General features: G+C 43.1%; 3 protein-coding genes across 5 annotated transcripts; all 3 read right to left on the bottom strand.

Moving 5' to 3' along the window:
* Nucleotides 1-1,638: 1,638 nt before the first annotated feature.
* On the bottom strand, nt 1,639-6,736 carry LOC139580472 (all-trans-retinol 13,14-reductase-like). Its single transcript, XM_071409208.1, has 3 exons — nt 5,992-6,736; nt 5,509-5,668; nt 1,639-5,251 (listed from the first exon to the last, which is right to left on the bottom strand). The coding sequence occupies exons 1-2, from the start codon at nt 6,145-6,147 to the stop codon at nt 5,516-5,518; spliced, it is 309 nt and encodes a 102-aa protein (XP_071265309.1). The 5' UTR covers nt 6,148-6,736; the 3' UTR covers nt 1,639-5,251; nt 5,509-5,515.
* Nucleotides 6,737-10,043: 3,307 nt separating this feature from the next.
* LOC139580317 (MAGUK p55 subfamily member 2-like) lies at nt 10,044-39,495 on the bottom strand. 3 transcript variants are annotated; one of them, XM_071408865.1, is made up of 14 exons: nt 38,972-39,491; nt 28,188-28,284; nt 25,193-25,410; nt 23,207-23,310; nt 18,489-18,641; nt 18,122-18,277; nt 17,563-17,790; nt 16,582-16,713; nt 16,294-16,399; nt 13,761-13,832; nt 13,481-13,642; nt 13,065-13,267; nt 12,806-12,934; nt 10,044-11,794 (listed from the first exon to the last, which is right to left on the bottom strand). In XM_071408865.1, exons 3-14 carry the CDS (start codon nt 25,404-25,406, stop codon nt 11,618-11,620), a joined length of 1,836 nt encoding a protein of 611 aa, XP_071264966.1. In that variant the 5' UTR covers nt 25,407-25,410; nt 28,188-28,284; nt 38,972-39,491; the 3' UTR covers nt 10,044-11,617. The 3 variants fall into 3 exon arrangements, with proteins under 3 accessions (XP_071264966.1, XP_071264975.1, XP_071264983.1); XM_071408874.1 differs by lacking the exon at nt 25,193-25,410 and having other exon boundaries at nt 38,972-39,495; XM_071408882.1 differs by lacking the exons at nt 25,193-25,410; nt 38,972-39,491 and adding an exon at nt 32,979-33,001.
* Nucleotides 39,496-40,168: 673 nt separating this feature from the next.
* Nucleotides 40,169-44,949, bottom strand: LOC139580479 (peptide YY). Its single transcript, XM_071409219.1, has 4 exons — nt 44,801-44,949; nt 43,747-43,934; nt 40,862-40,942; nt 40,169-40,602 (listed from the first exon to the last, which is right to left on the bottom strand). Exons 2-4 carry the CDS (start codon nt 43,932-43,934, stop codon nt 40,578-40,580), a joined length of 294 nt encoding a protein of 97 aa, XP_071265320.1. The 5' UTR covers nt 44,801-44,949; the 3' UTR covers nt 40,169-40,577.
* Between the last annotated feature and the right edge of the window lie 15,999 nt (nt 44,950-60,948).

Genomic DNA, 60,948 nt, shown 5'->3' with positions numbered 1-60,948 from the left:
TGCCTGATGATGTGTAGTGTATGAAGGGACAGCAAAATGGTAACCCCTTCACTTAATGCACCCTTGCCTATTTGTATTTATTATGGATCCCCATTAGCTTCTGCCAAGGCAGCAGCTACTCTTCCTGGGGTCCAGACATATTAAAGCACTTACATTACATATAAAACAAAACATAAAACAGAACATCATATAACATTATTACACCACTACATATCTACAAAACAATGAATGGATTATTGAAATCGATGGCGCCAACTAAACAGACTTTTTCGCATATAAAGAAGCATTTTATCTAACAAAACGACCATTCATGTTGTAGCTGGGACCCTTGGGATTGCAAACAGAGGAAGATTTTCAAAAGTAAGTTGAAGATTGTTTATTTAATCGCTATTTGTGATTTTATGAAGTCTGTGCTGGTTGAAAAATATGTTCATATGGGGCGCCGTCCTCAAACAATCATATGGTATGCTTTCGCTGTAAAGCCTATTGTAAATCGGACAACGCAGTTAGATTAACAAGAATTTAAGCTTTTAATTGATATATCATTTATTTTTGTTTGTTTCATATTATAGTTTCTTTTTATTTAGTTTAGTTTAGTCACATGATTTCTTAATTTGCAGTATGTTTGCCAGTCAGTTGGGCTGCCAGACTCAATTGCCATATCTTTTGCCTCATCCCTCTCAACCATACCATTTTTCAATTACTCATCAATCCAAGGGGATTTAACCATTTTTACAGTCATTTTCTTAATGGATGCAGGCTTATTAGTAACAATTTTACAAATGTGTCAAGTGCAGCGTCTGGTTGCTCCTCATTACATACCACAGACCAGCAAATATTATTTACATCATCAACATATGAATCACTACAAAACGTATTGTATGACCTCTTATACACTATATTAGGCCCAGCCTTTGGAACTTTGGTTTTCCTCGATATGGCTGCTGTATTGTGATCACTACATCCTATCGATTTGGATACTGCTTCAAAGCAAACTTCTGCAGCATTAGTAAAGATGTGATCAATACATGTTGATGATTTAATTCCTGTGCTGTTTGTAAATACCTTGGTAGGTTGACTGAGACCCTGAACCAGGTTGCAGGCACTCGTTACAATTTGAAGTTTTTTCTTGAGTGGGCAGCTTGATGAGAGCCAGTCAATATTTAAATCACCCAGAAAATATACTGTTGATATCACATACATTATCAAGCATTTCACAAATATTATTCAGATACTGACTGTTAGCACTTGGTGGTCTATAGCAGCTTCCCACAAGAATGGGCTTTAGGTGAGGCAGATGAACCTGTAGCCATATTACTTCAAAAGTATTTCACATGAGATCGTCTTTAAGCTTTACAGGAATGTGGTTCTGAATACAGACTGTAACACCGCCACCTTTTGCATGTCTGTCTTTTCTGTAGACGTTATGTATTGCTACCACTGTATCATCAAAGGTATTATGTAAGTGAGTTTCAGAGATAGTCAGAATATGAATGTCATCTGCTACAAGCAGACTTCATGGACCTTGTTTCTCAGGCTGCTTATGTTAATATGGGCAATTTTTAGCACTTTTCTGGGTTGCTTGATTGTTTTTAATGCTTTTATCACGTTTCAGGTATGACCCAGATGCAGACAGTGTCGAAGAAACAAAAGTTTATTTTGAATACAGGGGCAGGCAAGCGACAGGTCAAAGGCAAGCAGGGGTCAGTAATCCAGAGAAGGTGCAAAGGGTCCAGAACAGCAGGTAGTCTCAGGCTCAAGGCAGGCAGTGGTCAATAATCCAGTGAGGTGGGGCAAGGTATAGAACGGCAGGCGGGCTCAGGGTCAGGGCAAGCAGAAGCGTCAAAACCGGGCAGGACTAGAAAACAGGAGCAAGAAACAGACCGGAGCAAGGGAACAAACGCTGGTAGGTTTCACGAACAAAACGAACTGGCAACAGTCAAACAGAGAACACAGGTTTAAATACACAGGGGATAATGGGGAAGATGGGCGACACCTGGAGGGGGGTTGAGACAAGCACAAAGGCAGGTGAAACATATCAGGGTGTGACAGCTTTACTGGGAAGCTTATCAGAAGTAGACTTGCTCATTTGATTTATATTGGGGCTGATAGTGCAGGGTGAGCTGCATACAGTGGTCTTCCTACTAGGGAACACCGCCTCAGTGCTAACAGTGTAACTCTGGTTCATAGGCTAATGATTACTGCATGCAATAGCTGTAAGATCAACAGGGCAATTAGGGGGACATAAATTACATTACTTACATTGTGTCTGACAACGCCTCTAGGATCATGGATATTTGATGCAGCATTATGATGAGGCATTGTCACAATGGCAGGGATTTGCTGAGCTGGTCTTGGATCATTGATAAGTCATTGTTTCAACACGGCCTTGAAATGCGTGGACAGAGTCCAGGAGCCAAGAGGATTTGGATGGACTCCGTCTATGACCGTAAACTATGATCAAAATGATGATGAACTATGATCAAACAGATATATGGCCCATCTCTGTTATTCATTATCTAAGACTAGACCAGAGGTTGAGCAGTTGTTATTGAGATGCCTCAATGCTACTAACCCAACACTGTTTTGGGTCTCAAAATGTGTCATGTGTTACTTTATGGAACATCTTGAACAATACTAGCATTTTGCAAATATGACAGACTGGGTTCGAAACCTGGGTCTCTTGTGTGATTGTGGACTGTGTTAGCCCAATGAGCTAAAGCCTAGGCATTCACTTGGGGAACTAACACATGTCTTCAGGACAGGTCTCAGTGCAAAGTTACTCATCACGTGAGTGTGATTCATCAACTTTTATATAGTATAAAGTGCATTCGGAAAGTATTTAGACCCCTTGACTTTTTCCACATTTTGTTACATTACAGCCTTATTCTAACATGAATTAAATACAAAAATGTCCTCATCAATCTACAAACAATACCCCATAATGACAAAGCGCAAAACAGTTTTATAGAATTTTTTGCAATTGTGTTAAAAATAAAAAACAGAAATACTTTATTTACATAAGTATTCAGACGTTTTGAAACTTGAAATTGAGCTCAGGTGCATCCTGTTTCCATTGATCATCCTCGAGATGTTTCCACAACTTGATTGGAGTCCACCGTGGTAAATTCAATTGATTGGACATGATTTGGAAAGGCAAACACCTGTCTATATAAGGTCCCACAGTTGACAGTGCATGTCAGAGCAAAAACCAAGCCATGAGGTCGAAGGAATTGTCCGTAGAGCTATGAGACAGGATTGTGTCCAGGCACAGATCTGGGGAAGGGTACCAAAGCATTTCTGCATGATTGATGGTCCCCAAGAAGTGGCCTCCATCATTCTTAAATGGAAGAAGTTTGGAACCACCAAGACTCTTCCTAGAGCTGGCCGCCCGGCCAAACTGAGCAATCGGGGAGAAGAGCTGGCCAGGGACGTGACCAAGAACCCAATGGTCACTCTGACAGAGTTATAGAGTTCCTCTGTGGAGATAGGAGAACCTCCCAGAGGGACAACCATCGCTGCAGCACTCCACCAATCAGGCCTTTATTGTAGAGTGGCCAGACGGAAGTCACTCCTCAGTAAAAGGCACATGACAGCCCGCTTGGAGTTTGCCAAAAGGCACCTAAAGACTCTCAGACCATGAGGAACAAGATTCTCTCTTCTGATGAAACCAAGATTGAACTCTTTGGCCTGAATGCCAAGTGTCACATCTGTAGGACGCTTGGTGAAACATGGTGGTGGCAGCATCATGCTGTAGGGATGTTTTTCAGCGGCAGGGACTGGGAGACTAGTCAGGATCAAGGGGAAGATGAACGGAGCAAAGTACAGAGTGATCCTTAATGAAAACCTGCTCCAGAGCACTCAGGACCTCAGACTGGGGTGAAGGTTCACCTTCCAACAGGACAACGACCCTAAGCACATAGCCAAGACAACGCAGGAGTTTCTTCGGGACAAGTCTCTGAATGTCCTTGAATGGCCCAGCCAGAGCCCGGACTTGAACCCAATCGAAAATCTCTGGAGAGAAAAATAGCTATGCAGCGACACACCCCATCCAACCAGACAGAGCTTGAGATGATCTGCAGAGAAGAATGGAAGAAACTCCTCTGATACAGGTGTGTCAAGCTTGTAGCGTCATAACAAAGAAGACCCAAGGCTGTAGTTGCTGCTAAAGGTGCTTCGACAAAATGCCAAGCAAAGGGTCTGAAAACTTATGTAAATGTAATATTTCAGTTTTTTATTTTCAATAGCATAAAAATAAAGTCCAAAAATATCAGTTTTTGCTTTGTCATTATGGGGTATTGTGTGTAGATTGATGAGGGAAAACAACAATTTAATCCATTTTAGAATAAGGCTGTAACAGAATGTGGGAAAAGGGGTCTGAATACTTTCCGAATGCACTGTAATACTTGTTGTGAAGTGTTTTTAATGGCATAAGAGCTCAACATCCAGTTCCCAGCACAGTGTTTGTACTGAGAAGTGAGTTGCAGCGAGAGTGACTTATTTTCTCCTATCTGCATTTGAGTCGATAGAACAGACCAAGCTGAAACCTACCCGTTGGCTGGCTACAGTACTAGGTGCAAAAGTTACACTGTTACACTGTTGTTACACTGCTGTATTACAGTTACAGAATTACTTGGTTGCAATGGATTGTAACGAGTATCATTTGAAGATAATCTGGTTGAAACGACCCACAGTGGAGAGGACAAATGTAACAGACGTTCAGGGGGCAAAGTGCACCTTAAATGAGTTGTGTCTGTACTACAGAAGGACTTCAATGGAAACAAAGCATAAAACAAAATCATGTTTCTGCCTGGTGTGATCTGACTAAAGAGTAGTAATCATTCACGACTGTGAGGAATCCAGTGATGTCATTTTTTTCTAACATTATTAAACAAGGCTAAGGAGATGGCAACATGTGACCCTAACAGGTAATAAAGAAATACACTGTATTTTAATTCAATATAAGACAAAATGGCACTGTTACATGAAACTGATCGATAGGGTGAAGACATGTGACATACTGTACGCAGTAGCCTACAATATATTGGTTTATATAATGATTTTGACTGTGGTCAGTGCTGTGTCCAAATGGTTTCTCAGGCCTTGTTACGAGCCTTTTCACGAGTCTGCTTTTTGAGCTGTTTCTTCGGAGCTAGGAGGTCCATGTAGATAATACGGTCCAGAACTGTCGAGGCACACAGGATTCCTCCGTGCGGCGCACCGGCCATCCCGTTACAGAACACGTCCTGGCCTGGGGTTCAGAACAAGACAAAGGGTTTGCTGAAATGAAACCTACTGATGGTAAGTTTGTACAATGTGTAGAACCATCTAGCATAGACCAGAAACAGTATTATCTACAGTAGCACCTTAAAATGACTTTCAGTTCTTGCATATTATTCCACTGACTAACTCATACAACTGCCACAGTCAAGCATCACCTTGTGCCTTTGTGACAAATGTACTCAAATAAAACTCAAATACTACAACACTGAACAATTTCTTTCTCACCGGTGAGTCAGAATCCCTTGGTGGGCGTGGGGGGCCGGGTTCTGGCCACCGTCTCCCGGCTGAAGCGGTCCAGGTTGTGTTCAGCCACATACATCTCCCCACGCGGGGTGCCCAGGTAGTGCATGTTGGTCAGGGGTGTGGAAGCCTCCATATACACCACCTATAGGCACACAAGGTACCCAGTGAGCAAAATTGGTTGAAAGACGTTTTTTTTCAACATCTTTCAACCAAAAATACATATTTTCAACATCTTGTGCTGGTAGGTACAGAGACAGCCAGCAGGTATGAGACATTACAATTGGATGACATTATTGCTTCAAAATAAGTCTTGATTTCAAGCACAATGGGTGTGGTAACGAATTATAATGCCTCTTTGGATTGTCCAAAAAAACTCTACTCTATGGTATACATCAATAAATTGAATATGACAATATATTTTGACCAGTTACAGTATGTTCAAATGACGCTATGTTTTCAAAGTACCTTATCCCTGAGCTGAGGGAAGACAACCAGTGCCCAGTCTAGGAGCTGCTTGGCCATGCTCATCTTCAGGTCTTCGTAATCGGACCCTCTCTTGTTTAGCTTGGTATCTTTCCAGTCCTCAAACCACTCAAACTTGGCCATGGTCAACAGAGTCATACAGGACTTCCCTGTCGGGAGGTGGAGAGAGTCTTAGAACACAATCATTTGAACTATAAAACTGCTTCTCATCATTAATATCTTAAACTTTCTGCCTTTTTTTGTTTGAAAACAGACCTCCAGCAGCATTGAAGTACTGATCATCACTCATCTCAATTTTTTTATTTGATTTACTGTGCTTTACTCTGTCTTTTCAGAGTTTCTGTGGGTGTGATGGGTGCTCTATGGATTCAAATACAGTGTTATATTCGATATAGGAAGCATTTTACTGTTAGTCTGCAACTGTTGTTTACGATGCATGTCACACATTGAATGCGATTGATTGATTTGTTATTGGTGCAGGTGTGTGTTGTTGAGGCAGCTACCTGGATGGCGGGTACTGGGGGTGGGGTCTTTGGCAGAGGGGGAATGAATGAACATCATGGGGATGTTCCCCACCACCTCCTCTCGGCTCAGAGAGCTGGAGCGCTCCATCCTGAAATCAAAACATTACACGTACGCTTAAATCATGTGATTTAGAAATAAAGGCATGTAATACTGTGGTTAGGCCCTCAAAGTATAAGGGACCTCAGCTGCAGTTCATTTAATTTAGTTTTCTCTGCTCATAGAGGAGTAAGTAACTAAGGCCTAGTGCACACATTTGTTGTGGACACTTTTTTATTTATTTTATTTGTATATTAATAATTATTTTATTATGATTTATCAGGGGATGCTGCAGCACCCTCAGCACCCCTACTTCCTGCGGCTATGGGTGTCGCACTTTTCCACCATCCCTAGCAAACACAGCTCATAAAACGAATTGCGTTCTAAACTGAAGATCATGATTAGTTGATTATTGGAGTCAGGTGTGTTTGCTGGGGCTGGGGAAAAGTGTGATACCAATCAGAGGTCATAGACCACGTTGGATCTAAATCTAAATCTAGAATCGGCTTCCTATTTCGCAACAAAGAGTCCTTCACTCATGCTGCCAAACATACCCTCGTAAAACTGACTATCCTGCCAATCCTTGACTTCGGCGATGTCATTTACAAAATATCCTCCAACACTCTACTAAGCAAATTGGTTGTAGTCTATCACAGTGCCTTCCGTTTTGTCACCAAAGCCCCATATACTACCCACCACTGCGACATGTATGCTCTCGTTGGCTGGCTCTTGCTTCATATTCATTGCCAAACCCACTGGCTCCAGGTCATCTGTAAGTCTTTGCTAGGTAAAGCCCCGCCTTATCTCAGCTCACTGGTCACCATAGCAGCACCCACCCATAGCACGCACTCCAGCAGGTATATTTCACTGGTCATCCCCAAAGCCAACTCCTGCTTTGGCCGCCTTTCCTTCCAGTTCTCTGCTGCCAATGACTGGAACGAATTGCAAAAATCCCTGAAGCTGGAGTCTTATATCTCCCTCACTGACTTTAAGCATCAGCTGTCAGAGCTGCTTACCGATCATTGCACCTGTACACAGCCCATCTGTAACTAGCCCACCCATCTACCTCATCCCCATACTGTTCTTTTTTTATTTGCTCCTTTGCACCCCAGTATCTCTACTTGCACATTCATCATCTTCTATCACTCCATTGTTTAATTGCTAAATTGTCATTATTTCGCCAATATGGCCTATTTATTGCCTTCCCTCCCTAATCTTACTACATTTGCACACACTGTATATAGATTTTTCTATTGTGTTATTGACTGTACGTTTGTTTATCCCATGTGTAACTCTGTGTTGTTTGTGTCACACTGCTTTGCTTTATCTTGGCCAGGTCACAGTTGTAAATGAGAACTTGTTCTCAACTGGCCTACTTGGTTAAATAAAGGTGAAATAAATAAAAATAAAATAAAATAGACCAACAACTCACTTTGCAATGAGTCTAATGTTGCGCCAAAGACTCCCATAGAAGACGATCAACAGTAAGCATATCTAATAGTAAAATGAGTCATTGCTTTAGGGCTTTCCCCCCTGAACTAGATACTGACCATACGCGGAGCCCTCCTCATTCAGAAGGACCCTCTGTACAGGGGCTCTGACCAGCACAGCGCCACCTGCCTTCCGGATGACTGGGATGATGTGGAAGGCGATCTCACTGGCCCCTCCAATGGGGTAGTAGGCGCCCCTCTTATAGTGCTGCAGCAGTAGAGTATTCATTCGGAAACTGGATTCCTTAGGGGCAACTCCTATCAGCAGGGGAAACAGAGTCAGGGACATCCAGTTAAAGTTCCATTTCACAATAGAGCAGGGGTCCCCAACCTTTTTCCCACAGGGACCCCTATTTCACATTTGAAAATGTCAGGGCCCCCAAACCACTGCATTTCAGAACATGCAGAGAGGGAGAAACATAACCACATGCTCTACATTCAAGAAGGAGAGAAGAGCACTCAATTGTATGTTCTAGGACTAGGTTGTAAACTAGCAAGATTGTGTCAGTTCAGTTTGGGAAATGGTTGCCCAATAAACGTATTGGAATTCACCCTGCAAGTGGATGTGTATAGGGACTGACCATAGAAAGGTATGCGGAGAGGGCGTGTAGGTCTTTGTTCTTGGTCAGAGTGGCCACCTTCTCTGTGTGTTTGGTAATGGAGATGCGCTCTAATAGGCCGGTCCAAGCCAGGAAGTGTACCAGCCACACGGGCATCATCTTGAGGCCAGCCAGGAGATTTGATACGACGAGCTGCCTTCTGCAGCATGGGGAGACATGAGAGGGGTTATGATCACACATGCACACACATACGCACACACACACACGCACGCACGCACACACACACATCACCTTCATATACTTGAAATATTAATTCAAGGCCTCCACATCATCAGGAAACTGCCTCTTCAGGCTCTCTGCCATATCTTTCTTCCCAGAGAGGATGTGGTAGTCCCTGCGGCCTTCACTCTGACCTAGGATCAGTGTGTCAAAGTGCTGCACCATACTGGAGAACTGGATCTGGTCCAGGTAGTGGATCCCTGACAGAGGGAGGGGGTTGAGAGAATATTTGCTGGATAATTTGTGTATGTATTAGAAGCTTATCCTACCCAATGATCCTCCCTTATGATTGTGCCTAAATTCATTTTTTAAAGACCGCTCGCCATTAGGTTTTGCTTAATCTCTGCAACCCTGAACGAACTCTTGCTGGCCTCTGGCTGTCTGTCACCACTCACCAGTGACTAGTTTTCGCTTTGTAAGTCCTCAAACAAGTTCTGCTTTTTCACTGAGATTAACAAACAAGAATAACCTTACCAGACCCAACAACTTGAGTACATACACATTAAGGCCTTATCCGTCACGTCCTGAAGGGAACACCTACGTTTGTTGGAGCTGTTTTTAGTATTGTGTTTGTTGGTTGGTAGATGGCGGAAAGTCCTGAGGTGGAAAATAACCTAAAAATAACGGACCTTCTCTGACCTACAGAGGCAAAGAGATTCCCTGTCTGTTGCGGAAGAGACTGAAGGTTGAAGCAGTGGGGGAACTGAGGGATGGAAAGAAAGAAGTTTAGATAAATAAATATTCTAAAACACACACCATTGGTGATTTGGCCTTTGGGGATGAGGAGTGACAGTGGGCAGGGCTCTTAGAAACACAGGGGAACTGTTTCTATCAATAGTATCTGATGAGGCATCGATCATCTAATATTTTATACAAGTTTAATTGAAAATCAGTTCTTTGGAACCATCCATTCTTTTTAGTGACCGTGGAAAATGGAGTTAGATGAGGTCATTATGACTTGGAATGCATATCATCCTGATAGGCCTACCAATAGTAAGTTATCATGGGCTTGGCCACCACATTTGTTCTTAACACTGGAAATCCCTTGCACATGGGCCTGTTGTTTCCTAAACTCCCTGATAAATGTAGCTTTACTGGGATGCTATTTGATCCTTCCATGGAATCAGACGTCAATTTGGTCTCATTGATTTTATACGTTTAATTGTGGACATCGTCAAATGTACAGTTCATTTGCCTATAAACAACACACCGTCACCGTAGCTGTCGTGTGCCTCTAGTCTACTGTATATCTACATTCACAGTCTGTCATTTACAGTACGTCTAGAAAATGTGACTGATACACAGTCAAATACACACGCTTCTTGAAATCGTTCAATCCTGGATTCATCTAATTGAAATCTCCAAACTCATATTCTAGGTATTTGAAAATGCCATGGATACATGTGAGCCTCGTGGAATGCAGAAACCATACTAAAAGGAAGAAACTATGACTTGTGTCATTGTTGTGTGTCGTTCCTCTGGAGTTTCCAGGGTCGTGTTCATTAGGGGACATTCTAGCTAAATGTTTCGCAACAGAAAACGAAAACAAGCTATCCAATACAGTACAGAGTACATCCTCAGTCTGTTTTCTTCTGTTTCGTGTCTAGTGAATACCACCCCAAACCAATTATCACCAAACTTCCCGAAGCCTGAGGTGCATCGATTTCAACTGACCCAATAGACATGCTGGACCACTGCATCACAAGATCCTCTGTTACGAAAGTGGAATAAAAAGGTCTGCCAGGTTTGACATGTAAACAGCAAGGTACCCATCAAGCAAAATTCTGGAGCCGTTACCTTGTCAAACTGGTGTGTACTGTACTGTACAGCAGACCTGGGAATAGTATTTTTATGAAATAAAAGAGAAAGAAGGCTTTTGGCACGTCAAAAACATATAGAATAAGTATCTGTTTCGTTACATAAATAAAGGTTGTACTTACAGTCCATCTGTCATACACATCTCTCTATGCATCTACATGCTATCTTCAAATTATCTGTATGTTTTATTATCACACCTTAGTGTCTTGCCTTTTTGAAATGATAGAAAAAAGAAATGCCCAACAGTAGGTGTCAAAAAGTGTTCCAACTTGAACGCAATCATACCAAAAAATAGAATGTGGTAATAAAAATAGAATTTGGTGTGTGTGTGTGTGTGTGTGTGTGTGTGTGTGTGTGTGTGTGTGTGTGTGTGTGTGTGTGTGTGTGTGTGTGTGTGTGTGTGTGTGTGTGTGTGTGTGTGTGTGTGTGTGCGTGTGTGTGTGTGTGTGTGAGACCTGTAGTGAAGACATAAACAGTAGAAGGCCATCTACCACTGTTTACTGTTTTGATGTAAGACTATCTGTTTCATACTCTGAATGTCCATTTAATGATTCATGTAAACATAGATGAACTATTGCTGACCTAAAGAGTCAATGTAGTGAACAGGATTATGGTAAAGACACTCTGCAACCGCACGAGTGCACGCACACACACACACACACCAGAATCACATAATGCCCAAACAAGAAAATCCTTGATGTTTTGCCGACAAATTTCCAAAAGCAATACATACACAGCAAAAAGAATGCTGTCAGTTCAGTCTTATGTACAGTATGGGGTCCAAAGGTCAGAGGTCCAGAAGTCACTGTGATGATGAGCCAGACAGTATCATCAGATGTCTAGTGGGGATGAATGAGAGAACAAGTGTTCAACACCACCCTCTTGTCCTTCTGTCTCCCACTAGAAGACCCAGGTGACTGGGACCCACTGCTGGGTAGCAGAGACCTTCTCCAGGGCTGCCTTCAGGTTCCTGTAGCTCTCGTCTAGGTTGTCGTTGACAATGGTGAGGTCAAAGTAGTGTCCGTAGGCCGTCTGGATGCGGGTGCTCTCATCCACTGTTCTCTTCAGCTCTGAGTCCTACAGAGAACAAAGATGTTGGTTGTTAGAACTCAGAGTAACAGGAAGGGAACAGGCCCTGAACAAGCTAACAGGCCCTGAACAGGCTAACAAGCCAATAGGTACGAACCTGGAAGCTCAAGCATGTAGCTAGTGAGCAACATTAGGGCCTTTCAGCTTTACAGCAAGTTGTGACCTTGGGACTATAAGGTTCTATCTGCACAAAGCATAGTTCTACCTGACACTTCTGAATTATGCATGTTCAGTTTTTAAGAAGACTGTAGCTATTTGAATACACAAATGATAGAATAACACTATTTTACCCAGATAAGCAATGTATTATGATCATCAGACAAATTACTGTCATCATTGAACAATGATGTGCAATTTACTTTAAGATTTCTGACAGTGTTGTTGGCAAAGACGTGTTCTGATTGGTCCGTCTGTATTTGTTCAGGCTTGTGATTGGATAGCTCCAAGTTCAAATGGGTTTATGCAGATAGAACTTTCTGGTTGTTAAGATTGACTTTTTCAAAAATCAAACTGCACAGACATACAGTATGAAGAACCATCTAAAGATCTATTATATGTGACTTACACATTTTTGACAAAAATATCAGATAGAATCTTCTAGTCCCAAGGTCTCGAAGTAGTAAGTGCTACACCCCCCCCCCCCTTGACACAACCGATGCGCCTGGCACCTACTACCATACCCCGTTCAAATATTTTGTCTTTCCCATACACAATCCGTGTCTAAATTGTCTCACGGCTTAAAAACCCTTCGTCTCCTCCCCTTCATCTACACAGATTAATGTGGATTTAACAAGTGACATCAACAAGGGATCATAGGCTTCACCTGGTCAGTCTATGTCATGGAAAGAGCAGGTGTCCTTAATGTTTTGTATACTCAGTGTATAATGGCTAACCAAAGTGAGGCATGTTGGTCGTCCTGAATGAAAGACATAGTCAGTAGCTGTCACTGAGTTTCCCATACAGTCATTATCCTCTGTTTGGCTTCACCCTGGTGCTTACCGTCAGCTGCTTGGTGACAACTCCAGTCTCGATGGCCGACTGGTTCATGGCCTGAAGGACCTCAAAATCAGGGGCCTCGATGAACACCACGTAAGGCAGGAACTCAGACGTCCGCAGTACCTTCAAGGCCTGGAAGCAGTACAAAGAATACAATGTCTGTAAGAGGTACCAATGTCTTTAACTGTTAGAACCCTGAATTCACCCAGATAGGGCTCCAGATTGTGGTGCGTGGGGCCACAATGTGGCCAGTCGCTCCTACCTGAGGATTGGCGTCCAGTACACAGATGCGACCGGCCTCCACCACCTCATGGATGGAGTCCATCTTGGTGCCGTAGAGATTGCCGTCGTACTCGCCATGCTCCAGGTAGCGGCCATTCTTGATGTCTGCCTCCATCTTGCTCCGCGAGGTGAATGCATACATCTGGTCCTCCCGCTCTCCTGACTTTGGCTTTCTGGAGGTGTCTGGAGGAGGCAAGAAGATGATCTACATTTTAGTCATTTAACAGACACTCTTATCCAGAGCAACTTGCTGGAAACTGTTTCAACAATCTCTAGTTACTGTATAAAGGTGTCCTAACACAATGGATTCAATCCAAAATCAAAAAGGGCTGGCTTTAGCATGTTAGCATTTTGTTATTGTTAATTAGTTGGAAAGTTAGCGTTAGCAGTGCTCACGGGGGATGGTGGTGCCGTAGTGTTGTGGGTCAGACAGCAGCAGTTTGTTCTTCAGGCTGCGTCGGCCCACTCCCAGAGCACCAATCAGAACCAACGTCTTCCTGCGGAATGGAGGCACCTTGGCAACCTCCTCATAGATCAGCAACTCATGCCTGTCAAACTCTAAGAGAGAAAGAGAGAGAGAGAAAACAGAGACAAATTGATAGCTTTGTTTATTTGTTAACATTTCAATGTAATTTCCAGAAACACTCAGAACTATCAGAATTCAAGAAATTCCCACCTGCATTCTTAGTGGTTAGATACATCATCTTTTTCTTCTTGTTCTTTCCCGCCACTCCAGTACAGAGATTTCCTGTCACAATAACACACAATAAACAACGATGATCCCATACAAATATAATCCCATACTGTCACGGTCGTCGAATGAGGGAGACCAAAGCGCAGCGTGATGAGCGTACATATTCCTTTTTATTAGGATGACGCCGACAAAAACAATAAACAATACAAAAACAACCGTGAAGCTTAAGGCTATAGTGCCACAAACAAAGACAACTTCCCACAAAGAAAGGAGGGAAAAGGGCTACCTAAGTATGGTTCCCAATCAGAGACAACGATAGACAGCTGTCCCTGATTGAGAACCATACCAGGCCAAAACATTGAAATACAAAATCATAGAAAAACAAAACATTGAATGCCCACCCCAAATCACACCCTGACCAAACCAAATAGAGACATAAAAAGGCTCTCTAAGGTCAGGGCGTGACACATACAAATATAATCCCATACAAACATGACCCCATACAAACTCCATTTATCCACATTCATCCACAGGTATTCACATGGTTTTCTTATTAATCATCCATTTGATTTTACACTAGGGGGCAGTATATAACAATACCAAGTAGAGGTCATTGCTCCAAAAAGTTGGAAACATTCCAAAATGGACCTGTTGCTTTCCCACCCGGACCCGATATGCATAAATCGTATTTTTTTAATATCGATACCCATTCCGAACGGACCCGAGGACAACTAGACCCACTCATTATAGACCTGGTCGGATCCTGACCCGATCTGAGTAAGGGAATCAGCAGAAAGGGAAGTTTATAACCTATGTTATTAACCAGAGCTGATAAAGCACGAGGGAGAGGAGGAGAGGTGCAGAGGAGGGAGAGGTGCCGCTCTAGCAGGTGTGGGGGGGGGGGGGGGGGGGGTGTTACTGTGAGCGAGTGGCACAGGGAGGACGGAGGGAAAGACGAGAGACAGCAACCAACCAAGCCGACTTGCTGCCATAGCTAGGTTATTTACCATCCATTATAATTAAGTAGTACCTGTCTTGACTGCATCAAACCGGGAGAAGCTAGTTAAGCTAGCTGGCTAGGCTAATTGAGGCTGCATGAGCTTTCTCGTCCTACAGTTGGAAATAACAACTCCATCAGAATATTAAGTAGAAGCCTAACTGTTGGCTCATGGTTGTTGTAGCCTATCCTGCTCCTTTCACTTTTAATTCCCTCTTCCATTGATTAGATATCGCATATCTCTTTCCACGGAGGCTCTATGACGCTTTGATGGTTTATGATTGACCAACAACAAGCTACACGTGCCACTATCGTGAAAAGAGCAAGCAGTGTAAAATATACAATTGATCTCTCTCTACTGTAGCATTCGCCTTTCGGATATGTACGGGTCCTTTCGGACAAGTCAGTTAAGATTAAACATACCCCTGACAATCATATCAGACCCGTGACATTATTTAGAATTCTGGATCCAGACCCAATCGGGTCCCGGATCGGTTCTCTGTATTCGGGTACAGGTGGATCTATGAAGACCTCTAATGCCCAGCACAACATCATTCCCCTCTACATAATAAGCTACACATCAAGGATCTGACGATCTGGCTCATATTTAAAGCTGTCTGTTCATTTGTGAGGAGTGAGAGACAGACAGACAGGGGGTAAGTGTTATGATGTGTTAATAAGGTGGGCTGCACTGGTAGGGTTGCTGGGTGACTGAATGACTGCCACACCGGCAGTTATGAGTCATGACCACAGTAAAATGTAATTTGACCATTGAGTCACAGTAATCTCCTTTTATGTACTCTAGTCATGCTTTGGTTGTACCCAACATGATTGTGCCGTTACACAATGCATAGCCTACCGCATATTACGCATGGCAGAAAACAAATGAAACAAAACTGATAAAGCTAGCACAAAGGGCCTGTTTCAAATCATCGTTTTATGCTCAACATAGCCGCTTCACACGCGCACTCGCTCTGCAATGGGAAACGTATCCTTTCTATATCATTGAGTTCTATTATATTCTTCTTACCGTAAAATCGGATAAAATAAAACTCGCTCTGTAATGGGAAAAATATCCGTTCTATTTTATTGAGTTCTATTATATTCTTCTTACTATAAAATCGGATAAAATAATAGAATGGGACTTATAAGCATATCTTGTCAGCTAAATGAACAAGCCTGCAGCCTATGGCATGGAGCAGAGCCAGATAACATACAGTAGGCCAACTCATATTCTGTTCTTCTGAAAATACATTTTCATTTGATAACGTTTCCTTAGACCTAAGATAAATCATGGATTTATTGTGATGATGTATAATACATTGATTTATAATACTTAAAAAAAAAAATAGATGTTCCAATGGCAAACATCACTGGCTTGTACGCGTGGAGACCTGGCGATACTAAACGTGTTTATGTTAATTAACGGTCGATTACCGCGAGACCGGCAGTCTTTTGCACAGCAATAACCGTCTGGCAAAATGTCATGACTGCCACAGCCCTGTGCACTGGTCCTACCTGCGGGGGCCAGCTCCACGTCTCGCTTGACAAAGGCTTTTCTCTTCTCCTCCAGCAGCTGACTGGGGATCAGCCCAGCACTGCCTCCCTCCACACAACGACGAGCCTGACAGATCCACAGGATGATTCTCTCATCAGTACTTAGACCCACCAGCATGCACACCGTGTACCGATAGGCACAAGTAGACAAATACGGAGGCTGATAGTATTGACAACAGAAGCAGTACACAAAACAATTTGTGTTACATACGGTACAGTACATGGCAAAAATAATCCCTATGGACCCACCTGCCACCAGTTGAGGTCATCCTGATTGACGATCTGCAGGATGTCGCCTGTATAGAACTTAAGCCCTGCCTCTTTACACGGGATCAGGTTGTCATTGGCCGGGTCGTAGTCATAGTGACACTTCACAAACACCTGCGGGGAACAGGAAGTAGATACATACAGATGGTTACGAGTCTGTTACTGTTGGATAGTGTTGAACATTTCGTGCCAAATTCAAAAGGAGAAGCTCGATTCGTCACACTTCTAACTTGCAAAGTTGACATTTGTTTATCGAAGTGGAAGTTTTCCTCTAGAGCGTGCAGTATGTGCATTCAGAGTATACAGCTGTATACAGTATTCCAGCTGATCAATGCCATTATCAACAAGAATGCATAAAAACAAACCACTTTCTACAATCCTCAGTTGAAATACGTTACTGTAAATATCAACACTTCCTCAGCAGCCATAACACCCTTCTGCTGACAACTGGTATGTACTTTCAGACTATCTTCCCATCCCTCTTTTTTTCCACAGCCTACCAGCCACGGAACGAGTGAAGATAAAAGGAAAGAAATCCTCCCAAAATACATACTGTAAGGGAATACTCAGCTCACTCCGCCTGGTGGTATCCATGACAACCAGCCGGGGAAGGGAATGAGTTCTTGCAGACTGGTGCCTTGGTACTTTATTGTTCACTCTGGTACTTTATTGTTCACTCTGGTACTTTATTGTTAACTCTGGTACTTTATTGTTAACTCTGGTACTTTATTGTTAACTCTGGTACTTTATTGTTAACTCTGGTACTTTATTGTTCACCCTGGAACTTTATTGTTAACTCTGGTACTTTATTGTTAACTCTGGTACTTTATTGTTCACTCTGGTACTTTATTGTTAACTCTGGTACTTTATTGTTCACTCTGGTACTTTATTGTTAACTCCGGTACTTTATTGTTCACTGTGGTACTTTATTGTTCACTCTGGTACTATATTGTTAACTCTTACCTGTCCTGGCGCGTGGCCCTCCTGATAGCTAGGGAGGATCTTGAGCACCACGCTGCCGCTGGCATCCTGCAGGATCTCCTGCAGAACCCTCGGGTCCTCACCCACCTCCTTCCCGTTCACCTCCTTGATGATGTCACCCGTGTGAAGGAGTCCCTGCTGGTCGATCATCCCTCCGTGGAGGATCCTGGCAATCACCAGCTCCCCCGCCTCCACACGGAAAGTCACGCCCTGAACAGGTTCAAAACATATAAACTAATGAGGATGTGTGGCATGGGGGTGTTGCTACTTTGGCACAAACTCTCTCCTCTCTTAATTGTCCTTCTACAATGTCCTATCTGTTCAATCAAATATCTAAAATTACAAAATAATGGTAATTCCCTCTCTTGAAAAAAGGACGTGAATGAGGATACACTACGGCTACAATTATACACCATGGTTAAAACCACTAGCCTGTTTGTGATTCAGCCAAAGAAGGAAGAGTTGACTAAAACACCTAAACTCTGGGTGCCATGCTATCTATAACAGATAGGTGATAGACAAAGAGCAAGGCGGTACTAACCAAGTGTTCACCAGCCACTTTGCGGATGCCCACCATCCGGACGGCATCTGGTGGCACGGGCTGGTTGCTGACAGGGAGCTCCATGTAGGCACAGGGGCTGGGGGGAGGGGTGTCACACACCTGGGACGCCACCGAGTCATGGGTCTCCAGCAGTGACTGGGAACCAGTCGACAGAGAGAGAACATTAAATTGACAGCAGACTGAGGCTACAAGAAATACTTTCACAGGACTAAATAGTGGAGTATGTGATGAAGGACTTTTCTTCTCTGCACATCTAGGTAGGTGTATGCGTGCATTGATGTCCACATGAGTGTGTGGTTTAATGGGTGTGGGTGTGTGTGCACACTATGTGCTTCTGTGTGAGTACCTGAAAGTGGGGTTCGTTGAGGATGCGCGTGAGCTCTGCTGCGCTGTTGCTTTGGTGTGTGAAGGGACTCAGCTCTCTGAGGATCTCCTCGACCAGCTCTACGTTGTTGTCCCTCACTGCCTCCAACCTGGTCTCTTCCAGACTCTCTGGCTCCTACGGGACATTTTTTAAAATTATTATATATATTTTTTTATTTGAACATTTATTTAACTAGGCAAGTCAGTTAAGAATAAATTTTTATTTACAATGACGGCCTACCAAAAGGCAAAAGGCCTCCTGCGGGGATGGGGGCTGGGATTAAAAATACACATTCAATAAAAATATAGGACAAAACACACATCACAACAAGAGAGACACCACAACACTAAAAGGAGACACAAGGAGACATAAGGAGACACACACACACCTATACTTTTATTTGAATACATATTTGAAATACAAATGCATACTTATTAAAGACATGCTCTGGAACTTTTTTTAAAACATTTTTTTAAATCTCCCGCTTTGGGCTGGATGTGTCAATGTGCAGTTCATGCATGCATAATCTATGAGCAGAATTACTGTTTTACCTCAATAAGCTACGAAATCCCTAGTTTGAAAGCGACTGTTTTTCTGGAAGCTGTGCTGCGACATTTTTCCTATATTTTCTCCCACGTGGGTCAGCCCCCTAACAATTTGAGTTCTAGCCAATGTTCTTCAGCCCCTCACCATTTGAGTGACAGCTAGCAAAATGCACACACAATTTTCAGAACTACTAGCTATAAAGTATTTAAAAGTACTGTAGAATCTCTTTAAGATGGAAATAAGTATGCTTCAGAATGGTTTTGGGTACTTTAAAAATAGTACACATACTTTGCACCTTAAAATATATATAAAAATCTTTCAATTACATTTTTTGTACTTTCTTTAGTTCTCTGTGACTTTTATCTGATTAATTAAGTATTGTTCATCAAAGTAGAGTGGAAGCCATTAATATTTCACAGAAGCTCCAAAATCCGCCCAAAATGTCCTTATTAAGAAAGCCTGGCTGACTGACTTTCCCTTTGTAGTTCATTCACAGAGGGAATTGAGTTCAAAGTCAGCTGATCATGTCTTTAATGTAAAAGCAGATGTTAGAAAGTAATTATTGAGAGAATTAGTGGACATTAACAACTGAAGGGATGGGCCAGACACGACCCTGAGGTCTGGGACTGAGTGGCATCTGGCACCAGCCAGGAATGTAGGCTTCTAGCCCAGTGGTTGTCATAAGAGCAGATTTAGGATCACCCTATCCTTCCTTAAATGTAAACTTACTATGAAGAGGGATTAAGCAAATCTGTACTGGGATCAACACTTAAGGGCAAAGTGACCCACCTACACAGAGTATATGGTCCTCACTGCCAGACCAAAACTGTAATTTAAACTCTTTGGTAATCATGCCACCTGGTGGACTAGGAGTGCACATACACCTTTTATCTGGTTCATTGACAAACTGTCCTTATAGGCAAATCAATGTCAGGCCTCCATTAGGAGTGCTATTTTTAGTCTGGGCTGTCACTTCTCATTTCCCCTGTAGGAGAGAGCCTGTGTGTGTGTGTGTGTGTGCGTGCATGTGTGCGTGCATGCAAGAGAGAAAAGAGAGAAGAGAGAGAGAAAGCTTATAAGAAATCCCGCTACGCCCTTCGACAAACCATCAAACAGGCAAAGTGTCAATACAGGACTAAGATCGAATCGTACTACACCGGCTCCGAAGCTCGTTGGATGTGGCAGGGCTTGCAAACTATTACAAAATACAAAGGGAAGCACAGCCGAGAGCTTCCCAGTGACACGAGCCTACCAGGCAAGCTAAATAATTTCTAAGCTCGCTTTGAGGCAAGTAATACTGAAACATGCATGAGAGCATCAGCAATTCTGGACGACTGTGTGATCACGCTCTCCGCAGCCGATGTGAGTAAGACCTTTAAACAGGTCAACATTCACAAGTTCGCAGGGCCAGACGGATTACCAGGACGTGTACTCTGAGGATGCGCTGACCAACTGGCAAGTGTCTTCACTGACAATTTCAACCTCTCCCTGTCTCTGTAATACCAACATGTTTCAAGCAGACCACCATAGTCCCTGTGCCCAAGAACACTAAGGTAACCTGCCTAAATGACTACCGACCCGTAGCACTCACATTTGTAGCCATGAAATGCATTGAAAGGCTGGTCATAGCTCACATCAACACCATTATCCCAGAAACCCTAGACCCACTCCAATTTGCATACCACCCCAACAGATCCACAGATGATGCAATCTCTACTGCACTCCTCACTGCCCTTTCACACCTTGACAAAAGGAACACTTATGTGAGAATGCCATTCATTGACTACAGCTCAGCATTCAACACCATTCAACACCATAGTGCCCTCAAAGCTTATCACTAAGCTAAGGACCCTGGGACTAAACACCTCCCTCTGCAACTGGATCCTGGACATCCTGACGGGCCACCTCCAGGTGGTAAGGGTAGGCAACAACATATCCGCCAAAGGTGATCCTCAACGAGAGGGCCCCTCAAGGATGCGTGCTCAGTCCCCTCCTGTACTCCCTGTTCACTTATGACTGCACGGCCAGGCACGACTCCAACACCATCATTAAGTTTGCCGATGACACAACAGTGGTAGGACAGATCACCGACAACGATGAGACAGCCTATAGAGAGGAAGACAGAGACCTGACCTTGTGGTACAAGGACAACAACCTCTCCCTCAACGTGATCAAGACAAAGGAGATGATTGTGGACTACATGAAAAGGAGGACCGAGCACGCCCCCATTCTCATCGACGGGGCTGTAGTGAAGCAGAATGAGAGCTTCAAGTTCCTTGGCGTCCACACCACCAACAAATGAACATGGTCCAAGCACACCAAGAGGGAAAGACAAAACCTATTCCCCCTCAGGAGACTGAAAAGATTTGGCATGGTCCTCAGATCCTCAAAAGGTTTTACAGCTGCACCATCGAGAGCATCCTGACTGGTTTCATCACTGACTGGTATGGCAACAGCTCGGCCTCTGACCGCAAGGCACTACAGAGGGTAGTGCGTATAGCCCAGTACATCACTGAAGCCAATCTTCCTGCCATCCAGGACCTCTATACCAGGCGGTGTCAGAAGAAGGCCCTAAAAGTTGTCAAAGACTCCAGCCAGCCTAGTCATAGACTATTCTCTCTGCTACCGCACGGCAATCAGTACCGGAGCGCCAAGTCTAGGTCCAAGAGGCTTCTAAACAGCTTATACTCCCATGCCATAAGACTCCAGAACATCTAATCAAATGGCTACCCAGACTATTTGCATTGCCCCCACCCTCTCTTCTACGCTGCTGCTACTCTCTGTTATTATTTATGCATAGTCACTTTAATTTCTCTACCTACATGTACATATTACCTCAATTACCTCGACACCGGTGCCCCCGCACATTGACTCTATACCACTACCATCTATTAACAGCCCCGCTATTGTTATTTTACTGCTGCTCTTTAATTATTTGTTATTTTTATCTCTTACTTTTGGGGGTATTTTCTTAAAACTGCATTGTTGGTTAAGGGCTTGTAAGTAAGCATTTCACTGTAAGGTCTACACCTGTTGTATTCGGCGCACGTGACAAATACAATTTGATTTGATTGGAGAGAGAGAGCGAGAGAGATTCCTCCCGTCAGCTGACATCAAAGCGGTCCAGTAGCAGTCATTAGTGCTGGGGCATGACAGTTCCACATCCTCAGATGTCGACTAGCTTGAGATCATATTACCCTCTTCATCAGTCCTCCTTGACACAACAGAGTACCTCATTTAAATAGTTACATTCACTGGCCCCAACTAATCATGAATAAATGAATAACAAAATGATCAAGACCTGTTGTGCTTTTAAAAAAAATGATATGTGTCTTAGTAGCCTTTGTTCCAGAACATCCCCCTGTATTTCCAGTAACAGTACCCAGACACTTCCCCTTTAATCACTGAGCAAGACTTCAATTAAAAGGTGCACGACCCTTCTCTTTGGGGACCATTAATTATACAAAAAGCTAAACACTCCATTTATTTCCTAAGCAATTTAATGATTCCCCTTTCTGTCTCCTTTGTTCACAGCCGTGGTTTCCACTTCCCCTCAGCCATGTAGAGTGTTGTAATGACTTACAGCTCTCGCTGCTATTTTCATTTGGTAATAAATCCTTGAACGGATTTTGGAAAGGTTGATCCGTCTCACCTTTTTTTAAAGACATGTCGGCAGAAGGGGGTATCAGTTGCAATTACATGCTGTGATGCCTCTCACGAGTGTCAGTTCACATGGCATTGTCTCTGTTGCCATACAGGGTTGTGAGTTTGTGAAGGCTTGAATGTGTTATAGCTTCTGGGATCGTGCAGTGTCTTTTTGGCACTGGAATTTCTTGGTTTTAGGACTGTGGGCCTTATTCAATCACTCTCTCTGGTTTGTATGTGTGTGTGTGTGTGTGTGTGTGTGTGTGTGTGTGTGTGTGTGTGTGTGTGTGTGTGTGTGTGTGTGTGTGTGTGTGTGTGTGTGTGTGTGTGTGTGTGTGTGTGTGTGTGTGTGTGTGTGTGTGTTTGTTTGTTAGTGTGTGTGTAACCCTACATACTAAACCTACATATTTCACCTTTCTCTGACTCACTACGAGGCTCTCTGTAGGCCTGTGTGTGAATACATCCTCCCATGTTTGAATGTGTGTGTACTAGGTCTCTCTCTTTCTCACCACGGGGCTGTCTATGATGCCCTTGAGGAAGATGAGGTCCAGGTCATTGGCGGTGGTGGAGCTGTTGCTGTCACTCAGGGTATCCAGGACCTGGGGGGGTGCCGCTATACAAAGAGACACAGAAACACAATTACAGATTCAGAGGAACGAGTTACACCCAGCTTCACACAGCGACACAGAAACACAGATACAGATTCAGAGGAACGAGTTACACCCAGCTTCACTACATAGGACTGAGTTCAGGACTGACCCTTGCAAAGAGGAAAGACTCGCCCTTTTGCGAAGGCAAGTCAAACTTAAAGTCAACGTTTTGGAGGAGTTATCACATTTCTACAGCTAAGGTTCAGGAGGTTTTCCAGACCATGTGATCTAAGCGGACCATGTGATCTAGTTGTGGGCCCCACAAATACTGTAAGAACCTTGAATGGATCATCAGTTTTAGCTTTATCTCATAAAACCTTCAGCATGCAGCTAAATGTATAAAGTAAACTATTGTTTTACAGACTTTCAATTCAATTTACACCCCAGGCAGCAAGCTCCCCAAGTTAAACAAGATTTTGATCTGTATGCTGCCTCTGCATTTCTGCACCAAGCTATGAGTGACTAAGCTATGAGTGACTAAGCTATGAGTAACTAAGCTATGAGTAACTAAGCTATGAGTGACAAAGCTATGAGTGACTAACAATGAGTGGCTCAGCTACAGTATGAGTGACTAAGCTATGAGTGACTAACAATGTCATATATCTATATGACATTAGCATGTCGTTAGCATGCCACTCTCCAGTAAAGGATATAAGGACTTTAAAAGTATATATACAGTATCAGTCAAAAGTTTGGACACATGTACTCATTCAAGGGTTTTTCTTTATTTTTTACTATTTTCTACATTGTAGAATAATAGTGAAGACACCAAAACTATGAAATAACACATGGAATCATGTAGTAACCAAAGAAGTGTTAAACAAATCAAAATGTATTTTAGATGTTAGATTCTTCAAAGTAGCCACTGTGGCGGATGAATCAGAATTAGTTGGGTAACATAGATAAGATGTTTTATTTGCATAATATGCTTATGTGAGATACTTGTCATTAGAATGTATCCCTTTGGGCTATAGTGTTGGCAGGTGCACTTTCCCTTCTCAGCTAGGGCTCAGTCACTTGGGGCCCAGAGAGGGGAGAGGTCAGGCTTGTCTTTCACATGTCCCTGGTGCTATGCAGAATATCAGAAAGGGAAGAGGACAGAATGGAACATTGTCTTCTTATGTGAATGTGTCTTTACCTATTCTTAAACCATGTGAAGGGATGGCGTGATTAATGGGGAACCAATTACTTGTCTCCCTGTCTGTACGCCAGTCACTCCCTCCTTTTCCCATTGGGGGGAGGTGTATGGCAGTGTCTGGAACCATTGTATGTCCCCTCTGATGTTGCACTTATCTTGAGATAGTATATGACCTAGAGGCTCACTCCCCTCAGTGAGCTTGTCCAGGAGTGGGGTTTACTTGAGATGGGCGTATCTAGAGTTGACAATTGATATATTCCATTGGATGAGTTGGTGTTTTTGTACTATGAAGTACCAGGAACGAGATTAGAACCTCGTCTTCGAGGCCAAACTGAACGATAATTTATAGCGAATGCTATCTGGCTATGGGATACTCCTCTCTCAAGTAAAAGTCTTTCTTTGTGAACAGTTCCTATTATCTGTGGTTTGTCATGTCGACTAGGGGGGTGGATCTTTGCTATAAAAGATCTCAGTTGCCATTATGTTGACACTCTCAACTATTCATTAGAGATAGTGAATTGTTGAAAGTCAAATGCTATTGCAAAGCTTAATTATTATTAAAGGTGTAGTTTAAGTATAACTCTGACTGGTGTTGGAAGTTTGTCTCTCTCTCTCTCTCTTTGGTAGTACAGAAATTAATCAACCACACCACCCTTTGCCTTGATTACAGCTCTGCACACTCTTAGCATTCTCTCAACCAGGTTCACCTGGAGTGCTTTTCCAACAGTCTTGAAGAAGTTCCAACATGAGGTGAACACTTGTTGGCTGCTTTTTCTTCACTCTGCAGTCCAACTCATCCCAAACCATCTCAATTGGGTTGAGATCGGGTGAATGTGGAGGCCAGGTCATCTGATGCAGCACTCCATCACTCTCCTTCTTGGTCAAATAGCGCTTACACAGCCTGGATGTGTGTTGGGTCATTGTCCTGTTGAAAAAAGAAATGATAGGCCCACTAAGCACAAACCAGATGGGATGGCATATCGCTTGTTAAGTGTGCCTTGAATTCTAAATAAATCACTGACAGTGTCACCAGCAAAGCACACCCACACCATCATACCTCCTCCTCCATGCTTCACTGTGGGAACCACACATGCAGAGAACATCCATTCACCTACTCTGCGTCTCACAAAGACACGGTGGTTGGAACCAAAAATCTCAAACTCATCAGACCAAAGAACAGATTCCACCGGTCTAATGCAAATTGCTTGTGTTTCTTGGCCAAAGCAAGTCTCTTCTTATTATTGGTGTCCTTAACTTCTTATGGCTGCAGGGGCAGTATTGAGTAGCTTGGATGAAAGGTGCACAGAGGTGCCCAGAGTAAACAGCCTGCTCTTCAGTCATAGTTGCTAATATATGCATATTATTAGTAGTATTGGATAGAAAACACTCTGAAGTTTCTAAAACTGTTTGAATTATGTATGTCTGTGAGTATAACAGAACTCATATGGCAGGCAAAAACCTGAGAAGTTCCACTTCCTGTTTGGATTTTGTCTGAGGCTGCTAGATTTTCAACCAAGCTCCCAATGAAATTACAGCGAGATATGGATGAGTTTCCACTTCCTACGGCTTCCACTAGATGTCAACAGTCAATAGAACTTTGTCTGGTGACTCTAATGTGAAGGGGGGCCAAAGTAGACAGGAATGAGTAATCACTGCTATGAGGTGACCACGCATTGAACACACGCGTTCACGTGAGAGGCAGCTCCGTTCCCTCGCTCAACTGAAGTCAATGTAATTCTCCGGTTGGAACGTTATTCAAGATGTATGTTAAGTAGTTGTTTCTTTGCAGAAATTCCACCATGAAGGCCTGATTCCCGCAGTCTCCTCTGAACAGTTGATGTTGAGATATGTTTGTTACTTGAACTCTGTGAAGTATTTATTTGGGCTGCAATTTCTGAGGCTGGTAACTCTAATGAACTTATTCTGTAGCAGAGGTAACTCTTTGCTTATTTGAGTGATTCTTGCCATGAAATGGACTTGGTCTTTTACCAAATAGGGCTATCTGCTGTGTACCACCCCTGATTGTGTAACAATTTTCCTCCTCTTCCGACGAGGAGTATGAAGGATCGGACCAATACGCAGCGTGGTAAGTGTCCATGATAGTTTAATAAAACTGAACACGACAAAATACAAAAATAACAAAGTGAATGATAACGAAAACCGAAACAGTCCTGAAATGTGAAACTAACACGTGAAACAATCACCCACAACACACAATGGAAAACAGGCTACCTAGATATGGCTCCCAATCAGAGACAACGATAAACAGCTGCCTCTGATTGGGAACCACACCAGGCCAAACACATAGGAAAAACAACAACCTAGAAAAAAGAACATAGACTGCCCACCCTAACTCACGCCCTGACCAAACTAAAATAGAGACCCAAAAACGGAACTAAGGTCAGGACGTGACAGATTGGCTCAAACGCATTAAGAAGGAAAGAAATTAAACAAATTAACTTTTAACAAGGCACACCTATTAATTGAAATTCATTCCAATTGACTACCTCATGAAGCTGGTTTAGAGAATGCCAAGAGTGTGCAAAGCTGGCATCATGGCAAATGGTGGCTACTTTGAAAAATCTTTAATATAATATATATTTGGATTTGTTTAACACTTTTTTGGTTACTATGTGATTCCATATGTGATATTTCATAGTTTTTATGTCTTTACTATTATTCCACAATGTAGAAAATAGTAAAAATAAAGAAAAACCCTTGAATGAGTATAGTTAGTCACAATCAATTGCCTGTATACTATAATGTCATAGTAACTCATATATAGTCTGCCCAAGATCTCAGTTGACCATCTTCTGCTATTGATTAAAAACAGTCCATTTTGTGGTATCGCTCTCACAGCGAAAATAAACGTGCTCATACAGCATATTTTCTCTGTATCACTGCTGGGTAGCATTTGTGTATCTTAAAGGGACAATCAGCAGTTGAAACAATAATAAAGTGTTTTCCAACCACTGTTTCAGTAAAAAGCTGAGGGGATGAGGCTGGAGAAATGTAATCACTCTGAAATTCACAGACAGAGCTATGGATGCAAGGACTGACCATCCATGATGTCAACATTATCATGTTAACCATGCTTAGAGGCTCCACGGTGTTTGTTTACATTTACTTTGTTTAAAAAACTTTGGAGTAAAACAAGCTTATTTTGGCTTCTGATGGGGTACGGCATTTGAACTATGCTCATGAGGCGTTTCTAAGTTATATTCTTCAAGAATCAATGGGTACGTATCATTCATTTATAAGTCAGCAAATGGATGCAGCAACTCTAGATTGCCCTTTAATGTAAAGTGTGACCCAAGACGCCCTCCACCACAGCCCAAAACGTATGCAGAAAAGATGGCGGCAGCTATCTGGACAAGCAGTGAAAAATGGGTCTACTTCCAGGAAGTAACAGTGTCAGTTCAATCTCCATTTAGGGGCCACATTATTTGGCTTCATTAAAGTAGACCTTTTCTGGCTGCGGCAGTGAGAAACTGTCGGTCTTAATGGCTGTGTGGTGTGTTTATGGATGTGGGTGTCATATAGAATGTGCGACGGCCCCATTTATCAGAGCTACAGAGAAAGGTAATGGGTTGGGTAAGGGAGGAGATGAGGAAGAAGGGGATAGAGGAAGGAAAGGAGGGATGGAGGGAGGAAAGTAGGGAATGGAGGAAGGAAAGGAAGGGAGAGGAAAACAATACTCACCAGGCTCTGTGCCAGTCGACGCCACAGGCATGTTGAGGCTTTAGTCAAACTGTGTCAGCTGTGGGCAGAGAGGAGAGGAAGAGAGAGAAAGAGCGATCTAGAGAGAAAGATAGAGGGGGGCAACATTAATAAACATTTCGTTTAATCAAAAATTAATTTGTATTGAGAGTGTTCCCTCATGTGAGCCAGAACAGACATCCATTTTGAATGCAGTCATCAGAGCTAAAATGTATGGTAGAGGCCTTCACAGATCAAAAAAATTGGACCCGCTCCGAAATGGACCTGGGGCTTTCCCATCCGGAACCGATATGCATAAATTAATTAAAAAAATATAAAACTTGTTACGAACAGACCCGAGGACAACTAGACCCGTTCCGTATAGACCTGGTCAGATCCAGACCCGGTCCGATTTGATCCATTTTAAAGCTACTTAATTAACCTGAGCTGATAAAGCACGAGGGAGAGGAGGTAGAGAGAGGGGCAGGGGCCGTGCTGTGTGTGTAGGTTACCGCAATTTCTCTCTCTCTCTCTCTAAAGTAGTAGTCGCGTTCGGATCTGTATGGGTTTTTCTGGACACGCCAGTTAAAATTACACATAACTGAGACCCGACAATCATATCAGATCCAACCTGTGACATTATTTACAATTGTCGATCCGACCGTGTATTCGGCTACAAGTGGATCAATGAAGAACTCTAATGTACAGTAACGATACACATTTACACCAGCATAGAATCCAACAGGTGCATACGGGCATTTTTCTTAGAATAATATTCACCAGTAGGGAGTGCTGTTTTCCCATCAGCAGATTATATTCAAGTTTGAATGATGGACTACCAATAAGCACTGATGTTTTCCTTGATTTATATACACTGAGTGCACAATACATTAGGAACACCTTCCTAACATTGAGTTGCGCCCCGTTTCGCACTCAGAACAGCCTCAATTCGTCGGGGCATGGACTCTACAAGGTGTCGAAAGCGTTCCACAGGGATGCTGGCCGATGCTGACTCCAACACTTCCCACAGTTGTGTCAAGTTGGCTGGATGTCCTTAGGGTGGTGGACCATTCTTGATACACACGGTAAACTGTTGAGAGTAAAAAAAACAGCAGTGTTGCAGTTCTGGCACCTACTAACATACCCTGTTCAAAGGAACTTAAATATTTTGTCTTGCCCATATTTTTGCATCTGAGCTAGAGGTCTTTACGAATCTACCTGTACCCGAGTACCCGAGGCCTGATCCGCGAACCGAGCTGGTAGCTTGTTGTTGGCCAATCATAAGTCATCAAAGCGGCAATAGGCTACAGTCATAGAGCCTCCATGTTGGGAAAAAAGTTAGGAGATAGCTAGCTTAACGTTAACTAGGTCAACTAACTTCTCCCGGTTTGATGCAGTCATATCATATTTGATGATAAATAACCTAGTTATGGCAGCTATTAGTCTACTATAGCGCAAGTCGGCTTGGTTGGTTGCTGTCTCTCATCTCTCCCTCCCTGCTCCCGTTTCACTTGCTCACACAGTACGGCCAATCTCCCGCCTGCTAGAGCAGCACCTCTCTCTCCCTCCTCTCCCACACCCTTTATCTGCTCTGGTTAATTAAGTCGCTTTCCTCGGATCAAATTGGACCGGGTCTGGATCCAACCTAGTCTATACAAAACGGGTCTAATTGTCCTTGGGTCCGTTCAGAATGGATATCTATATAAAACATGTTTAATTTATGCATATCGGGCTCGGGTGGGAAAGGCCCAGTTCCATTTTGGAAGGTGAAGACCTCTAATCTAAGCCTTTGTTTCGGATTTCTTCTAACCCTTCGACGGTGTGCGGGTGTCGATTCTCACAGGACAATGTAAGGAGACACGAACAAGAGAGAAAGGCCTCCTTCGTCACAGACAGAGTGGGCATCTGGTGTAGCTAATCCATTGTATCCATGACAACAGGCTCAATTTATGGTAAGAATGGGGAGGTGGGGGCAATAAAGGAGAACAAAAAGAGAGAGCAGAGTCCCCACTCCAGCACCACCCCACCAAAACACTGTCTCACCCCCCGAAGAGAGAAAGTGAGAGAGAAAGTGAGTGCGACAAAAAGTGGGAAGAAACCAGACAAAGAAGGAGAGGGAGACAGAGAGTGAGAGAGACAAAAGGGAGACTGAAAGGGAGGGAAGACAGACAGAGAGAGAAAGAGAGACAGAGAGTGTGCGATTGAGACATACAATGAGAGTTAGACAGCAAGACGAGAGAGTGCATGAGAGAGACAGAAAGGGAGCGAGAGTAAAATTAAAGGAGCAGAATAAAGAGCAGAAAATTCTACTTAAGCAAACAATAATAAGAGCCTGAGGCGGCAGACAGACAAATCAGGCAGATAAATGTACTCTACCAACACACCCAAGAAGCCATTTTGCTGCTTCACAGTGTTTTGATCACTTCTGCTAGACAGATATCGGCCAGATTCCCCTCATTTACAGACTCTTCTGAGTCAGTGGTTGTTTGTTCAGGATCAAAACAACTCATGTTACTGGGCAACAAGACCCAGTAAGTCATGAGGAGGAGAATAGCATCCACACGAATGACTCACGTAGATTACACCTGCTTCTACCATTACTACAGTTATTACACTTCTGTATTGGATATTTATTTGTTTAATCTGTTTAATATATATATGTATACTTTTTTCTTTACTATTATAGGTACTATTCTTATTCTTGTTGCTGTTGTTTCATAATAGTTATGTGTATCCCTTCACTTTGGCAACGTTTACTTTTTCATTCAAGCCACTGAAGCATTTTGCAGTTTCGTTTGTAATCATCAATGCCGTGATTACCAGGTGTGTTTCTGTGTTGTTTCTGGACTGAAACAAAAGCCAGCATGACCTGTGAGTCCCCGTGACCAGAACTGTCAAGCAATGCCCCAGTAGTAAGTAGGCAGTAAACTTGATAGAAACAGTTGCCATGGAGAGGCCTCCGCTCACATTACGCTGTTGGGATGGTCACCGTTGTCATAGTGACATGCCTTTTGCGCAAACCGATGTGACGTTGGAGGAGCCACACACGCACACATAAGACAATAAATGTAGGATACATAAATGATCAAATGTAACAATAAAGCACAGGTTAGAGTAGGCTCCTGTTTGAACGGTCGAAGCCTGTAGGGACTCCTACTGTAGGGAAAATAACACACCACGACACATCCACCTCCTATAACTGATTATTCTTCATGCAATCTACTCAACGAGAATAAGGATACAAGTGTTCCGTCAAGTCTGGATTCCCATGAACTAACTCCCCTCCTCCTGGCTATTAAGACCTACTGCAAAACACAATCCTGACTTAATGTACCGTGTGGCTGACTGTTAGGTGGACCGTTATGGTGGATGTACATGTGAGGAAGCAGACGAGGATGGTATGTTTCTCTCCCAGGGCTTTCATTTGCAGAGTGGATATAAATAGGCGTCAAAAGTACTTGCAATATTTACAAAATGATAAACAGGAAGAAGAGCACCGTAAGTCAGAGATCTGACCGAGCTAACTCATGCCTCAATCGGGCCCGATAGCAATTAGCATGAGCAGCAGCAAGTATAGCCCAGCCGTCCCCTGTCTGGCCATGCCTTTAACCCATACTGTATCTCACCATCAAATCAAATGTATTTATACAGCCCTTTTTACATCAGCAGATGTCACAAGGTGCTTATACAGAAACCCAGCCTAAAACCCTAAACAGCAAGTAATGCAGATGTAGAAGCACGGTGGTTAGGAAAAACTCCCTAGAAAAGGCAGGAGCCTAGGCAAAAAACCTAGAGACGAACCAGACTCTGAGGGGTAGCCATGGAATATACCATTTCACATGTCAATGTTGAGGCTACCAATTATCCTCTCCCTGGGACAACCAACAATTTGGCAGGAACCACAACACAGTTTAAAAGCATGCGCTCTGGAACGCACCCCTGTTTGTCTCCCACAATCTTCGACCAGGAAACAGGAAGGACCATTCTACAATTACAGTCAAGGACAAACAAAGTAAGGATTTACATTAGCTTAACTGTCACGTTGATCCTGACATAATCACTGTAGTTCGGATACAGGCAACTTTGAACATAATGGAAAGCATAATATGTGTGGAGCCGCAAACAAAAGATTTGGCAACAAACAAATGAATCGGCATGCCGACCACAAACTCTCGTGACCACAAACGTTTCTTCTCTCGTACTGCTGATCTAAAGTCAAAATAGAGAACCACTGCTGCTGAAACATTTTTAATTAGTGACCCTTGAACTCAGTGCCCCCTCAGTAGCTTATTAACACACCCCAGCCAGCGAATCTACGTTTCCCAGTCCACCTTCCATACAGGTCTACTCAGAGGGCAGTCCTGTGGTCAACAACAACACACTGACCAACAGTAGACCCATTACACAACACCGGTGACGAGTGGCTTTAGGCCTACTTATTACTCCCACAAGCATTTGTTGAGGCATATTGTCCCATAGTAATACTGACCGTTGGTTTGATTTACAATAGACAGTGGCACCAATTACATTTCATTAGATAAACACAACTTGTGAATGTGATAAGGAGGGAAATGTGTCATTGCTCATCTTCAAATAACATTTCATCTCAGAAGAAAGGTATGACTTGTCGAAACAGCCATAAAAGAAACATACTGTATCTGTAAAATGGTAAGAAGACAAATGTGCCATGTATCTGTGAATCCAGCCATACAGTATCTATCCTGTGAATAATTGAATTAGATGTGATGGTGTTCCAACTTTCATGTGTGCACTTGGCTGCCAATGGCTACCTACCATTTCATCCATCCAGAGTACCAAGCCAGCAGCTCTCCTTTCCTCTCTGCTTTAAAATAGCCCCTCTCTAGGGAGAGCCACAACACACACACACAAATGCATGCTTGTATGTACAGTGTGCATATTTACGCAAGCATACACACACACACACACACACACACACACACACACACACACACACACACACACACACACACACACACACACACACACACACACACACACACACACACACACACACACACACACAGAGGCCCAGTCCAATACCACCTAAGCCAGAAATCCCAGGTCCCCCAGTATGCTATTCTCACACCAAGGACTGAGTGTGGTCGATCTGGTCGGCTATATTTGCCGACACTCTGACATCTCCTAGGGCTATCGACCTATAGATCTGTGGTGAGACAAGCCTAGCTCTCTGTAGGTATCCAGGGGCGTACGAGATGGACTGCCTCCTTTCTTCCCCGTCAGCCAGTTGCTATGACGATCTGCTAGTATAGTCTGCAGCCGCCATGGTGACCAGTAACGGTGCTTAGGGAAAGGGATCGGGGCGCATATTTTCAGCGCATGGCGCATGTTAGAGGGACTGCTGGGATGGGGAGGGGGAGCAGGGGGGACGTGGGTAGAGGAGCACAGTCAGCAGGGGTGATTCATCTAAGCTATACACACACACACACACACACACACACACACACACACACACACACACACACACACACACACACACACACACACACACACACACACACACACACACACACACACACACACACACACACACACACCGTTCCATCATTCCACCACTCATGCCAATGCTATAGGCACCCAAAAGAAGGAAAAAGGTGATTATGCCATGATGGGAGGTAGGCAACCAATGGGATGTATCGCTTTCTACCCGGCTCCTTTAATGCACATTCACACTGCTGCTAGGCATTGTTGTAAGAAGGAGAAGGTGGAGATAGAGAGGGAGTACATCTAGAGACATCTAGGGGCAATGTGGTTAATCAATCCATAAAGCCACTGATAGATGTGGTGGCTTGTTTGGCTTTTATGCACAAAATGTCCCCTAAGAGTGTATACATACAAGAGTGTATACAAGAGTGTATACATGGGGAAGATTAATCATAAAATGTCCCTTTTTAGGAGCAAGTCTGTGTGTGTGGATACTTCTTCTGCAATTGCATTAGATTATTATGTGTAGTCAGCAATTTCCATGGCAGAATGCCCTGTACATGGTTTTGTACCATAACTTGGCAGATACAATGGCTGAATTATGATTCTGCCAAACGGTATGAAACAATATAAAATGTATAGTTTTTATAATTTAATCATGCATTTTTTTTTTAATAACTAGGCAAGTCAGTTAAGAAGACATTCTTATTTTCAATGACGGCCTAGGAACAGTGGGTTAACTGCCTTGTTTAGGGGCAGAACTACAGATTTTTACCTTGTTAGCTCGGGATTCTATCTTGCAACTTTTCGGTTAAAAGTCCGACGCTCTAACCACTAGACTACCTGCCGCCACATTTGCGCACTTAGCAAAGCAGTAAGCGTTACAATAATTAGCCTAACAATAACTAGAAGAGACGTAGCTTATTTCAACATGGGTGCAGGCCACTAACAATATTTGTTTATTTTCTAATGTAACAAATCCTCCCAAATGGCTATAGCTAACGAATGTGGCATTGAGATTGCGAAATAATTGGGAAGAGATTTTCGATGTATCGATTCCATGGTACATGGTTTATGAACTGATACACAAAACAACGCTGGATTCAAAACTTTTTCAATTTAAATTACTATACAAATTTCTTGCAACCAAAAACACCTGACATTTATGGGGGATACAACCATCCCAGCTCTGCATATTTTGCTGCGAAGAGACAGAATTATTAGATCATTTGTTTTGGTACTGTCCATATGTAGCTTGTTTTTGGTAGCAGGAATGGCTGAAGAATTGCAACATTTACCTGGTGCTAACTCTGCAGATAGCAATGCTGGGTGATTTACAAAGGCATAGTCAATCGATCAATAATTGAATAATACTCTTAGCAAAAAATTGTATCTTTAATTTACAATATGTAGAATCTATGAGAATAGAAAGGTTCAGAACTTTTGTTAACTTCTTTGGGGTAGGGGGCAGTATTTTCACGTCCGGATGAAAAGCGTGCCCAGAGTAAACGGCCTGCTCCTCAGTCCCAGTTACTAATATATGCATATTATTATTAGTATTGGATAGAAAAAACTCTGAAGTTTCTTAAACTGTTTGAATGATGTCTGTGAGTATAACAGAACTCATATGGCAGGCAAAAACCTGAGAAGAAATCCAAACAGGAAGTGGGAAATCTGAGGTTGGTCGATTTTCAACTCAGCTCCTATTGAAGATACAGTGGGATATTGGTCATGTTGCACTTCCTAAGGCTTCCACTAGATGTCAACAGTCTTTAGAGCCTTGTCTGATGCTTCTACTGTGAAGTGGAGCCGAATGAGAGGGGATTGAGTAAGGTTTACCATGAGCTGCACATGCGCTGACTATGCGCGTTCATGTGAGAGCGAGCTCTGTCCCATCGCACTTCTGAAGACAAAGGAATTCTCCGGTTGGAACATTAATGAAGAATTATGTTAAAAACATCCTAAAGATTGATTCAATACTTAGTTTGTCATGTTTTTACGGACTGTAATATAACTTTTTTAACTTTTCGTCCGTACTTTCCGCTGGACTTGCCCGGGCGTCGTGAGTTTGGAAAGTGTACTGAACGCTAGAACAACAAGGATGAATTTGGAAATAAATGATGGACATTATCTAACAAAACAAATATTTATTGTGGAACTGGGATTCCTTTAAGTGCATGTTGATAATGTTTATAATGTTTATAATGTTATTTCTGACTTCTGTTGACTACATAATATGGCGGATATATTTTTGTCTTGATTGGGATCTGAGTGCCAACCTCAGATTATTGCATGGTTTGCTTTTTCCGTAAAGCTTTTTTGTCTGACACAGGGGTTGCATTAAGGAGAAGTGCATCTAAAATTCCATGCATAACACTTGTATTTTCATCAACATTTATAATGAGTATTTCTGTAAATTGATGTGGTTCTCTGCAAAATCACAGTATTGTGTAACATGAAGTCCTATGAGTGTCATCTGATGAAGATCATCAAAGGTTAGTGATTAATTTTATCTATATTTCTGCTTTTTGTGAATCTTCTCTTTGGCTGGAAAAATGGCTGTGTTATTCTGTGAATAGGCACTCACCTAGCATAATCGTTTGGTTTGCTGGATTTACAACAAGTGTATCTTTAAAATTGTGTAAAATACATGTATGTTGGAGGAATTTTAATTATGGGATTTCTGTTGTTTTGAATTTGGCGCCCTGCAGTTTCACTGGCTGTTGAAGAGGTGGGACGCTACCGTCCCAACGTACCCTAGAGAGCTTTTAAACATCACAGCACATTTGAAAAATATATGGCAAAAATCCAAAACTGGACGTTCTTCAGAGATAGATGGGAGGGGTTGAGTGGAGCTGAAGGATGGGACTAAAAACAAACAAAAGATAACTATTGTAAAATAGATTGTGTCCGTAAAATGTATATGCTGGAAGTAGAAGCCCAAGTGTTGTTGTCCATTAGTTTACTACAATTAGGAGAGGGATGGTAGGGTTAGTGGAAAATAATACATTAAAATATATATAATATATATACAGTGTATATATACAGTATTTACAAAAAAATATGGGGGGTTGGAAATGACGCAGACAATTACATTGATGGAAGCCACAATCTATCTGCAATATTATTAAAGCCGATCTACCCCCTAAAATAAAAAAAATGAAAAGATAGACAGTAGGTAGGAAGTTGTGGTGTCTAGAGGATGTCTGGGGCAGCAAAAACCCACGGAATCGATGAGAGCAGCAGAGCCTGCACTGCTGTGGCCGATTCTCTGCCAGTCAATGTGACGTAATGGAACCATTTCTCTCTCCACTGTTCATCCGAATTGAACTGATTTCATTTTTTCCCCTCTGTGCTAACATCAATTGGATAGAAAATAACCCCAAAAAAGCTTTAGAGAGAACCCAAAACATCCACTTGCTTTTTCTACTATTGTACCTATTTTATCTCTTGGCATAAAGAGATCCTGCTTACTGTACATAATTCCCCTACTAAACCAGCTCAGTAGCTCTACTCCTAAATGTGAACCTTGCTACCGCATGACCTGCCACAGTGCTCCTAGCCGATGGTAGATAATATGCAAGCTCAGCAATAACACACAGATCCCTAGGGAGGTTTCCTTCCTCACCTCCCTCCCTCATGTTGACTCATATTGGGGGGTTACGAACCATAGGGCAGGACGCCCACTTGGGTAGTTAATAGCATCCTTCCACTCTTCTCCATCCCTCCCTCCCTTTGCCTTTCTCTATCCCTTTCTCCTCACTCATAATGGGCAAACCACGTGGGTAGTGCATATTCTCTCTTCTCTCTCCATCCTTCTCTCATCCCTCCGCCTCCTCCCACGCTCTCATTCCTCTCCCTATCCTTTTCTCCCTCTCACCTGTCTCCCATCCCTCTCCACTTTTCTCCCTACCTCTCTCCCATCCCCTCTCTCTCTCTCCCTCTCTCCATCCTTCTCATTATCCCTCTCTCTTCTCTCTCTCCATCCCTCTCTCCTTCCTCTCTCGCTCCCTCTCTCCCCTCCTCCACACACATGTCGTGCTGTGGCCTCTTGTGCTAACGACACCATGTCCCTAACGAGATCACACGCTGATGTGAACTCCATCTGCTCCCCTCCTTGCCCCCCACTCCTCCCTGCCTCCCTCTCATCCACCCCCACTCCCTAAGAGATAGGCTACATGCCCCATCTGCTTGTGCCACAATATCTGTCCCCCTCTCTCTAAAGACTATGGTGTGTGCATGGCTCCCATCAACACAGTGTTAGCCAGGCACTTTGCATTTTTGTGGTTTGTCCCAAAGACTCAATTGAGAGAGCGAGAGAGAGTGAGTGAGGAAAAATATAGAAAAAGGGATGTTTAATTTTAAGACATTGATCTCTTCAATTCCATTATTCAAATTCTTTACTTATCAATTAATCCCTGACATATTTTCAAAATAGATATGTTTTTTCACTGCCACCACACAATTATATGATTGGCTTCGAACTAATCACGTGGTTTAACTCTAATCGGGAAAGGGAAATTGGATCTCCGTCATGGCCGGTCTATAATAGTGTAATACATTTGTAATAAGCACTATCGTGCTTCAACCTACAGGATACAAAACAGAAAACTCAATGTTCCAAAAGTCTGATTCTTACACCTGAGAAAACGCCTCCACAGCCCAGATGGAGAGAGAGAGTATGGTTAGGCGCGTCTTATAGCCTACATGACATGTGTGATATTATGATACTACTGCACGGTGCCAAAAGTCTGCACGTGCAGGTGGTGAGCGTGCGTGAGTGTAGGGACGAATTGTATTGTTTTGCTTGCAGCGTGCACCAATATACCAGACTATTCACGAATGATAGTCCTCCATTAACGAATATACTGTATTACAAAACAGTCTTAATATTATTGTGTATTTAGATTGAATTAAAATGACTGAAGAGAACCGTTATCGTTGGTGCGTAGCCGATAGCTCACACCCACATATGGTACCCAGGTAACCCACCAAACGCTGGGGGTCTGCAACTGAGACACAGAGAAACGGATACATAATGTATCTAACATAAATGCAATGCGAAACACAATTATGTATATTTTAATAGAAATTGGGTTCGGTTAATCTATGTCTAGATCGCACCATTTAAGTATTTGCCTGACTCTGTATCTACATTATCGGGAATCACCTACTACTTGACCGCATGAAGCCCCCACACGCAAACAAAGCACAACGAAAAAAAACTCAAATCAAATAGACCAACTGCCATGCATTCCAATGAAAATATATCGTATACTTAAAAAACATAAACACGCAATTTTACATAACGGGACTGCACTAACCTGTTCCGTCTCGTGGTCGCGTCGTTGTCTCCGTTTAATATGAGATCTCTGAACCGCTACTGATTGTCAAACCACTGTAAAGTCGTCGCGGTGGAGATTTAAACGAGCAATGCACTTCTTTCCTCGATGTGGGCCCCACCAACTACGCACGACCATAGCGTAGAATACATATCTTGTCCATGTCTTTTTAACAGTCTTTCTAAGCTAGTAAACAAATAATTATTGCAGACCCATTTCATGTTTTTCCAATAACAAATAAATACAATTACCTACAGTAAGTCGAGAACACACAAACATTCTTGACGCTAATAATTGACTACCATTACATGTCATGAATTTACATGATTTTCATCACATAATCTGTGTGTAATCCTTACGCTTCCAATGAATATTCCTATTTGAACCCACGTTTGTTTGGGTTAAAGCCAATCTCTAAATTGTGCAGAGTATTATTAAAGTATCATACACAATGGCGTAATGTGTCCTTATTGCTTTGGTCATGATAAGGTAAGACAGGGCATCTATGAGTCACATTCCTCAGAAAGCATGGCTATTCCGTTCGTTGAAATGGCAAATGAGCAAATGGAAATCTTACGGATTGTGGCTTTAATGGAACTGAATCGTCGAGATCTATCGACAATGCTGTACATCCACATGCTCTTCAACTCACGCAACACATGCAAATATGCAAAGTAAATAATTGTACTTATATCGTGTATACAAGTTTGTAATATGTAGTGGGATTATACTATATGTACTCCATTATAATATATGTATTTCAGAAAATCATTATTTACTCATTCAATCAGTGTTCACATTGTATTCACTCTGCACTCATGTTCATGTCAGGTACCCGCCTTACAGGAGGGACATCTACTGGACGAAGAGAAGTATTACAGCTAAGAGGTATCATCTGCATATTAATCGAGATGAGACATCAGCGTAAGGCAGAATGTACATAGCCTGATATCCAGTACTTGCACCAGACACAACAGATGTCTGATTTTCAGACCGGCTAGTAGAAGACACCAGTAGCTTTACAGTAACATGGTTTGGAAAGTCCTCACGGAGGGGGTCTTACATTTTCAACGAGATGTAATGTCTTCTGCTCATCAATACATTATTTTACTCCCAAGAGATCCTTTTAAAACACCACAATAATGTTGACTGTGAGAATGAAGGAGACACAATCATCTATTTTGTCATAGCCATCCATCAAACTTTAATCGCACACAAAGCCTTTATACAGTACCAACCATAAAAGATAGTTCTCTGTTAAGACATACAGCAGTGATGGTTACACGTGATTTCATCAATCATTATATATATTTTGTATTCTATATCTTAATTCAATAATTCATTATGTACAATTGTCTTCGTGTGAAGAAATGAGTCAGGTGACTTCGTGCGAGAGAGAGAGAGAGAAGTCCGAGAGAGAGGGAAAGAGGGGGAAGGAGGGTCAGGAATTTCAGGTTGATTTTACGTTGTCTTAAAGGTCTGTGATGGTCATTGGTTGTGGTCAGGGGTCAGGCGGTCGTGGGAGCACTGGTCAGCCTCTCCGGCTATTGGTGGACACCTGGGGAGAATGCCCAATGAGGACGAGGAATCACCACATGTAGGAGTCGTCATATCTGGAGAGGGGAAAGAGGGAGAGAACAATGAGTCCTGTGGGAATGAACGTTTGGTTTAATCCTGGGCTACCCAAAGACAGACCTACTAATGGTTGTGCATGCCAGTCTTTTTCTGTACGGTAGGTGTCTGTAGCCAATAAAGTGACCATTCTTTGACACGGCACTATTGAAATAACCCCAGAAACAAGACTGAGATATCAGTCTTTGCACCTGCCGTTGAAATTGTATTGGAAATGTTTGATATCTTTGATGGACTGACCTTGATCTCTGTTCTCGCTCTGCATTGTTGCCGAACAGCAACTCTGACATCACTCCCTCCTGGGTGGACCTCTTACCGTACCTAGAAAAAAAATTGAAAGGAAGAAAGAAAGAGAGGGGGAGAGAGAGAGAGAGAGCAAAGACTGTCAAACCTCCACTCCACTCTAAGCATGCTGCAGGAGGATCCCACTTCTCAATGACAGGTAGAACATTTTGCTGTCTGAATGTGTCTAAAGGTGCCAAGGTAGCTGTCTGAGGTCTGTGTCAAGGGAGAGGGGTGATGTAATTATGTGTATATGTGTGAAACTTGAGCATGTCAGCCCACAAACTCCCACAGACACTGGAGCCACCCGACAAGGCCAATTAGAGTCAGAGCTCCTTTCCTCTGAAAAGATGATGTTCGAGGCCTTTCTTGTTCAACTACGAAAGATAATGAGGGTTTTAAATGGCACGATAATGTAGTTCTCTGTACATTTACATTTACATTTAAGTCATTTAGCAGACGCTCTTATCCAGAGCGACTTACAAATTGGTGCATTCACCTTATGATATCCAGTGGAACAACCACTTTACAATAGTGCATCTAACTCTTTTAAGGGGGGGGGGGGGGTTAGAAGGATTACTTTATCCTATCCTAGGTATTCCTTAAAGAGGTGGGGTTTCAGGTGTCTCCGGAAGGTGGTGATTGACTCCGCTGACCTGGCGTCGTGAGGGAGTTTGTTCCACCATTGGGGTGCCAGAGCAGCGAACAGTTTTGACTGGGCTGAGCGGGAACTGTACTTCCTCAGAGGTAGGGAGGCGAGCAGGCCAGAGGTGGATGAACGCAGTGCCCTTGTTTGGGTGTAGGGCCTGATCAGAGCCTGAAGGTACGGAGGTGCCGTTCCCCTCACAGCTCCGTAGGCAAGCACCATGGTCTTGTAGCGGATGCGAGCTTCAACTGGAAGCCAGTGGAGAGAGCGGAGGAGCGGGGTGACGTGAGAGAAGTAATAAGTAGTAGTAAGGTAGGTAATAGACAGAGACACTATGCTTGGATTATTCAGGCAAGATCTAATTGTTTTTCTTTCCGGTGTGTTTGCACTCCCTGCACAGATAAATGTATGTACAAACGATCAATTTCTCTTTGAATTTGAAATTGGGAAGTTGAATATCTCAGCGGGGCTGGGCTGGGATTCCTTCCTCTGTGGGGAAAACGTTTTGAGTGGAAAATGTTCACTTTCCCATCATGCCACCTAACCTGGCATTCATAAATGTTTTGTTTTATCTAACTAGGCAAGTCAGTTAAAGAACAACTTTATATTTACAATGACGGCTTAGGAACAGTGGGTTAACTGCCTTGTTCAGGGGCAGAACGACAGATTTTTACCTTGTCAGCTCGGGGATTTGATCTAGCAACCTTTCTAGTTACTGGCCTAACGCTCTAACCACTACCTACCTGCCGCACTTTCATAGCAGCTGTGCAATTTTACACTCCAATTCAACTCCACTCGGCACTCCAAAGCGATTCCAGTGAAGCGGGAGGTAAGCATGATCAACCATGCCTTCTAAGAAAGTGACCGAGGCAATCTCACCTTCTCCATAGACAGGCGGTTGTAACAAGATGTAAAAAGGGAACCATCATTGTCAGACCATGCTCTCATCTCTCCACTTAGAAACCACTTTGTGAGGATGCAGAAGACAATATTACTGTTATGTATTTTTGATTCCAGGAAAATCCGTGCTCCTGCTGCAGGCAAATCTTCTCTCCTGTTCAAATAGCATTACCGAATGATCATTCATATTTGGCGGCAGGTAGCCTAACGGATAAGAGCTTTGGGCCAGTAACCGAAAGGTCACTGGTTTGAATCCCCAAGCCGACTAGGTGAAAAATCTGCCTATGTGCACTTTGAACAAGGCACTTCATCCGAATTGCACCTGGAAGTCACTCTGAAAAGAGTGTCTGCTAAATGACTAAAATGTTAAATGTAGTCCAATGTGTTATTATGACAGACAAGAAGAACAAACTCCACTAAGTGTCATCCTCTTGGACTCTATAGTTCTGATCTACACTTGTCCAGTATATTATTGGTTATCATCAAAGCCATTTCTATATTATGACAACTTAAATGTGGATGCTATATGATAATGGATTATAAAAGAGTAAACATTTTGCCCTCTAAGTTGAATGTAATAGGGTTGGATATATTTTCTTAAAGATCAATGACCTATTTGAATATCATGAATAATATCAGGTGTGCCTGATTCAGTGCCATTTCAGCATAAGACATAGGCCACCTATTCAACCCAGACATCACCATATCAGTATAGAATATGTTATTAGGGAACCTGCAGGCACATAGAGATCCATAATTTGATTTGGAGAGTTCATGTGGGTCTGTCTTCACGGGTTTTATTGCTATGGCATTGTTTATATGGAGAGCCTAAAGCTTTTTGATTCTAAAGCCCTCTAATTAATATTTTGAAAATATATATCATGGTATATGGAGCATTAAGAGCATGTGGCAAAAATAAGAGCAGAAAACTCAGGGGCCACTGTCACAGTAGACTAACCTAGATTGGAATAAAAATGAAAAACAGTTCCATTTGCCATATAAAACGAAGTATGTGGTTTATAATAAGCCTAAAGCTTTTTGAGAGTGCCCTGCAATAAAATGTTGAAAATATATATAATGGTATATGGAGCATTAGGAGCTTGTGGCAAAAATAAGAGCAGGAAACTCAGGGGCCACTGTCACAGTAGACTAACCTAGATCGGAATAAAAAATTAATCGAGGTATGTGGTTTATTATAACTTAATAGGAAAAATGTCCTCTGATGTTAGGACTAGGAAGAAAGATAATTTAAATAGAAAAAAAGCTGCTACGTAGAGCGCGAGTACGGTCTGCTTACCTCTGTCTCGTGATCAGATTGATGTAGTGTCTGAGCGCGGTATAGTATTTGGCCAGCTCTTCAGCAGGCGCGTCTTCTCCAGGGTTCTCCGGTTTAGGTGGGTAGGCGTCCACGAAAGTCCCGAGACACACCAGCACGCACAACACCAAGGCGACCAAGACGGTCCAGGGTTTCAGTATAATGGCCATCTGTGGTCAGGAGAAGGGGGTTAGGGAGCACGTGATTGTTAAATGTTAAAAAGCCTCAACGGAGCTAAATAATATAGGCTAAATAGCCTACCAATCAATATTACACCAATTTCATAGATGCGCAGGCATCCTAATAAAAAATTAGTTTTAGAAGGCTAACATCGTTCGCAATGATATCCACCTGTTAGTAATGGATCATTTCGATCCTGCATTATTCCTGAATCAAATCTGCCTTTTCTGTAGGCTACTGCATGCGTCTTGAGAGGAAGTTACAGTACAAGCTAATTCTCCATGTTTGATTTCGAATTCGAATTCAAATCTAAATAATGACCTACTAAGTAGTAGGAATGAGTTTGAAAGGGAACAAGCAACAAGTGTAACAGCAGAAATAATTGGTTAAAGTTGACCAATTATATTATATTTCCCCTTTGAAACATGTATTCGCTATAATTCACTAGTTATTGGTAAAAGAGTAGGCTGTTTATTATGCTATTGTCAAATATTTGCAACTGTTATAGGAATGCATGTTGTGCCTGCAGAAATCACGACTTTATCCAAATGTTATTTGCGCAACTTTCGCGCCGTAGCTGTCCATGGTTCTGAAAAGCCTTTTCTGGTATTTTCTAACATTTTCAAACCAACTCCAGTTGGAAAAACGATTCTCGCTGTAGGTGGCAACATGCAGATCTCTGCAAAGGTGATCGGATCATTCACCTTTTTTCAATGACGAACTGCACAAATAGCTACTCGTTTTTTATGTCCAAATATGCAAAGAAATGTAAGCGTCCGCATCATGAAAGCTTTAAAAGTAATACAAGTAAAACCAGCAAACATTTAAAATGCACAAGAGTAAAAGTTGTACTTACTTTGAGAAGACTTGACGTGAGCTACAAGTAGTTAAGACAACGGGTGTCTGTGTCCAGCAGTGTGGATTCTATTGCTTGGATTCTGCAATGTTCCTTTTTCAACTGGTGTCTTTGCAGCAAATCGCTGGTCTTTTGTTTCACTCCAACACAAGGGGGTTTATATACCCATCGTCCCCTCGTCAACGGGGTGAGACGGGTGGCTGTGATGGTGAGAAGGGGGATGTGGGCATAATACCGACGTCACCTGATGATTAACATATTACTAATGCATCACCCTAGTCGAACTATGTGGGTTTACGCAATTTGAATCTCTGACTTATGCAATAAGGACATTAGGGCAATTTGGATCACACCTGTCCTATTGACAAACCAATGGAATGATGTCAAACAATTTGGACAGACGATGTCAAATCTAGCTAAATGGTATTAAGCTACAAACAGGCTAAATATCGATAATCATTCGGCCTTTACTCATTCTTTCACAATTTCCAATGGATATATTGGTTAAAACAGCAACAACATATAGGGCCGGGCCTCGACATATAAGGATTAGACTGATTCGACATCAGTAGGCTAAATACCTATTAATATAGCCTATTATTATTATTGACAAGGGACAAAACTCCCTATAGGTCAGAAAGTGAAAAAAAAGTGTGGTGGAGTAGCCTAATCCAATAACCACCAGGTGGCGGTCAAGTTCCTATTGGTACAGTAATGCCCTTAAAGCCAAGCGCCACAGGCTGAAATGGCATTTTTGCATCTACATATCAATTTTGAGATTTGTTGGCATTTTGGTCCATTAATATTAGTATTTTCAAAAAGTAAACTTAAAAATGTTTTTAAAAACTTGATGAAAATGTACATTTTCTTAAGTTTATCATACTACTGCCATCAACATTTTTATGAATTTTAAACCCCTTAAAATGGACATGCATAAATAATTTCAAGGCTAACTATATTGAATTACACATAATTGCTAAGCCCATTTCATAGAGAATGTTACAAACTGGACTACATTTAGTAACGTTAAAGAAATGGTGATTGGGTCTAAATACTGTAGGCTTTTGGTAGTCTTAATTCAGTGGCGTACTTGTCTTTAAATGCCATTTCCTGAAAGTCAGACTCTTCACACAGGCCAACAAAAATAATCCGTTTCAGAAGCATCTGTATTCACCAACTTTTGTGTGTTTATCCTTTGATATATTTTCCAGACTGGCCCAGAGAGACTAATTTATATGTTGTCCATTTTTTATTCTAGGTAACATCTTATCTGAAAAAAATGCAAATACTGCATTTTCAATAGATATCTTTAATATTTTACAGATGGAAAGATGAAAAAAAAGTATTTATTCACAATCTGCTCTGGACAAGTCGGTTCCTGGAGTGTCAAATGAAACAAAAATATTTAAGCTGACTACATACGGTGTCCAGAAAAAATGTATTTGCGCAGTTTGCAAATATGTGCACATTTAACAAGCATAATTTGCATGTTTTAATAACATCAGAAAAAAAGTTATATATATATTTTTTAATATGTGTCTACATTCAACTGTTAAAAGTTGATTGTGATATGATTAAGAGAAATAGGCTGCACTTTCCATATGGGCTACACTTTCCATATGAGCTACACTTTCCATATGAACTACACTTTCCATATGAACTACACTTTCCATATGAGCTACACTTTCCATATGAACTACACTTTCCATATGAGCTACACTTTCCATATGAACTACACTTTCCATATGAGCTACACTTTCCATATGAACTACACTTTCCATATGAGCTACACTTTCCATATGAACTACACTTTCCATATGAGCTACACTTTCCATATGAGCTACACTTTCCATATGAACTACACTTTCCATATGAGCTACACTTTCCATATGAGCTACACTTTCCATATGAGCTACACTTTCTATAGGGCTACCTGTGTTTTATATCCGTCTTTTATTAACATATAGAATCAAGTTAATTTCATTATTCACAGTAATCTAGCTGCTATGGGTTATAACAACATATCCTCAATTATCTATAATTAGACTTCATTAGAATCCACATCCTGTAAACAAAGTGTTAATAATTGGATATTCATTGTTCCCTTTTCTAGGTTCACGATAATCAATGGCACTGCAAATTATTTGCAGGTGATTTGGAGAGGAGAAGATGTGGGAGTCGGGTGAATCAGAAATCAAACACAGTTTTCCACGGGATTATAAAACTCACGGACTGTTTGCCGTCCTGGCCGAATCAATGTCTTCCATCAATTACTGGCTAATACTATGAGTAAGTAATTATCGGATCAATCAAGAGACGCATACGATAACTTACTCAGGTCAGTGTGAATCAAGGGGGGACTAGGAGTATACAAGTCATATATTTTTATCACAGGTGTAGAGGGCTATATTTGTACAAAGAACCGCGTTTACAATGCATAGGTATGTCGGAATATGAGCAGAGATGTGTGAAATCATCACCATGGGCTAAGCATTTAAAATACAGTCAACACACAACCTGAATACACATGTTAGCAATGGGAATGATTAGGCCTATTTTCAATAAGCCAGAGGCCAGGTTTTATTCCAGGAAAAAATCCAGATGAGTGTTCGTCAGTCAGTGTATGACACTGAATCAAATATCACCAGTTGTACGGAAGTATCTCTAAGGACCCAGAGGCTTTCCCCTCCTTTCCTCCCGTTTGCTCTCTGCCCCTCTCCCTTATTTGACACTTCCTCTTGATTGACTATGACCATTCTCTCCCCTTTCCGCTGTTAAACAGCCACCACTAACACTGAGTGGCTGCTGCCAACATACTGACTCAACTCCAGCCACTTTAATAATGGAAAAATTGATGTAAAAAATGTATCACTAGCCACTTTAAACAATGGCACTTAATATAATGTTTACATACCCTACATTACTCATCTCATATGTATATGCTGTACTCTATACCATCTACTGCATCTTGCCTATGCCGTTCTGTACCATCACTCAGTCATATATTTTTATGTACATATTCTTCATCCCTTTACACTTGTGTGTATAAGGTAGTTGTTGTGAAATTGTTAGGTTAGATTACTCGTTGGTTATTACTGCATTGTCGGAACTAGAAGCACAAGCATTTCGCTACACTCACATTAACATCTGCTAACCATGTGTATGTGACAAATAACATTTGATTGGATTTGATTTGATTCACTCAACTCCCCCACCCGGCCATAACCCATTGGACGTCAAATGTCTTAAAATAACTTCAGGGCTCATGCCCTCTCCCCGTATACAAGGGCCCCTCCCGGCAAGAGGCCCAAAGCGTCTGACGTGGCTCCACATGAGACATCAGTGGCTTCCTCATCCACACTGATCCTCCTCTGCCTATCATCACACACACACACACACACACATACACACACACACACACACACACACACACACACATACACACACACACACACACACACACACACACACACACACACACACACACACACACACACACACACACACACACACACACACACACACACACACACACACACACACACACACACACACACACACACACACGTCCCTCACAACTCCTTGTGGTGTGAGCTAGTCATAAGGCCCCAAGGAACTAACACCAACCTAACCTCCATCTCAATATTCCACCGTTTACGGTTTAACTCAATGAGAGATGGAGGGAAAGCAGTTTGTGAGAAGAAGGGACACATTTGATCGGGAGGAGAAAGAGACAAACAATCCACGTCTTCTTGTTTTCCTTATTATGTGACAAGCGGCTGGCAAATGAAGATCCAATTAGGTACTAACTTGCTTTAAATCTCAAACACGTCAAGTATCATGTTGCCCTCTCTAAAAAGCGAGAGCGAGGCAGATTACATGAATGATTTTGGTGTATGTGCTGTAATATAGCTGTGTCTCCTTTTAAGAGGAATAGAGCAATCGAATCCACATAGTGTTACCATTAGCAACAACTGCATCATGACATTGTGAAGAATCTAATCAGTGAACGCACGCACGCACGCACGCACACACACTAAAAGATCAGATGTATTCCACAGATGGCTGTCAATTCCCATGCTTTGAAATGTCACCCTACAATTGTCTGCTCCAAAAATAAATAAATATAAATCTTCCAGCTTATTCCCGGCTACAAAAAAAGATGAAAAAGGCATAAGTGCCATTATGGGACAACACTGCTGGTGTGATGAGAAAGAGAAAACAAAACATCACAGACAATGTCTGGCAAAAGGCTGATGGACTGTACTATGTCCGTCAGCCTTTTGACTCTGGACTGTCAAAAATGTTAAGAAGTCTTCACAGTGGCATTCATCAGTCAATATTACTACACTTAAAAGTTGTCAATGTGTCTTGCTAGACATAAGATGGCGTGTCTACCATGTCACATAAATTGCTGAAATAACAATGATTTCAATGTATTCTTTCCTACGACTTTCAATGAGCTTGTGGGTGCAAAAAACACCAATTCCAGCGTCTGGTGAAATCAGACACTTACCTCAGTCGACAAACTGATTACTTACTAGAGACATCAGTAAACACAATACCTCGAGAGAAGACAACTGTAAGTCTAACCTACTGCAGGAACATGAGATTGTCATTAGTGATGAAGGGAGGGGAGTTCGCTTCTTATAAAGTCAATTTGTTACGGTTAGAAAATTGAACATAATACTAACTGGTTATTAAGAGAAGAAAATTCTCGCATATCATATTGGAGGTATGAATTCAGTTATGAAGCGTAAAATTCAGACATGCTAATGCAATTATGAATAAATTGATGAGATATAGCAATATTGTGCAATTGTATCCTAGTCAGTAATTCTAAAGTAATGTCATTTATTTATGTATTGTTCATTATAATGCATTAACACGATCTTCAGAGTAAAAACTGTGGCATGGCCTCTACTTTTCTAGGAATTTACATTTTTACCAACTCTTTCCACCACTTTTGTCACACCCTGACCATAGAGAGCCCTTGTTTCTCTATGGTGTAGTAGGTCAGGGCGTGACTAAGGAGTATTCTAGTTTATAATTTCTATGTTGTGTTCTAGTTTATATTTTCTATGTTGGGGGTTTTGTATGATTCCCAATTAGAGGCAGCTGGTAATCGTTGTCTCTAATTGGGGATCATATTTAAGTAGCTATTTTTCCCACCTGTGTTTGTGGGATATTGTTTTGTGTTTGTGCACCACGTAGTCACGTTTAGTTGTTTGTTTATTTTATATATTTTGTTTTGTTTAAGTGTCTCTTTGAATTAAATATGTGGAACTCAACATCCGCTGCGCCTTGGTCCCATTCTTACGACAGCCGTGACAACCTTCAAATACTTGCCTATAAGGATGCTATCCATGGGACATTCATTGACCACAAGGGGATGTTTCATGATGGTCAAGGGTTCGTCGCATGATGGTCCCAAGGGAACAGTCTCTGGGGAACTTTTGTCTAGTTCCCTAGTTACCAGGACGTCACGGAGGACCATGTCAGGACTTTTTAGGATGTTCTCAAACTTTTGTTTTACTAGTCATTAGGACGGTGCGTAATGGTCCCAAGGGAACGTCCCTGCAAACAAAAATTTGCCGTTAGGATGTCCCGGGAACGTCACAAAATGGTCACCTGAAGTGGTCAGTATGTTGTATCATGGTCCCCTGGAGGTTTTGTCTAGTTCCCGTTTTGTCCCTGGGATGTCCCCGGGGACATTTTTAGGACTATCTTGGGACGTTGAGTCATGGTCCCCTGGAGGTTTTTGTCACATAATGGCCCCAGGTGTCCCAAACCATTATGTAAGGGCTAACCGCCGACGTTCTGTACATTACCTTGAAAATAATGGATGACGCAGGTGAACGAGGCGGAGTCCCTTTTGCGGAGTTCATTTCAAGGTAATGTACAGAACGGAGGCGTTTATCGCTCGTATACTACAGTTGCCAAATAAAACAGTATGGTTTATATTTTGATTTTTATAAGCAAATTCATACTTTCTCATATTTTTGACACATAAACAAACATTACAATAATTCACTATGGTAATTAAATGATCATTCTTCTGTATGTTAAAAGCAGTGTGTGACGGGCTGTCCTTAACATTGCCAAAAGACAAAGAGCTGTGACGGATCAGTGCTTCACCAATCAGGGCCATGATGGGCTTGTCAACACTAACAAGGGGTGTGTGTGATGGAACTAGGGTGTGATCAGGTGACGTCCCTTGAACAAGCCGGGTAGGCCTACCAGGCAAAAACGTCCAGGGAACCATGACACCACATCCTAAGAACGTCCTCAGGGACTTTGCCGGGACAAACCAGGAACTAGACAAAAACCACCAGGGGACCATGAAATAATGTCACATGAACGTCCTAAAAATGTCCTCAAGGACCATGACACAACATCCTGACCACTTTAGGCAACCATTTCGTGATGTTCTGGGGAAGTCCAAACTACTAATTTTTGTTAGCAGGGTAGTTTCCATGCGATTCTTCCAAAAGGAAAATCATTCAATATAAAATAGAATGTAACGGTCATTTCTTCTAGTGGGCAACACTGCCTTTGACAACACCAGGGGATCCATCTTTCCTGGAAAGAGAGTATGAAAATACAGACATCTCATCACCATACAAATCCCATTATCCTTGCCTCTCTCTGGCTCTCAATATCAAATCATTTCTGCGTAATGATTGAGTACCTTATTGTGATTGTTTTCAATTAAAATGGTCAAATATAAAATAAAAATAGCTTCTTAGCAAATATACATTTTTCAAGCAAGAATTTTGCTAGAGTTGTCTTGGAGTGGTCTGAATGGGGAGGGGAAAACTGAAAACTAGCTGTCATTGGCAGAGAGGTATGGAACTCTCTTATTGGTCTATTAAGTAATTTATCACCTGATGATGTCACCAGGCAGGCCAAAACTCCATCCCACAAAAACATGCTGCAATTTTAAAACAGCTCTTATACTAAAAGGGTATTATCATAATTTTCACAATTTCACAGTATTATTCCAACCTCATAGTGTGGGAATATATATAAAACATAGGAAATCATGTTTTTGATTGCACTGGGCCTTTATTCCATTTATTTAAGATGTGTGTGTCTTGGTGTGTTTATGTGTCCGTGCGCACCTGTGTGTGTGAGCAGTGGCCCCTAAACCACTGAATTTGAGTGGTGGTGAATCAGCTTTGTGTAACATTCTTATGGCTGAGATGTAGTGCGTCACTCTACAGACGAACACTGTTGGCAGCTGCTGGCCTGGACACCTGCACACAGACACACAGACGGACACCCCTGGAGACAAAGAGACAGACAGACACCCCCAGACAGATACCATTGGCTGGCCCACACACACAATAACACACACCCACCCACTCCTGGCACACCAGGAGACAAACAGACAGACAGGCGGACACACCTGGGCCACTGCTGCATGGTCTCCCAGGCAGTAGAGCCACACACCACACCTTCAATCAGAGAGAGGACAGGCCTGAATAAATAATCCAAGATACCCCCGGAGGGTGTGTGTGTGTGTGTGTGTGTGTGTGTGTGTGTGTGTGTGTGTGTGTGTGTGTGTGTGTGTGTGTGTGTGTGTGTGTGTGTGCGTGCGTGCGTGCGTGCGTGCGTGCGTGTCATTTACAACTCTACTATACGGACACAAGTCCAGCTGACGCAGACTCTCATTGTGAAGATTGTTCTGTTGCATGCCAGCTGTAAGGCTAGGACATCCATATCTGACCCCACCCCCCACCCCCACAACACTATGACCTATACGTTCTCCCCACCATCATCATATAATCAACACACGTAGGACTCTTCCCCCTTCTTCCAAGCCAAGGATACGCGTGGCCACTCCAATCTATATGTATGAGCAAACATGTGTGTGTTTGTGTGCGGAAGCTCTACATGTGTATAGAGGCTGTTTGGACAAGGCTATGCGCCTCAGTTCCTTCCTCAAACACGTCTTGAGCTAATGTGTTTCTGAAAGGGCAATTACAATTGAGACCACTGAGAAGGGGGGGGATGTTTGTGATTTCTAGCGAGTGACTCTTGGGCTGAGGAAAATGTTCCGGAACTATTCCAGGGACATCTGATGTTCACTATGGGATGGGATACGTAGTCACGCTGTTGTCGTGTCTTTACTATACACTGTTGTATATGGATGACCCTTAGCCTACATTGCCACTGCTCAACTCCAACCATGATGTGCTGAATCATTTATATGGAACTTACCTCCATTCAATAATTGTATTTATTTTAATTTAACCATTATTTTACCAGGTTGACTGAGAACACATTCTCATTTACAGCAACGACTTCGGGAATAGTTACAGGGGAGAGGAGGGAGGATGAATGAGCCAATTGGAAGCTGGGGATGATTAGCTGGCGAAGATGGTATGAGGGATAGATTGAGAATTTATCCAGGACACCGGGGTTAACACCTCTACTCTTACGATAAGTGCCATTGGATCTTTACTTCCGGGTTGGAGCGAGCGGTCGCATTCGCACTTTGGTCCGCAGGTAGTATAACTTTTCATTACATTTCATTACATTTCATTATAGTACAACGGTTTGATTTGTCTAATCTTAGCAATTTCTTCTTAGCTAGCTACATAGCCGTCTTTGTATCAAAGATAATTGCGTAATTATCGTATTTCGTCGTCCTAACGCAGTCTACACTGCTATCTGCCCAGCAGCTAGCCAGCTAGCAAACGTCCACCGTCTACCGAATAGCAGCACTGTAGCAACTATTACACTCAACTGAACGACTTGATTAGTGTAGTGTTAGCTAGCTACATAGTTGTCTTTGCTGTCTTCGTATCCAAGATAATTGTGTAGTTTAGAGTGTGTAGTTTTAGAGTGATTATCTTAATTTACCGAGGTTAGCTAGCCAGCTATTTGTTGTCCTTAACGTAGGAGACACTGCTAGCTAGCCAACAGCTAGCCAACGTCTACCGAATAGAACTTCCGCACTCAACAACCCGGTCGCATTCCGCTTCGCTCCACAGGTAGTATCACATTTTCATTTCATTTCATTACAGTACAACGGTTTGATTTGTTTGATCGTAGCTAGCTACATAGCTAGCTACATAGCCGTCTTTGTATCAAAGATAATTGTGTAGTCTAGAGCGATTTTCTAGGTTAGCTAGCCAGCTATTGTCGTTCTTTTAACGCAACGTAACGTAATCAACACTGCTAGCTAGCCAGCTAGCCCCCGAATAGCAGCACTGTAGAAACTATTACACTCAACGGAACGACTTGATTAGTGTAGTGTCAACAACGCAGCCACTGCCAGCTAGCCTACAAAGTCAACAACGCAGCCACTGCCAGCTAGCCTACTTCAGCAGTACTGTATCATCTTAATCATTTTAGTCAATAAGATTCTTGCTACGTAAGCTTAACTTTCTGAACATTCGAGACGCGTAGTCCACTTGCCACTCCAATCTCCTTTGCATTAGCGTAGTCTCTTCTGTAGCCTGTCAACTATGTGTCTGTCTATCCCTGTTCTCTCCTCTCTGCACAGACCATACAAACGCTCCACACCGCGTGGCCGCGGCCACCCTAATCTGGTGGTCCCAGAGCGCACGACCCACGTGGAGTTCCAGGTCTCCGGTAGCCTCTGGAACTGCCGATCTGCGGCCAACAAGGCAGAGTTCATCTCAGCCTATGCCTCCCTCCAGTCCCTCGACTTCTTGGCACTGACGGAAACATGGATCACCACAGATAACACTGCTACTCCTACTGCTCTCTCTTCGTCCGCCCACGTGTTCTCGCACACCCCGAGAGCTTCTGGTCAGCGGGGTGGTGGCACCGGGATCCTCATCTCTCCCAAGTGGTCATTCTCTCTTTCTCCCCTTACCCATCTGTCTATCGCCTCCTTTGAATTCCATGCTGTCACAGTTACCAGCCCTTTCAAGCTTAACATCCTTATCATTTATCGCCCTCCAGGTTCCCTCGGAGAGTTCATCAATGAGCTCGATGCCTTGATTAGCTCCTTTCCTGAGGACGGCTCACCTCTCACAGTTCTGGGCGACTTTAACCTCCCCACGTCTACCTTTGACTCATTCCTCTCTGCCTCCTTCTTTCCACTCCTCTCCTCTTTTGACCTCACCCTCTCACCTTCCCCCCCTACTCACAAGGCAGGCAATACGCTCGACCTCATCTTTACTAGATGCTGTTCTTCCACTAACCTCATTGCAACTCCCCTCCAAGTCTCCGACCACTACCTTGTATCCTTTTCCCTCTCGCTCTCATCCAACACTTCCCACACTGCCCCTACTCGGATGGTATCGCGCCGTCCCAACCTTCGCTCTCTCTCCCCCACTACCCTCTCCTCTTCCATCCTATCATCTCTTCCCTCTGCTCAAACCTTCTCCAACCTATCTCCTGATTCTGCCTCCTCAACCCTCCTCTCCTCCCTTTCTGCATCCTTTGACTCTCTATGTCCCCTATCCTCCAGGCCGGCTCGGTCCTCCCCTCCCGCTCCGTGGCTCGACGACTCATTGCGAGCTCACAGAACAGGGCTCCGGGCAGCCGAGCGGAAATGGAGGAAAACTCGCCTCCCTGCGGACCTGGCATCCTTTCACTCCCTCCTCTCTACATTTTCCTCTTCTGTCTCTGCTGCTAAAGCCACTTTCTACCACTCTAAATTCCAAGCATCTGCCTCTAACCCTAGGAAGCTCTTTGCCACCTTCTCCTCCCTCCTGAATCCTCCTCCCCCTCCCCCCCCCTCCTCCCTCTCTGCAGATGACTTCGTCAACCATTTTGAAAAGAAGGTTGACGACATCCGATCCTCGTTTGCTAAGTCAAACGACACCGCTGGTTCTGCTCACACTGCCCTACCCTGTGCTCTGACCTCTTTCTCCCCTCTCTCTCCAGATGAAATCTCGCGTCTTGTGACGGCCGGCCGCCCAACAACCTGCCCGCTTGACCCTATCCCCTCCTCTCTTCTCCAGACCATTTCCGGAGACCTTCTCCCTTACCTCACCTCGCTCATCAACTCATCCCTGACCGCTGGCTACGTCCCTTCCGTCTTCAAGAGAGCGAGAGTTGCACCCCTTCTGAAAAAACCTACACTCGATCCCTCCGATGTCAACAACTACAGACCAGTATCCCTTCTTTCTTTTCTCTCCAAAACTCTTGAACGTGCCGTCCTTGGCCAGCTCTCCCGCTATCTCTCTCAGAATGACCTTCTTGATCCAAATCAGTCAGGTTTCAAGACTAGTCATTCAACTGAGACTGCTCTTCTCTGTATCACGGAGGCGCTCCGCACTGCTAAAGCTAACTCTCTCTCCTCTGCTCTCATCCTTCTAGACCTATCGGCTGCCTTCGATACTGTGAACCATCAGATCCTCCTCTCCACCCTCTCCGAGTTGGGCATCTCCGGCGCGGCCCACGCTTGGATTGCGTCCTACCTGACAGGTCGCTCCTACCAGGTGGCGTGGCGAGAATCTGTCTCCTCACCACGTGCTCTCACCACTGGTGTCCCCCAGGGCTCTGTTCTAGGCCCTCTCCTATTCTCGCTATACACCAAGTCACTTGGCTCTGTCATAACCTCACATGGTCTCTCCTATCATTGCTATGCAGACGACACACAACTAATCTTCTCCTTTCCCCCTTCTGATGACCAGGTGGCGAATCGCATCTCTGCATGTCTGGCAGACATATCAGTGTGGATGACGGATCACCACCTCAAGCTGAACCTCGGCAAGACGGAGCTGCTCTTCCTCCCGGGGAAGGACTGCCCGTTCCATGATCTCGCCATCACAGTTGACAACTCCATTGTGTCCTCCTCCCAGAGCGCTAAGAACCTTGGCGTGATCCTGGACAACACCCTGTCGTTCTCAACTAACATCAAGGCGGTGGCCCGTTCCTGTAGGTTCATGCTCTACAACATCCGCAGAGTACGACCCTGCCTCACACAGGAAGCGGCGCAGGTCCTAATCCAGGCACTTGTCATCTCCCGTCTGGATTACTGCAACTCGCTGTTGGCTGGGCTCCCTGCCTGTGCCATTAAACCCCTACAACTCATCCAGAACGCCGCAGCCCGTCTGGTGTTCAACCTTCCCAAGTTCTCTCACGTCACCCCGCTCCTCCGCTCTCTCCACTGGCTTCCAGTTGAAGCTCGCATCCGCTACAAGACCATGGTGCTTGCCTACGGAGCTGTGAGGGGAACGGCACCTCAGTACCTCCAGGCTCTGATCAGGCCCTACACCCAAACAAGGGCACTGCGTTCATCCACCTCTGGCCTGCTCGCCTCCCTACCACTGAGGAAGTACAGTTCCCGCTCAGCCCAGTCAAAACTGTTCGCTGCTCTGGCCCCCCAATGGTGGAACAAACTCCCTCACGACGCCAGGACAGCGGAGTCAATCACCACCTTCCGGAGACACCTGAAACCCCACCTCTTTAAGGAATACCTAGGATAGGATAAAGTAATCCTTCTCACCCCCCCCCCCCCCCTTAAAAGATTTAGATGCACTATTGTAAAGTGGCTGTTCCACTGGATGTCATAAGGTGAATGCACCAATTTGTAAGTCGCTCTGGATAAGAGCGTCTGCTAAATGACTTAAATGTAAATGTAAATGTAGTGACCACAGAGAGTCAGTAGTCAAACGCTTTGGAGTGAAATATAGACTTGACTCCTCAGAGAGACAGGATGCAGATTAGAGACGAATTGACTTGAATATGTTAAAGGTATAGTTCACCCAAATGACTAAATAACATAAAGGTTTCCTTACCCTGTAAGCAGTCTTTGACATTGGACATGATGCGTGAAAAATGCTATTATGAGAACCATGACTTGCATGGGATTTGTGCCACAAATGCTAAAACGTTAGCATGTGGAAACTAAACCAAAGCATGGATTGCTGTCATACCTTGTCCATAGACTGCTTACAGGGTAAGGAAAGGATGACATTTTGTCCCTTTAAGTGATTGTTGACGTCTGGTATCGGTTGCAGCTGGTATTGAGTTGGTGTATTTTCACATATAAGTTGCTGTAATTTGAAATATATTTTATTGATGAAGTATGAATTGGAAGGTCGAAGGGTTGAATTGACAGGGTTGTACGCATTATTTAAATAATCATTATCATACCTAAAAACAGATGCCAGGTTTTCTTGTATAGGGATTACTTCAGGACGTTTTTTAAATTCAAATAGTGATTCAATTGCCCAGAATAATCATTTGTCTGGGTCAAGCAGCGATGCACAATGCTTATTTTGTACACCTCAGTGATTGTTCCCAGTAGCTTTACTTGCTGGCCTGAATTGGCATCCCCAGCCCACACCTTGCCGACTGCGTTGAAGGTTCACCTTAGAGGGACGGTTCAGAGCCCGCTATCCCCCCTGTCCAGAGCTTCAAGCGGGGGTGGTGCAGAGAGAGAGAGGCACCATGAGACTGCTACGGATCCAGTCTGGGCTTTGATCAGAGCTGACAGCTCTCCCCCCTCTCTAAGGGTCTCAGTTGCGTCTAGCACCTGCTGCCTGTGCACTAACCAGTCCAGCAGTGGTGACCCAACCTCCACACTTTCATAATCACAGCCAGGAACTTGATGTGGGCAGGTAGTACTGCATCATGCATGTAATCTGTATGCATGATGGTGGTGGTCGTGCAAAACGTAAGCGTGTTGACGTGTGCTTGTGTGTGATTTCTCCCTGTCCATCTTTGTCATCCCAATGCGTCGTGTATAGAGTTGTGATAAGTCGAATTTGAAAAAGGCCGGTGCTTAAGACTGTTCTTACCAGCTTCTAGAACAATTTGGAATGGAGGGAGTTCTGAGTTGCTAAGTATACTTTGGGAAGCAGTGCAAGCTGGGTAGTTGGTAGAATCTCTGTAGGCGCCTTTAGGAAGGAGTCTTTGTGTACCACCTTCAGGGCAGACCGCTCCAACCCCTAATTGTCCACATCAGGGCCAAGTCTAATTGAGCAAACACCCTCTCCTCCAGCAGCCTATGCAGCAGTACATAACCAGCAGTGAACAGGCCCAGGTGGTGTAAACCTCTTAGTCTTCCCCTCTAATGGAAGGGAAAATGATGTTAAAACAACATTAGGCTAACCAGCGGTGGACATGAGATCGGAGGCTGCCGCGACTGGGCCCTACACAAGCCACGCACTGAGCAAAGAGTGGGCCAGACAGAACGGAAGCGCTCCTGTCAAAACGAGATCGTGAAGACAACAATATGACACACATTAATAGAGGGAGCAGTGCCAATCTGGTTCCCGGTGATATCTGATAGTACATTTGTTCTCCATCTCTGGCGCTTGGAAGTATTTAGCGGCGGCGAGGATATGTCAGGCATGGCTGATGGTGTGATAGGCGATAGGCTACGTCTAGCTGCGTCTGACTGTTTTGACAGGTTGCTTGCTGTTCATGTTGACGTCAAACGGAACGTTGGTAAAAGGTCATCACAAATGGAGGTACCAAACAGACTAGCAGAGAACCTTTTCGCTATTGGAGATAACAAGAAAAAGCTTTCATTCTTACATGTGATTATTATTGCCCCTTAATCAATCTCTGTATCCAGCTTGTCCAGGAATTAGTCAAAAAGTCAGTCTGTATGAGCTGTAAAAATGCACCAGAAAAGCGATCATAGCATGGGCCTACAAGCAAGAAAAGACCTAACTTCATGCTTCCTTAAGGTAAAATCAATTGCAACACAAATTAAATCCGCCTTGTAGGCTTAACATCTACCGTGACCTCGCAATTTCTCATTGTCAACATGATATTATTAAGAGACATCCAAAGCCCTTGATAGACTGAACTACTTGAATCATATGGTTGAGCTGTGCCATTGTGCATTATGGAAGTAACAGTGCAAATTGGCATTTATTTTAGTAATATAACTACAGACAATGCCGCTAGATATGCAGTTGAAGAGGGCAGAGAAAATGTAATATTCCGATCAAAAGCCAACAATTCTGGTCACTCATAATAACCAATTTACCAATTGTAAATGGGAACATTTCAGATCCAGCTGCCCCATATTATCCATGGATATCAAAAATATATTTACACGTTATAAAAACTGCTTCTCAAATATGATAGTGGGGACATTATGTTAAAAGCACACCCTAATCAGTTCTCTGATGCCCGAAGTTACTCAATCGGTCACAGATTTCTGTGTTATCGGTTCATTCTTATCTAACAATATGACAGGTTTTACAGTTTTATCAGCAGGATGTTCGGTTTGACCAATGCTCCAGGTCAGCCAGAATAACTTAGATGGGCAGAACTTTACCGTTTAAACAATTGCACTTAATACACATCTCTTCTTTTTTTTTGACAGGAAACAGGCATTTGATCCCATGTCTTATCTTCTAAGTGAGGGGTCCAGCGCACTCTAGGAAAGCGCTGCTTGTTTAAACTCCAGTGTTTGTCTATGGGATGGCCGATAACCTACCACTGATAGTGTCATTCAACAGAGCCAAGGCAAGCAAACAACAGTCGGAAGACTGCCCAATGGCCACGCTATACAGATAATGCACAACCACCAGGTGTACATGGTTATAAAATAGGATAGATACTACGGTCGGTACTTCAATGCAGTACATTGATCGTTGGGGTGTGTATTGTGGCACAAAACCACAAAAGCATCCATCGATTTTGAGTTAAAAGTGTAAACACAAGCGTTTATTTTCAACTGTGTAATTGTGGCCATTCTGAATATGAGCGAAATTCAGCTTATTTATTCCACACATAGCGCAGGTCAATACATTTGGTTAAAGCTGCAGCCGTGACATACAACAGATGTGAATAAGTGGCCGATCACCGAAGGGATAGGAATCATGGCAAGATTTTAGCTCGGGCTACAACAGAGAAAGCAATGTAGATGTGAGAGCGACAAGGCTCAGTAGGCAGATCATTTCTTAACCCAGGGAATATACCGCATCTGCTTGGCTTCCCAGGCCGTATTTTAATATATTTACTCAATTCACACAAAAAAAAGGAAGTGAACAGATCAACGGCTGCATATGAAACATAAAGGTACTCCGGTGTCGCTCCTGTCCAAGGGGAATTTCTTTATTTGATCCGCGAGAACAGTGTATGTAAACCACACGGTGTCCTCACGGTTTGACAGAAACATTTGGGAAAAAAGATATAGTCGTAGAACTTTGGATCTGCTCTTGTAGCGTTTTGTCCGTTGTTTTGTGCGA

This window comes from Salvelinus alpinus, chromosome 1 (genome assembly GCF_045679555.1).
Source record: "Salvelinus alpinus chromosome 1, SLU_Salpinus.1, whole genome shotgun sequence".
Taxonomy (NCBI): domain Eukaryota; kingdom Metazoa; phylum Chordata; class Actinopteri; order Salmoniformes; family Salmonidae; genus Salvelinus; species Salvelinus alpinus.
Note: the sequence above shows the minus strand (reverse complement) of the source record. Positions and strands in the feature narration are given on the sequence as shown.

What these genes read in the sequence shown, in the direction of transcription:
- LOC139580472 (XM_071409208.1), bottom strand. Translation starts at nt 6,147, where the DNA reads ATGACTCTGTTGACCATGGCCAAGTTTGAGTGGTTTGAGGACTGGAAA. An exon ending in TCCCTCAGCTCAGGGATAAG is followed by an intron (nt 5,669 to 5,991) that starts GTACTTTGAAAA and finishes GTGTGCCTATAG; the next exon opens with GTGGTGTATATGGAGGCTTC.
- LOC139580317 (XM_071408865.1), bottom strand. Translation starts at nt 25,406, where the DNA reads ATGACCCAACACACATCCAGGCTGTGTAAGCGCTATTTGACCAAGAAG. An exon ending in ATGACCTCAACTGGTGGCAG is followed by an intron (nt 16,400 to 16,581) that starts GTGGGTCCATAG and finishes TGGATCTGTCAG; the next exon opens with GCTCGTCGTTGTGTGGAGGG. An exon ending in CGTGGAGCTGGCCCCCGCAG is followed by an intron (nt 13,833 to 16,293) that starts GTAGGACCAGTG and finishes TTATTGTGACAG; the next exon opens with GAAATCTCTGTACTGGAGTG.
- LOC139580479 (XM_071409219.1), bottom strand. Translation starts at nt 43,934, where the DNA reads ATGGCCATTATACTGAAACCCTGGACCGTCTTGGTCGCCTTGGTGTTG. An exon ending in AATCTGATCACGAGACAGAG is followed by an intron (nt 40,943 to 43,746) that starts GTAAGCAGACCG and finishes TTTTTTTTCTAG; the next exon opens with GTACGGTAAGAGGTCCACCC. An exon ending in GAGCGAGAACAGAGATCAAG is followed by an intron (nt 40,603 to 40,861) that starts GTCAGTCCATCA and finishes TCCCCTCTCCAG; the next exon opens with ATATGACGACTCCTACATGT.